This window comes from Mesoplodon densirostris, chromosome 16 (assembly GCF_025265405.1).
Source record: "Mesoplodon densirostris isolate mMesDen1 chromosome 16, mMesDen1 primary haplotype, whole genome shotgun sequence".
Taxonomy (NCBI): domain Eukaryota; kingdom Metazoa; phylum Chordata; class Mammalia; order Artiodactyla; family Ziphiidae; genus Mesoplodon; species Mesoplodon densirostris.
Genome location: NC_082676.1, coordinates 45,544,087 through 45,614,673, shown reverse-complemented (window position 1 = coordinate 45,614,673; position 70,587 = coordinate 45,544,087). Strand labels below are relative to the sequence as shown.

Below are 70,587 nucleotides of genomic sequence, written 5' to 3'. Positions count from 1 at the left end.
AATGTTTGAAGGAATTTGTCCATGCTTTCTTTCTTTCTTTTTTTTTTTTTTTTGCGGTATGCGGGCCTCTCACTGTTGTGGCCTCTCCCATTGCGGAGCACAGGCTCCGGACGCGCAGGCTCAGCAACCATGGCTCACGGGCCCAGCCGCTCCACAGCATGTGGGATCTTCCCGGACCGGGGCACGAACCCATGTCCCCTGCATCGGCAGGCGGACTCTCAACCACTGCGTCACCAGGGGAGCCCGTCTTTTTTTTTTTTTTTAATATTTATTTATTTATTTGGCTGCGCTGGGTCTTAGTTGCGGCACACAAGATCTCCATTGCTGCGTGCGGGATCTTTAGTTGCGGCAGGAGAACTCTTAGCTGCGCCATGTGGGATCTAGTTCCCTGACCAGGGATTGAACCACCCCCCCACTTCATTGGGAACGCGGAATCTTAGCCACTGGACCACCAGGGAAGCCTCTGTCCATGCTTTCTTCAAGTACTTTTATAGCTTTAAAAAGAACACCCAACAACAACAGGTAAATCTCCGATCTGCTTAAGAGTTTATTTTGGTGTACAGTGTGAGGTATGAATCCAAACCGTTGTTTGAGACAGAAGACTCCAAACCCAAACCAGGCACAGACTAAGGTGACTTAGTTCCCAGAAAGAGGCCAGGCCAGTTGCTAGGACCTGATACACAGAATGAAAATAGTGCCCAGAACTGGCCAAGTTTAGACTCCAGGACAGCAGGAACGAACAACAGGTCCCAGCAGAATGATAGCAAGAAGCAGAATCAGATGGCAAGCCCAAGGCCCCAGGCAGCAGAGGGACAAGGAGACCAGGAGAGGGCCTGGGAAGCTGCTTCCAGCACTCCAGACGAAGCCTGCACATGCCTGACCTCTGGTAAAGTCTGTGGCTCCAGGCCTGCCAAGCCTCATGGTCAACTTTACCTTGAACCCTACTAACCTGATACATGGAGAGAAGTGGGAAAGAGTCCTTGCCCTCAAGTTCTCATTCTTAAGGGAGAGCCACAGGGAATTCCCTGGCAGTCCAGTGGTTAGGGCTCCATGGTTCCACTGAAGGGGGCCCAGGTTTAATCCCTGGTCGGGGAACTAATGTCTCACAAGCTGCCTGGCGTGGCCAAAGGAAAAAAAAATACCACAAGGGAGAGTCACAGCTATCTGCCACCAATTCTAATGAAAGATTGAAAGCAGAATAAAGGTCAAGGAACACTGAGCAATACATTCTGACTGGGGGGCTTCATGTAGGAGGTGATGGCATTTGTGCTGAGCCTTAAAGAATTAGTGAGCTCCGAACAAATAGAGTCTTTTTTTTAATTGCAATAGCATATATTTTATAGATCATCTTGGGGAGAAGAGACATCTTTATGTTGTTGACTCTTCTTTCAAGAATAAGTCTGTCATTCCATGAGTTCAGTCTTCTTTTGCATCATTCAGCAGCGCTTTAAAGTTTCCTTCATATACATTTTTCATTTTTCTTTTTATAAATTTATTTATTTATTTTTATTTTTGGCTGCGTTGGTCTTCATTGCTGCGCGTGGACTTTCTCTTGTTGCAGTGAGCAGGGGCTACTTTTTGTTGCAGAGCATGGGCTCTAGGTGCGTGGGCTTCAGTAGTTGTGGCACGCAGGCTCAGTAGTTGTGGCTTGTGGGCTCTAGAGCGCAGCCACAGTAGTTGTGGCACACAGGCTTAGTTGCTCCGCAGAATGTGGGATCTTCCCGGACCAGGACTCGAACCCGTGTCCACTGCACTGGCAGGTGATTCTTAACCACTGTGCCACCAGGGAAGCCCCAGACCTGGGTTTTCCAGATATAAAACTATATCACCTGCAAATCATTTTCATTTTACTTACCTTTATCTATTTTCTAGAGATGACGGAAAATCAAGGAGGGCATTCCTCCTGATTTCAAACCCTATGTGGGAGAAAAAGGAGAGAAATTTGCATCTACTATAGTACCTCACAGCCTTTACATATGTTCTTTCCTTTGCCACTACCTCTCCCTTTACATAAGAGATCCCCATTGAGACAGGAAGGAAGAGGGCAGGGCACAACCATTAAAAGAATGACATAGCTGTTGAGGATACGACAAAAACTTGTTAAAACCAACTAGGTCCAAGATGGCAGAAGATTTGACTTCCAGTAGACTTTGAGCCTCATTATACACACATAATAATGCATTACCATGCTAAATGACACACCCACAGGTGCCAGGACAGTTCTGAGGCTAACCATATAAGGCCAAAAGGTGGGTGGTGACCCAATTCCTGGAAATCTCCGCCCCTTCCCCAAAATAGTTGGAATAATCCTCCCACTTATTAGCCTATGAAACTACCCAGCCCATAAAAACTAACCACCCCATATTTCAGGGCTGCTGTCCCTTCTGAGATGGACTACAATTCTGTCTGTGGAATGTGTATCTCTAAATAAACTTGCTTTCACTTTACTGTGGCTCACTCTTAAATTCTTTCCTGCGTGAAGCCAAGGACCCTCACTTGGCAGCCTGTCCCAGAGACTCACCTGAGACCTGGGAAGTGACCATCCTCTTGCACCCCATTTTTTTTCTTGCAGCACCATCACTCTTAAAGCCTGAGATCAAATGTTGCTTCCTCTGGGAAACTCTCCCTGACCACTTGGCCCAAGTCTGGTTGGCTTGTACTTCTCCATCATGGAGGTCACCCCAGTCCATTGTACTGCCTTGTGAGAGTATGTGATTAGCCTGGGCCTCCTGCAGGCTGGAACTCTGAGAGAAAAGGGAGTGTGCTCATTTGGGGAGTACTTGTTTTCAATCTGCCCGACATCCATCTCCCCCTCAGTTCCCTTTTGACGTTTTCTTCCTCTTATTAAATATGAAACCGAGCCCCCCTAAAACTGAGTTCTCCTGCTGAGTTTACGATTAATCTCTCTATCCAAAACTTTATTCCCTTTCTTGTCCCGCCCCTGTTCCCCTCAGGGTTGAGGAATATCAAAGAAAAGGGGGGATTAAAACCGAGCAGGACCCTGCAGGACCTTCCCAGGTACAAAAGTTCCTCTGTGTCCCCCATTTCTTGCTTGTAGAAAAAAAGGCTTTAGTCTCCAAGGGCTTCCCTGAGTTCCAAAGAGCAGGTTCAGGCAATTGATGATTAGGGCAAGAGCCACAGGACTCTAGTTCCTCCTAAAGGGAAACAGATAACAATCTGATGCATACCTTTGAGTTGTTCTGCAGAAACTAAGACCCCCACCCAGGTGGAGGATGGTGACTTGATGCTGCTTCGCAGCAGACCCCAGGCTGATTGGAACCAGAAGATTGAGATTCCTGAAACATCACCCTGTTACCTCACCACCAACCAATCAGAAGAAGGTCCACAAGCTGATCAAGCATCCTATGACCCTCTCCACTAACACTGTCTTTTAAAATTCTTGCCTGAAATCCATCGGGGAATTCAGGTCTTTTGAACATGAGCTGCCCCTTCTCCTTGCTCGGCACCCTGCAAATAAACCCTTAATTTGCTGCAAACACCAACTGTCAGAATTTGGCTTTCTCTGTCGTGGATACATGAGCCCTTGCTCAGTAACAAATACAATTAGCAGGGATTGAAATCAAAGATTTTCTCCCCTCTAGCAAAGGGGAACGTGTGAACTCCATTACTCATGTAGTCAACACTTGTTGGATGTGAGAGGATTGACATTGAATAAGAAAGCCTCAGTGTAATGAAGGAAGGAAATTATTCAGTGATCCCTTAATCCTGGGTGACCAAGAAAGTTAGTTTAGCATACAGCCAAAACTAGGTCAGATGGAGCCCTCCTCCTAGGAATTTGAATACTGAGACAAAGAGATCGAAATGATTAGACTGATTCCAGATGCAGTGCCTGCTCCATGTGACTATTTCCCCTTCCTGGCCTCTGGAACTGCCCATCTCCAAGCCTCCTATGACTCCATGAGCAGTCCATTTCCTTCCAAGAAATTCACTTTTGCTTAAGTTGGCCACAGGTGATGTCAGGGCAGGCTATGCTGCTGTAACAGACAATCTAAATTCTCAGTAGCTTATCACAGTAGAAGGTTATTTCTTGTTCATGTCACAGTCACAGTGGCTTGGCAGGAGGGCTTCGCTCCACACAGTCATTTGGGGTCCCACACCTCTTCCATCTTGGGACTCAACCCACCTTTAGGACCCTGGAGTCCTTCATCTGATCCTCTGCATCTGCTGGCAAAAAGAAAAAGACAGAGTGTGGAGGATTCCACTGGAGTTGCTTTAGGAAAAAGACCTGGGAGTGTCATATATCACTTCTGCCCCAAAATCCTTTGGCCAGAACTTAGCCATACAGCCCCACCCAAATGCAAGAGAAACTAAGAAATGTAGTCCAGCTGTGTGCCAGAATGAACAAAGAAACAGTGTTTGCCACCATTGCTTACTACCAACCAAATTATATCTTGACTGATATACTCGCCATTGTATTTTTAGTTTCTAGCCCCATACCTGACACAGAGTGTGCACGCAATAAGTATTTATTGGGATTTCCCTGATGATGCAGTGGTTAAGAATCTGCCTGCCAATGCAGGGGACACGGGTTCGAGCCCTGGTCCGGGAAGATCACACATGCCACGGAACAACTGAACCCGTGCACCACAACTACTGAGCCCGCACACCTAGAGCCCGTGCTCTGCGGCAAGAGGAGCCACCGCAATGAGAAGCCGCGCACCACAATGAAGAGTAGCCCCCGCTCGCCGCAACTAAAGAAAGCCCACGTGCAGCAACAAAGACCCAACGCAGACAAAAATAAATAAATAAATAAATTCTATAAAAAAGTATTTATTGAATGAAGAAACAAATGAATGACATTTTATACTGTTTAGTGTTCACAATAACCCTGATGAGGCTCAGAACAGTTAAGTAACTTGCTGAAGGTCACCCAGATAGTAAGTGGCCAAGCTAGGATTCAAAGCCAGTGTATCTTCCATCGTCCCACGCTGCCACCCCAAAGTTCCATCTGTGCGCAGAGCCCTAAGCTGTGTAGAAAAATGAAATCAATAAGAACCAGCCCCTGGCCTGGAGGAGTTCACATAAAAGAGAAAAGTTGAAAAGCAGCCCAAGTTTGCCAAGATTTAAAGACCAGCTAAGGACAACAGATGAGATGGCACATAATTTAGTGCCAAATGCACTGCACAGACAAATGTGGAGAGCAGAGAGATGCACTTTGGGCTGGAACCAATGGTCTGGGAAATCCTCAGGGACAAGGCAAAGCTGAAACATCAAGACAAGCTATATGCACCCAAATTCTCCCAGGGAAACTTTGGAATCAGGTTCTGGTCATCAGTGCATTGCAATGGATCTGACAACAGGCAATGTGGGCCTTAAGTCTCAGCCTAGCTGCCTAGAGGCCACACTGTTCTTCATGAGCTGAAATTCTCAAGACATTTTTACTTTGTATGAAAGAAAGCAATTCAAACTGGCTTTAAGAAAACAGTGATATATTCTGATTCACATATATCCTTTTATAATTCTTTTTTTTCTTTTAATTTATTTATTTTTTGGCTGCATTTTGGGCCTTCGTTGCTGCACATGGGCTTTCTCTAGTTGCGGCGAGCAGGGACTACTCTTTGTTGCAGTGTGTGGGCTTCTCTTATTGCGGAGCACGGGCTCTAGGCACGGGCTTCAGTAGTTGTGGCACACGGGCTCAGTAGTTGTGGCTCACGGGCTCTAGAGCACAGGCTCAGTGGTTGTGGTGCACGGGTTCAGTTGCTCCGTGGCATGTGGGATCTTCCCGGACCAGGACTCGAACCCATGTCCCCTGCATTGGCAGGCGGATTCTTAACCACTGCACCACCAGGGAAACCCCACATATATTCTTAAAAGTTTCTGTGTAGGTGGTCTTCAGGCATAGACTGATCCAGGATCTCCTACCATGTCCTTGGTCTCTACCTCTTTCGTTTTGCTTTGCTCTTGGACACGCTCTCCCCTAGTGGTGGGCCTTTGTTCCTCCATACTATCATCCTCTCAGGAATAATTCTAAAGGAAAGAAAGGTTTTCTTCTTGAATTGCTCTGGGAAGAGTCCTAGGGCTTATTCTAGGTTGGCTTGGCTTGGGCCATCACTTTTGAGCTGGATGGAGTCAGATTTGAAGTTCTGGATAGTACACATTCTCCAAACACCAACCATATCTGTACTCTGTCAACCCTCTATTTTCAGGCCTTGATGACTTCAGTTGAAGAAAGATGCAGAAGGAAGGGATTAGCAAAGGGATTTCCCCTTGCATAAAGGAAGACCTCAGCCTGGCACTTTCCTCTGGAGCAGTCACGAACCTGCCCAACATATCATGACACACCTGTAGAAGCCCTCTAGTAGACAAGTCTGACAATAGTTGGTGGACTACCTCCACCCTTCAGCCTGCTTGAAGAACCAAGATTTTCCACTCAGTACCCCTCAGCAGAATTTACTTACCTATGTGACTCACTGTGAAACATAGAGCCTGGCATGGGGATCACCAGGACAGAACTGCTGGCTGCATCTGGGCTGAGCATGATGGAGGGTGGTTAGGAATACTGTTGCATCCACATGGCCCAGAATCCAAGACACTGTCACTCTCTGGGCACCAGTCATGACAATAAAGAGAAACCCATTTGTGCTAACTTAAATAAAGTTACAGTACATACATTAGGAATGGTTTCAGCAGCAAGAAACAAAGACATAAAAATGAGGACTTATTTTTCTTGCTTAATAGTAACTAAGTGATGCTGTGTAAACTCAGCTGCTCAACGGGTCAGTGGCATCTCTGATTCTCTTAGCTTTGCCTTCATGGTGGCAAGATGGCTGCTGCAGCTCCAGGCATTGTGTTCACATTCTAAGTAGGAAGCAGAGGGAAAGAGATAGTGACAGCCACACCTGGCCTCTTTTCTTGGATAAAGTAAAAGCCTTCCCGTAAACCTTGAGCAGTCTTCTGCTCCCATCTTATTGACCAGAACTGAGAAATACAGCTTCCCTAAGCTGCAAGAGAGGCTGGGAAAGAAAATCTTTAGCTTTTCCAGGCTGTACAGTGGCAACAGCAAGAGAGAAGGAGGTAAGGAATGCCAGATAGTGTCAACCACAGGGAAGTTTATTGAAAATATGGCAGGACAATAATTTGGGGATATTAACCTATGTTTTTTTTAATTTCCTGATATTTTCTTTTTTCTTTCCTGCTGTCAAGCCAAAACCTGGGCTTGTCACCTCAAGAGAGGAATGTGAGTGGGTAAAAAGCCATGATTCTGGCTTTTGTGTCCCAATAGCTTAAGTCGTAATTGGAGAAACATAGAGGCTTGCCAACTTCGGATCAGAAATATTCCCCTGAGGTATGGGACAAAAGAGAGAGGCAGAGGAGAGGTAATGAAAGAAAGAGAGTTTGGGAAGTCTCTGAGGGTGAGGCCCTGAACTCAACTTCTTGTGGGGAAAGGAACAAGACCCCAGAAAGAAGTTTGAGAAGCCCAAGGGCAGATGGAAAGAATGCGGGCATGGGAACAGCAGAACGATCCCTGAGCCTTGAGGATGGTCCAGAAGAGGCCAAAGGAGCTGCAGAGACAGAAACGAGGGGGACTGTACAAGCTAAAAGTCAATGGCAGACGGCTGAGGGCTCATGTTTTGTCCTGCATGGACAGAGGACTTTAGGACAGACATCGCCCACCATAGCTGGGCATTTCAAAAGCCACCCAGGAATTAGACACATTCACACAGTGAGGTGGCAGTGTCATCCTGGCTTGCGATATAAATTAAGCTAAGTTGTGGAAAACGCAAAGAAAGATCTTCATGTACCCTTGAGTACCTGGACTGAGGCCACGGTCTGTGGTCGCCTCCCCCAGCATCCATTCTCCCCTTGCTCCTTAGGAATAAACCCTTGTTTTTAGCTGGGCACATTTCCCAGACTCCCTTGCAGGAAGGTTTGATCATGTGACTAAGCCATAGCCAATAAGATGTAAGCAAAACTGCTCCATGAGACTTGCATGAAGTTGCCTTAAAAAGGAAGGACCCACTCTTTGTCCCTTCTTCCTTGATGCTGCCTGGAATAAGGCAACTCCAGCAGCCATCTTGGTCCAAGAGGTGACCTTGAAAATAAAAGGTGGGAGAGAAAGTGGAGCCTGAATCTCTGTGACATGGCCATACCATCTTGGACTGCCCGCCTCCAGACTTATTTGACATGAATGGGAAATGAACTATATTAGTCTGCTCGGGCTGCCATAACAAAGTGCCATAGGCTGGGTGGCTTAAACAACAAAATGTATTTTCTTACAGTTCTGGAGGCTAGAAATCCAAAATTGTTGATAGGCTTCTCTCATTGGCTTATAAATGGCTGCCTTCTCCCTGTTTTTTGTTTTTTTTTTTTTTTTCCTTTTTGCGTTATGTGGCCCTCTCACTGTTGTGGCCTCTCCCGTTGCGGAGCACAGGCTCCGGATGCGCAGGCCCAGCGGCCATGGCTCACGGGCCCAGCCGCTCCGCGGCATATGGGATCCTCCCAGACCGGGGCACGAACCCGTATCCCCTGCATCGGCAGGCGGACTCTCAACCACTGCGCCACCAGGGAGGCCCTTCCCTGTTTTTACATGGTCTTCCCTCTGGGTGTCCCTGTGTCCTAATCTCCTCTTCTTATAAGGACACCAGTCATTGGATTAGTGCCCACTCTAATGACCTCATTTTACCTTAATTATCTCTTTAAAGACACCATCTCCAAATTCAGTTGTAATAGGGAAGAACAAATCTGACTCTGTATTAGATCTGTTTCTTTTACTTTAACCTTTGTGTTCTATTGCCTTTGCTTCCAATTAAGAATGTTGCCTAGGGGCTTCCCTGGTGGTGCAGTGGTTAAGAATCCGCCTGCCAATGCAGGGGACACGGGTTCGAGCCCTGGTCCGGGAAGATCCCACATACCACGGAGCAACAAAGCCCATGTGCCACAACTACTGAGCTTGCGCTCTAGAGCCCACAAGCCACAACTACTGAAGCCCGTGTGCCACAACTACTGAAGCCTGCACACCTAGAGCCTGTGCTCCGCAACAAAAAGAAGACACCGTAATGAGAAGCACTCACACCGCAACGAAGAGTAGCCGCTGCTTGCCACACTAGAGAAAGCCAGCGTACAGCAGCAGAAGACCCAACGCAGCCAATGAATAAATAAATAAATTAATTAATTAAATCTATTTTTTAAAAAAATGTTGCCTATATCCTGAAATATACAGGGTAACCCATTCTCAAGGCTCTGACCTTTAAGAGTATAACACTTTTCCATTTATATAGAGATAAAAAGTTGCTGAACAGAGAATAACATTTGACTCATTGGAGGTTTACAGGAACATTGTGACCTGACCTATGTGGACAGCTGCAAGAACAAAGGATTCCGACACCAAGAAGTTTGCAACAACTAACCCCTCCCCTTCCTTGCTTTTAAAAATGCTTTGCTGAAAGCCTTCAGGAAATTCGGGTTTTGGAGGCTGAGCCACCCATTCTCCTTGCATGGCCCTGCAATAAACCTTTCTCTGCGCCAAACTCTGACTTTTCAATCTATTTAGCATCACTGTGCCTCGGGCACAGTAACATTCTAAGGTACTGGGGTTAGGACTTGAACATATCAGTTGGGGGAGGGGGACAACACTACAGAACAGGTACTTGCTTGCAAGGGCCAGGCCCACGTTGCTGTGCAGCTCTGGATAATTAGCCCCCCAGACCTTTCTGAGCCTCAGTTTCTTCTATTGTGAAGCAAGGGGGTTAACATGCTGATGGCTGCTGTTGTGCATTTTGCTTCTCAAGCTCACTCTGGGGCTGCTTTTCAGCTAAATTTAGGGCCAATCTGTCCCTGCCGTGGGCTTGTGGAGCTGGAAAAGGGTGTGGGTGGACTTGTGAAGTGATGGCTGCCAGCCTGCAGCCTCCCTGCCCCTCAGCCTCACTTGTGGTCTCCCTCCCTCGCATGCAGTGAGGCTCGGGACTGGCTCAGGCCCTCCACTGACCATTGACTATCCTCCCAGGATGCACTTAGAGGAGTTATGGACAAGGTCTTTTCCTGAAGCTGGCATCTGCACCCAGCCTACTCAGGGCCTCGGAGAAGAAGTGAGAGTTACATTTGATAAGTCAGTGCTAAGTGCTTTTCATGGTTAGCTCATTTTACAGATGGCAAAACTGAGGCAAATTCCAACACTTACACCTGGGTCTTGAATTCCAACCCTCCTACCCTCTTGCGAACCTCTCTCTTCTATATTTTCAACCACTTTCTCTCAACTGGAATCCATCCCATTAATTTTTTTAGATATTCATTTATTTATTTATTTGGCTGCATTGGGTCTTAGTTGCGGCGCATGCAGGCTTACTTGCCCTACGGCATGTGGGATCTTATTTCCCTGACCAGGGATCAAACCCACGTCCCCTGAATTGGAAGGTGGATTCTTAACCACTGGACCACCAGGGAAGTCCCCCATTAACTTTTTTTTTTTTTTTTGCGGTACGCAGGCCTCTTACTGCTGTGGCCTCTCCCTTTGCGGAGCACAGGCTCCGGACGTGCAGGCTCAGCAGCCATGGCTCACGGGCCCAGCCGCTCCGTGGCACGTGGGATCCTCCCGGACCGGGGTATGAACCCGTGTCCCCTGCATCAGCAGGCGGACTCTCAACCACCGCGCCACCAGGGCAGTCCCCCCATTAACTTTTAAAAGAGTAAATAATTTACCAGTTTAAAAAAAAAACTAAGAACAAAAATAAAGTTATATTTGTCACTCCTGTTCCCCATCCTCCCTATGTCCCAACCTTTTGTGATAACCATTTTGTACTTTTTTCCCTCAGTGTTTTTTTTATGTAAATAAAATATATTTTCATATTTCCCATTTCCCCCATGTCTTACACAAAAGATGGCATTCTAAATATACTCTTCCTTTTCTTGCTTTTTTTTGGCTTAACATTGTCCTAGCGAGTTTTCCACTACAGCACATAGAAACTTTCTTTTTTTTATAGCAGTGAATCAGTCTTTTTTTTAAATTTATAGCAAGTATTCATTAAATGTTTATTACTTGAATGAATGACTAATAATTTCAATCTAACAATCTTTAAATTGCTTAAAACGATGACTATTTACCTTTTCAAATTTCATATAATCTTATTCTTTCTCTGCTCTAGTTTCTAAAAGCTTGATAATTCTATTTCTTATCAAAAATTCTTATGCAACAAATTAGTCCCCTATTGATGGCTTCTTGGGCTATTTCCAGTCTTGTAAGAAAAAAAGTCAACAGAAACAATAACCAACATACATACACACACACACAAACACACACACATTTTCAACCATGTCAAGTTCCTCTATAGCATAAATTCCTGGAGGTGAGACTGCTGAGTCAAAGGATAAAGGCATTTGTAATTTTAAAAAATTTTATTGAACTATAGTTGATTTACCATGTTGTGTTAATTTCTGCTGTACATCTAAGTGATTTGGTTATACATATATATATTCTCTTTCATATTCTTTTCCATTATGGTTTACCACAGGATATTGAATATAGTTCCCTGTGCTATAGAGTAGGACCTTGTTTTTATCCATCCTATATATAATAATCTGCTAATCCGACTCCCAATCCTTCTCTTCCCCACCCAAGGCATTTGTAATTTTGATAGATAATGACAAATTGCCATTCACAAGAATTGTACAAATTTGCACAACCCATCAGAAATATACACAAGGACCTATGTCTCTTTTGCCTCACAAGAGTCAAAAGAAAAATGACAGGACTTCCCTGATGGCGCAGTGGTTAAGAATCCGCCTGCCAATGCAGGAGACATTGGTTTGAGCCCTGGTCCGGGAAGATCCCACATGCCGTGGAGCAACAAAGCCCGTGCGCCACAACGACTGAGCCTGTGCTCTAGAGCCCATGAGCCACAACTACTGAGCCCACGCGCCACAACTACTGAAGACTGCGCGACTAGAGCGTGTGCTCCGCAACAAAAGAAGCCACCGCAATGAGAAGCCTGCACACCACAACGAAGAGTAGCCCCCACTCGCCACAACTAGAGAAAGCCCGCGCGCAGCAAGGAAGACCCAACGCAGCCAATACATACATACATACATATATACATAAATAAATAAAATTTATTTTTTTAAAAAATGACAAGCTAGGGAAAAATATTTGCAGCTCATATCACAAATGAAGGACTCTTTTGCCTTAAAGTCAACAAGAAAAAGACCAATGAACCAATAGGAAAAATGAGTAAAAACATGAAAAAGATAGTCTCTAAAGAAAAATTTCCCCTAGACCTTTGAAAAGATGCCAAGTTCACTCACAATAAGAGAAATATACAGTGAAACCATACTGAGAGGCTGTTTCTCACCTAGCAAAGAATGGCAAAGAAAATTCAAAAGTTTTCACATTAATATATACAAAATAGATAATTAATAAGAACCTACTGTATAGAACTGGGAACTCTACTCAATACTCTGTAATGACCTACATGAGAAAAGAATCTAAAAGAGTGGATATATGCATATGTATAACAGAAAGTAATGCAACATTGTAAATCAACTATACTCCAATAAAAATTAATTTAAAAAAAGAAAAGAAAATTCAAAAGTTTGCCACTTCATCGTTATTTATACATTTTCAAAGTTGCCCTCTCCGGCATTATTTCTCTTCTCTACGAGCAATCTTCTGGAAACAACTACCTCATGTCACTGCTGCCATTTGCATGCCTACTCAAAACACACTGCCAAGGCAGGGGTTCTCAACCGGGGGCAACTCTGCCTTCCAGGGGACATTAGGCAACATCTGGAAACAATTTTGGTTGCCACAGCTGGGGAGTGGGGTGCTACGAGCATCTAGTGGGTAAAGGCCTGGGCTGCTGCTAAACATCCTCCAAGGCACAGGACAGCCCACAACACAGAATTATCCAGCCCAAATGTCCACAGTGCCCAGGCTGAGAATCCCGGCATTCAGGCTGCCTCTGCCATAAACGTTAAATCCCGTGGGCTTTTTTTTTTTTTTTTTTTTTCCCCCGGTACGCGGGCCTCTCACTGCTGTGGCCTCTCCCGTTGCAGAGCACAGGCTCCGGACGCGCAGGCTCAGCGGCCATGGCTCACAGGCCCAGCTGCTCCGTGGCATGTGGGATCTTCCCGGACCGGGGCACAAACCCGTGTCCCATGCATCGGCAGGCGGACTCTCAACCACTGCGCCACCAGGGAAGCCCCCACTGGGCTTTTCTTAAGTCTTCATCTCTCTTGGCCCCTCGGCAGCGTTCAGCACTGCTCACCCTCCCTCCCTTTTAAAAAGCTGACTTCTCTGACCCAGGTTTCCTTTCTTCATCCCCTTTCCTGGCTCATCCCTGTCTATGTGGCAATTAAATTGGGGGGGTTCCTCAAGGCGGGGTCCTAGCCCCTCTCTTCCTCTCACTCCACACTAACCCTCCTTGTTGTCACTTACTCCCTTGAGTTTAATCACCATCTGCCCAAAGCGACCCTGGAGGCTCAGTTCTGCATGTCTAACTTGCTACTCCTCAATTTCACCCGGATGTTTCCTACGCCCGTGGGACCCATCAGGCTAAGCTTGCCCTCACGATGCTCCATACCAATTCTCTTTCATCATTCCTTATTTCAGTGACTGACAAAACTGTTGGTCTAGATACGTGAGCCAGAAGCCTAGAAGTCCCCCTCTTCCCACAACCTCACCAAGGCCTGAGATTTACCCTCTACATATCTTTCTAGTTCATCCGCTTCTTCCATTCCCACTTCCTCCAGTCTGCTCCAGCCCACTGTCACCTTTAGCCTGGACCACCGCACCATCTCCCGCATGGGTTCCTCACCCCGACCCTGCCCTCAGCAGCCAGAGGGGACTTTTCAAGTCACAAATCTGATCATGTCTTTTCCTCCCGATTAGCCACTGTTTACTCTTAGGATCGACTCAAAACCCTTAACCTGCTGGCATGGCCTGGTCCCTGCTGGCTTTATCTCACACAGATGACCTTCCAGGGGCCTTCCCACCTTAGATATTGTGAAATTCAGGCCCCTGGTCATTTATAGCCCTTAGACTATACAGTGACACTTGAGTGACACAGACCTGAAGGAACCTGTGGCAAGTGATGTTGCTACCTGGGGGAGGAGTGTTCCAAACAAATGAACAGGAAATGCAAAGACCCTTCAGGGATGAGAGGAGTTGAGTATCTTCCCCATATACTTATTGGCTGTTTCTATTTCTTTATTTTGGAACTGCCAGTTCACAGTCTCTGCTATTTGTCCTATTGGGTTCATGGTCCTTTTCTTTCTGATTTGAAAGAGCTAATTTTGTATTAGGGACACTAGCTCTTATCTATCGTTTGTACTACACACTTTAAAAATAGTTGGCCAGGGCTTCCCTGGTGGCACAGTGGTTGAGAGTCCACCTGCTGATGCAGGGGACACGGGTTTGTGCCCCGGTCCGGGAAGATCCCACATGCTGCGGAGTGGCTAGGCCCGTGAGCCATGGCCACTGAGCCTGCGTGTCTGGAGCCTGTGCTCTGCAATGGTAGAGGCCACAATGGTGAGAGGCCCGCATAGGGAAAAATAAAAATAAAAAATAGTTGGCCATTTGTGTTTATTTGGTTTGTAGTAGTTTTTGCTGTGTAGAAACTTTTAAATTTTTTATAGTCAGATTTATAATTTCTGAACTTGGTTTCTCACCGGGAGAACACTTTCTCATTGAGATTATTTTTTAAATTTATTCATATTTTCTTCTAATTCTTTTATAGTTTTATTTTTAACTTTGAAATCTCTGATCCATCTGTTGTTTCCTATGCTTTAACGAGTGAGGTATCCAGTGAGTGAGGATCCAGATATATATTTTTCAAAGACTATCAAGTAGCCCATCTTTTTCTCACTAACCTGAAATGCCCCGGTGCCAGGTATTAGGCACAAACCTACCCCTTCTATACTGGGCCTCTGACCCAGCAGAAAGGTGGTTTGCAAAGCCCCCCTTTGGGGATTTTAAATCATGCACGTGATTCACTTTTTTTCAGCAACATAAATCTTCCACATGGTTTAAAACTCAAATAAAACTACAGGGCTTAGGGACTTCCCTGGTGGCACAGTGGTTAAGAATCCACCTGCCAAAGCAGGGGACACAGGTTTGAGCCCTGGGCGGGGAAGATCCCACATGCCGCAGAGCAGCTAAGCCCGTGCGCCACAACTACTGAAGCCTGCGTGCCTAGAGCCTGTGGTCCGCAACAAGAGAAGCCACTGCAATGAGAAGCCCACGCACTACAATGAAGAGTAGCCCCCGCTTGCCACAACTGGAGAAAGCCTGCATGCAGCAACAAAGACCTAATGCAGCCAAAATTTTTTAAAATAAATTTTTAAAAAAACCCTACAGAGCTTATATCAAAAATTAGCAGTCCCCTACCCCACCTCTCTTGTACTCCAGGTCTCTTCCTAAAGGCAATGAATTTAACTCTTTCAGCTGTTCCTTCTGTTTGCCATTCTCTTTCTTTTCTTCTTCTTTTTTTTTTTCTGTTCTCTTTCTAAGTCAGGGTTTCTCAAACTTCAAGGAGCACGTGAATCACCTGGGATTTTGTTAAAATACAGGTTCTTATGCAGCAGGTCTGAGGTGGGTTCCAAGATTCTGCATTTCCTTATTATTATTTTTTTAGTATTTATTTATTTATCTGGCTGCACTGGGTCTTAGTTGCAGCATGCGAACTCTTAGTTGTGGCAAGTGGGATCTAGTTCCCTGACCAGGGATCGAACCCGGGCCCCCTGCATTGGGACTGTGGAGTCTTAGCCACTGGACCACCAGGGAAGTCCCTGGCATATGCTCTTAATTTGTCAGAAGGTTTGTTTGAGCCACTGTAATTGAAGGCCTCTTTGTTACAGCAGCTTAGCTGCACCCTAATTAATAGAGAGTAAAGGGCCATCTCTCACCCATCCTCTACTGGGCAGAGAACCACCCCCCACTGGTGGGAGTGTTTCCTCTCTGGACCTGTCTGGGCCCCCACGTGCACTACCCAGCATGGGGGGCCTGGCCTAGAGTGTGCACCCAGTGACTACTGAATTTGAATTTGAAATGGGAGCTATTTGTGTCTGTATTTGCTTCCCCCTTGGATTATGAGCAATTTAGGTTCTATCATTCAGGTCTCCAATGAAGGACTTTGAAAAGCACCAGCCATGCTCAGGTGTGCCAAAGGGGAAGGTGCTTTGTCCAAGCTTCAGAGGCCCCTGGGCGAGAGAGCCTGTCCATTTACTGTGTACCTGGCATTTCACATGCCCTGGTTCACATAATTCTCTCCACCATCCCCCGAGGTAGGTATTTGGAGTAAACCTCAGTAGATTTTGCCTGCCCACCATCCACAGGGGTGAGAGGGAATGAGAAATGAATCAAAACAAGAAAGGGTCCTGTGTGGACCAAGAATGACAGTGTGCCATGAACTGAAGGGAAAGATTAACCCCACCTTCTGCACACCTGAGTCCAAAATGGAAAATAAGGGGCATGGGGGAGTGTTCGCTGGGGCCTGGGTGGACAGGACACGTGAGGCCTGGCAGTCACTGTTCACATCACGGTTCCTGGTTCACGAAGGCCAGGGTGCTAGTCTCGGAACCCGGCAGACAGCCCCTGTGGATGGCCTGAATGTTTCCAGCCAGCAAAGGCGTGGGTCCAGGGTCCACCAGGAAAGGCCTAGGCTCTCAGGTAAGGAGGTGGGTGGGCCTCTCCAAGGTCAACACATCTCAGGCCTCTTCCTTTTTTAGAGGCTCACTGTGCTCTGAAAACATTAAGAAGTGCCAAAAACAGCATATGAACGCCACGGTGTATCTTAGATGTTTATACTTGCCTAATTAACATACATGCAAATACAGTGCAAGATAGTTGTTCCGTTCACAAGGTAATGACAGGATTCATAAAGGACAGTGACTCAGGGATACCCCATGGAGAGGTCAGGGGAGGATGTGGTCTGAGATGGGACAAGTTCTTAATGACCCATAAATGTTCTCGGTTCTCAATCCCATCAGAGAAATTGTCATGCCTGAATGTATAACTGCACGTAGAAATCATATCAGAAGCTTACACTTAAGTCTCTTCAGGAATGTGAGATTCCCCCCATGCCTGAGACAGGTCTGTGAGCCGAGCCTGAGCCCAGGAGGATGGCTGGGGCTGACCCTGAGTGCCAAGGGCTGCAGGCCTGACTCCAGCCCCCCAAAGCCGGTGGGACTGCCTCTGCTGACGTGTTTCTGGCCCATAAGTCTGGTGCAGGGGCCATCCCTCTTGGAGGGGGGTCAAATGGCCGAGGTGTAGTGCTCAGACTCTCTCGAGGTGCTTGGAGAAGTTTGGAGCCGCCTGGTGACTCTAATCTTCCCTCCCCAGGCGGGGGTCAGAAGGGGGTGGGGCCAAGAGAAGGAAAGGCAGAGTCTTCAGGCTCCTGCGAACTGGGTCTGATCCTCCACCCCCATCCCCAGCCCAAGAGCAGACCCAGCCACCCAAACAGTAGACAGACAGAGCTTCACAGCTACTGAGAATTAAAACCTATTGATTTTCCCCATTAGCTAGAGAACACCATCAGAGTGCATTAAAACCAGGCAAAGCACCAGCATCATGAATAATTAACATCCACAAATGACAAACCCAGGGGGCCCAGGGGAGGGGGAAGGGGCGCCTGGAGGCTTAGGGCACCTGACCCCTTATGACTCCCTCCCTGGGGTCTGGCCTGCCCTAACCTGGCCTGCCCTCCCCTCCCCTCCCCTCCCCTCCTCCATGAATCTCTACTAGTCCTCCTATCCCTTCTCATTTCCTGTCCTCTCCTCAAAGAAACATCAAGTCTCCAAGGCAAGCAGCCTAGGAAGACACAGCACTGAGATGAGAATCGGGAATGCCTGGCCCTGCCGTGTGTCACTGTGTGACCTCCAGGGAGTCAGCCCCTTTCTGGGTTCATTCCTCTGGCTAAGTCTATAGATCTATGGTTCCAGAGAGGGACGGTGACTGGCCCAAAGCACACCACAGGTCTGTAAGCAGAGCCCATACTTGAACCTGGGGCCTCTAGTCATGCCCCCCCAAGTCCCGCCTATGGGGCACCTTTATGTAAATCAGAAAAAAGTCCCCCGCTTTGGATTGACCATTGGAAAATAGCACCCCTCTGGGTGAACCAATTAGATGAAAGCATGCCCTCTGAACAGATCAATTCAAAAGCGACCCCCCCTCTAAGTGGACTGATTTTTAAAAAGGCACTCTTCAGGCTGACCAATAAGAAAAAGGAACTCTTTTGAGTGGACCAATTAGAAAAAGGTGCTCCCCAACCCCTGCATGCGGTCAGAGTTTTAAAGGTGCAAGACTGCAGAGCAGAGGTAGGGCTGCATGTCAGCCCCCACTCACCACCCACCGGGCTGCCCTGTGCAGTGTGTGCAGCCTAAACAACTGTGTGTGGCGGGCTGTGTCCCCACCCCCACCTTTTCTTGGCCAAGGAGGCCCAGATCTGTCCTTCCAGCCGGTGGAATTCAGTTCACTGAATTGATGTTTCCTTCCAAGCCGCTCCACCTCCCACGTACTTCCTCAGCCCCTCAGCCGACCCAGGTCCCCACTTCCATCCTCCTCCCACCCATTCTTCCTCCTCAGAGCCCCGGGAGCGGCAGCGCTGGAATGAATACCTCCTACATCTCTGACCGTGTTACCTGCCTCTTCTTCCTGTCCTGCAGGGCACCCTGCATCTTTCCATGCCTCTGAGCCTTTGCAGGTACACTGCTCTCTGCTGGTGATGCCCCACCTCTAGAGCCCCTGGGAAACACCTTCTCACTCTGAAACTCGGCTTCGAGACCTTCTCCTCTGCTCCTCACTGCTCCTTAAACGTGCCAGCTAGTCCTTGCCTCTGAGCCTTTGCACCTGCTGGTCCCTCTTCTTGGACCTGTTCTGCCTCCAGATATCCTCCAGCTATTCCAGCTGGGTCCTCCTCCTGCCGGTCACAGCTCCGGTGTCCCCTCCTTGTGAGGTCTTCCCTGAGCACCCTCCCAAACCACCTCCCATCAGCCTCCCTCACAGCTCCATGTTTTATTTTTTCATAACACTTTACACAAGATGAATTTATTTTTCCTTTGTTTACTGGTGCTTCCAAAGCCACTATGAGTGGCTGTGCATGTTGTAAGCTGCAGACAAGGTGAGTGGGGCTGGAACCCAGCCTGCCATGCACTACAAGCTGGTGCTGGGGAGAGGGGCGGGGGTGTGTGTGTGGGAGGGGCTGCACCTGCCCAGAGGGAGCGCCTTTCCTAATTCACACACTGCCACCGGGTATACAAGCTTCAGCCCCAACGGCCTCCAGCTGCGACAGGCAAGCCCAGCAACTCAGGAAGTGTCTGCCCTCTCCATTGCTGTGAGTCCAGTGTCTAGCACAGTGCCTGGCACATAGCTGGTGCTCAATAAACATTTTTCAGTTTTTTTGGGCTGCACTTCTTGGCTTGCAGGATCTTAGTTCCCCGACCAGGAATTGAACCCGGGCCTCGGCAGTGAAAGCGTGGAGTCCTAACCACTGGACTGCCAGGGAATTCCCAAACATTTTTCAAGCAAATAAATTCTACTCGGATTCCCCCACTCCCACCCTCTCCCCACACTCTTCAATAGAATACACCATGCATGTGGTCCATTTCTGGGTCCCACAGGGGCTGCGTGTGGTTCATTGTCGGGGGGGCCCCACAGGAAGCCAGTGACAGAACTGGACCCAGACTTGGTGATGGTAATTGTTTGTTAAGGGAATGCAAAAGGGATCCAGGAGTGGATGTGTAAGTGAAGGAGTCCTAGGGATGCTCCCTGCAACTCAGTGCCCTGCTCATGATAGGGACGATGCCCTGAGACCCCAGTCTCACCCGGCTCCCTGGAGAAGCGCGTGGTGGATTCAGGTGGCCCCGGGCACTCTGACCAAGATCCAGATGCCAAGCGCTGCACAGTCATCCTTGGGCAAGAGGTGGCATCTGAGGGTCCCGTGGGAGGCAGGCCAGGCTCAGGCGGGGGCAGAACTCAGGCGCTGCCTTCCCTCTGCTCCCTGCGGCCACCCGCCTACCGGCCTCTCAGCTCTGGCAGGGAAGGAGTTAACCTCCCGGCTTCTCAGCGTGAATGTGGAGCTATTAATACCCACAGCCAAGCCGGTCTGCCGAGCAGAGCAGCCGCTGGAGTCGGAAGAGCCGGGGGCAGAGGGAGCTCCAGTGGGAGCCAGCGCTGGAGCCAGGACTCCAGGGTCCAGAACTTTTCTCGGGGAGAGCGAGGGCACTGTGCCAGCCTCACCTGGTCCTTGCCCACCTTCCAGCTTCAGGTCCCGACTGTCCTTCCCAGAGGCCACCCGTGCCGTGCCACCCACCCCAGCTGGGGAGAGCAAACTTTCTTAGGGAAACCACCGCCACTGCAGTGCTGGCTGGACGGGGGGGAGCAGACGGCCGGACAGACAGATGAACAGATGGACAGGACATCGGCGAACCTGTCCTCCTGGTCCTGCCTCTGACAGGCTGCAGCAGAGTGGGCAGCTGAGGGGCCTCGGGCGCCACCAGGGGCAGCAAGGGGCCCTGCTGGACCTTTGTCCACCAGCCAGCTGCCTCTGAGTCCAGGCGGCTGGAAGCTGCTTCCCGGGGCCCAACCCCGTGGCTGGAAGGTCTGTGGGTCAGGACAGCAGATCCCACCAGACAGAGCCCCAGGCTCTCCCACCCACCGAGGCAACGGGTAACCTGAATGAAAAGGCACAGGTGGCAGGTGGGCAGGTGCAGGCGCGGGGTCCTGAAGCCAACAGGCTACTGACCCTGGAGCACGCTGGCTCGGGGACCCCTGCCCAGGCAAGGGACGATGCTGCCGAGGCCGCCGCCAGCCACCCCTGCCCCGTCCTGGAGCTGCCTCCGGCCTGGCCCCTGGGCTGTGGAACAGAGGATGTGCCAGCCTTCTGCTTCGTCTGTTTCCACAGGGAGGAGGAGGAGGAACTGCTGGAAGAAGTCCCACTGCAGAGGTCAGTGCCCGAGGTGGGCAGCGGGTGGGCAGGGTGAGGGCACAGGGCTCGGATGGGGCCCCTGGGGGCCTGGAAGTCCTGCTTCCGAGTTCCTCGTCTGTCCACTTCTTACCAGCCACCGCCACCTCCCTGTGTCAGACTCTCAGATCTCTCACCCGGGTATCCCCACAGCCTCCTCCCTGTCTCTCCCATCCTGCCCCCACAGTGACCCTCCTGTCCTTTCCCATTGTGGTCATGTCCTCCCTGCTCAGAGCCCTCCATGGCTCCCAGCTCCCACACGATGAAGTCAATACTCAGCTGGGCATTCAAGGCCTGCGAGATCAGGCCAGCCCCACCCACCGCATCTCGCTCTGCTCTCCTGTATTCACCCCCAGTGAAACCCTGCCCAGACTTCCCTTCCCCTGGCTCCCCTCCTTCCAGGCCCAGCTGCAATACCTCCTCCTCCAGGAAGCCCTCCAAGAAGCCCCTGCCCCATCCCAAGCTGAAAGCCACCTTTCCTCCCTACACTGCACTGATACCTAATAGTGTTAGGTTTTCGTTGAATTAATAAGTGGAAATGTCTGCGTGTGCATATGCATGCGTGTATGTGAGTTTGTGTATAAAAGAAAAGGAGGGGAGGGGAATGAGGGTTTGTGTGTGTATGTGATTGGGTATCTGGGTGTGAGTATGTGGGATTGTGAGTATGTGTTCATGTCTGTGGCAGTGGGTGTGAGTTCTACGTACTTATGTGGGGGAGGGAGTGTGCACTGGGACTCGGTCGGGGGGTTCATGCCCTAGAGATCATTGTCTCTTTTGCCAGCTCTCCCTACCCCCACCTTCAGGAAAACCCAGGCTCCAGCCAAGTGCATTTCACAAGCTGTGACCGCAAGCTCTGGGAATAGATGGAACATCTGTAGGGGAGACAGGGGTCACCTCTCTCCAGCCCAGCCTGCCCACACCTCCATCACTGCCTGAGTCAGCACTGCCCCGGGTGGCGAGAAGGGCAGGCTCAGGGCCAGCCCAGGTGTGCCCTCCAGGCCCCTAGTAGGAGGGCGGGGGTATGGGCTCCTGCAGCCTGAGACAGGTTCCTCCCTGAATCTCACTCACTGTTGGACCTGGGTAGGTCATTTCCCTCCTGCGGGTCTGTCTCCTCAACTGGGAAATGGTGGGCTGCTCCTTGCATGGTTATCAGTTCATCATTCAGCAGTGACTGAGAACTCAAAGTGCGCCAGGGCCCCAGCCCTCATGGGGTCCAGCCTGCTAGGAGAGACCCGAAAGCAAACCGATCAGTTTGGCAGAGCGATGGGCGCCTTGATGGGCGTGAGTGCACTGCGTGCAGGGAGTGAGGGGGAGGGACTGACCACCTCTGCCCGCAGGAACCCTAGGAGCCCCTGCGGGTCTGTCTTAAAGGACAGGTCCTCTGCCAGGTGGTGAGTGAAGTTAAGTAAAGGACATCCCAGGGCTTCCCTGGTGGCGCAGTGGTTGAGAGTCCACCTGCCGATGCAGGAGACACAGGTTCGTGCCCCAGTCTGGGAAGATCCCACATGCCGCGGAGCGGCTGGGCCTGTGAGCCATGGCCGCTGAGCCAGTGCGTCTGGAGCCTGTGCTCCGCAACAGGAGAGGCCACAACAGTGAGAGGCCCGCGTACTGCAAAAAAAAAAAAAAAAAAAAAAAAGGACATCCCAGGCAGGGGGTACAGCAAGAGCAAAGACTTGGTGATATGAAAAAGAAATTGTGTGGGCATGTTGGAGATGGGGCTGACAGGGTCTGCGGGGGCCGGATAACCAAGAGCCTTGACGGCTGAGCCAAGGACTTGATCTATAGGTGATGGAGCCAGCAGTGGGGATGGCTTGAAGCCAAACGGGGCCAAGTTAGGCGACTCAATGAGGTCACAGGTGTGGAAGTGTTTCTCGAAATCCAAAACAATGAATTCCTGAGAGCATCACTATTTTCATAGTAAGAGCTCAAAATGCTTGTTGAATGATTGGACGAATGGACGAATGAATGAATGAATATGATGTGGGGAGATGGGACATCAGAATCACTGAGCTGGTGGGCGCTGGCCCTTTAAGATCTGGAGAGGGGACACCGCCAGGCTGGGCAGAGACAGTGACCACAGGTGCCAGGTGGTAAAGCTAAAAATACTGAGTGATGGTGGACACCCAGGCTGCAGGAGCCAGGCAGTGCTAGCGGGGAGGGAGGGGGGAAGACTCTGGAGTGTTTCTTTCCTACTGGAGGAGGGGCAGTGGGTAGTGAGGTCTGCTAGGGTCACCTTGGGGGTATAGAGGAGCCTGTTCCCCTCCCCAACTACTCTCAGACTTTCTCCAGCCCCTGGAAGGTGCCAGGTTTCACTCCCAATAGCTGCCATGTTTAGTAGCCCCAGGGCGTGCTAATTCTGAGGCATCCTGCTTCTCTGGGACTCTGGGGAAGTCATTTCTTCTCTTTGGGCCTCTGTAAAATTATAACATTGCTGGGGCGTTTTTAGGGACGGAGAAGCAAGGAGGGATGCAGGCAACCAGTTCACTCATGTGTGGATTCAGCAAATGTGCCCCGAGGCCTCCTGGGGACTAGATGCTGAGGCCACAGAGATGAACACAAACCAGGCACTTCCCTGGAGGAGCCCAGCAAGGATACACTGGAACAATTGCAAGCAGTGCAATGTGCTGTCATTGAGGTGTGAACGCAGTGCCCTCCGTGGGCTGATGCAAGAAACGGCCACACTGAGTACTCATCTGCATTTGGTGAAAATTTGCCAACAAAAGCATCACCCATCAGCCACCTCCACTTGATGCTTGATGTGTGATTAAGGTGAGACTCGCGGCCTTAATGAACAAGCCCTGGAGTCGCATGCGCTTCACATGGCAGAGCCTCCTGTGCTGCTCACGCAAAGTCCAGAGGGGGCTGGGGTGTGGGGGACACTCTGCTCTACTCAGTCTTTCGGGGACCCAGGCTCCTCCCACCTTGTGATACTGTCATCACCCAGGGCCTCAGAATCCATCACCGGATCCTCTGCTTCCACTGGCAAATGAAGAAGAAAGAGGGTGGAGATCACATGGAAGGGTTTTCCGAGTCAAAGCTGCAACAGGCCTACTTCACTTATGCCCACACTACATGGCCAAAGCAGCTAATTGCAAGAGAAACTGGGAAACGTAGTCCTGTTGTGAAAATGATATGTTTGGTATACATGAAAGCGCCTGGCACATAAGAGGTACCCAGCATGTTCGTGCGGAATGCATTCATTCATTCTGCAGATTTCACTGAGCACCCTCAGTGGACTAGCACTAGAAACTGGACAGTGAAAACACCAGTCCTGCTCTCATTGGGCTTTTATCAAAGGGGGAGTCAAACAAAATACAAGTAAACAAACAAACAAATACGATCTTCCGTGTTCAAAACCCACTGTTAAGGAAATGACCAGAGGGATGGTTGGAGGAGACACCCACTTGACATAAGGGGGAGGGGAGGTAGGGAACAATTCATCTAAGACCTCAAGAATGAGAAAGAGCTGAGCAGAGTTGGAGGAGGAGCATTTCAGGCATGGAGAACAGAGAGTGCAAAGGTCCAGAGGCAGGTTAGAGTTTGGAGACTGTGAGAAAATGTCAGGTCACTGTGGCTAGAGGAGGGTGAGTGATGGGAAGAGTGACACGGGCGACGGGGAGAGTGACATGGGCAATGGGGACAGACAAGAATGGCTAGACCATGTAGGCCTTGTGGGCCATGGTGAGGAGGATGGATTTTATTCTGGATAAGATTGGGAAAGCTTTGGAGGCTTTTAAGTGGGGGAAGCCATATAATTTGATTGACATCTTAAGTGATCACTTGGGCTGCTCTGGAGAGAATCCATGGCAGCCAGGCCAGAGTAGACACAGGAAACCGGGGTGGAGGTCATGGTGATGATGGAGGGGGCCATGGCATTGGCCTGGACCATGGTGGCCCTTGGAGATGGGGGAAATAGGTGCCTTCTAGATATATTTGGGAGACAGAATTTGCTGATGGGTTAAAGGAAGAAGGGAAGCAAGGATGAATCTGAGGTTTCTGGGTTGGATAAGTGGGGGGAGGATGGGAAGGTTCAAGGGAGGGAAGAGACGTGGTGGGAAACTCAAGAATTCGGCCATGGTTGTTTTCAACCTAGAAGCACATGAGATGCCCAAGTGAAGATGTCAAGTGAGGACCTGATACTAAGAGTCCAGAGCTCAAAGCTGTAGTTTTTGGGCGGGCGAGAGGATATCAGAGACTTCAGTGTGAAGATGGCATTGAAAGCCATGAGGATGGGACTTCCCTGGTGGCACAGTGGTTGAGAATCCGCTTGCCAATGCAGGGGACACGGGTTCGAGCCATGGTCCGGGAAGATCCCACATGCCGCGGAGCAACTAAGCCCTTGCACCACAACTACTGAGTCTGCGCTCTAGAGCCCGCAAGCCACAACTACTGAAGCCCATGCGCCTAGAGCCCGTGCTCCGCAACAAGAGAAGCCACCGCAATGAGAAGCCCGCGCACCACAACGGAAGAGTAGCCCCCGCTCGCCACAACTAGAGAAAGCCCGCACGCAGCCAAAATTTAATTAATTAATTTAAAAAAAAAGAAAACCATGAGGTCACAAGGAGAGAGGGGAGAGGAGAGGCCCCAGCATGGAGCCCTGAGGAACTCCACAATTTTGGGGTCACGTGGAGGAGACGCTAACAAGGGAGGAAGAGAAGTAAAGTAGGAGGGAAACCAGGAGCATGGGTAGTCATGGAAACCAAGAGACCAGTGTCTCAAGGAGGAGAGAGAGGTGGACAACTGACTTCAGAGATGCCAAACGGCCAAGGAAAAGGAGAGATTCAGCAGCACAGAAGTTGAAAGTGACCCGGCTAAGAACATTTCATGGAGGGGTGGAGAGAGGAGTAGGTGTGAGCAGAAACCTCTGGTTAAAGACGGTGGATCGAATACACACATCTAATTTCTCTGTGTCCTGAAACCCCATGAAAAAGAAATGAGTGGGGTTTTTTTTTCTTTTCCTTTATGGTTTATTACAAGATATTGAATATATTGATAGTTCCCTGTGCTATACAGCAGGACCTTGTTGTTGCTGCTTTTTTGGTTTTGTTTTTTAGTGGTGTTTTTTGGCCACACCGTTCCCTGACCAGGGATCTAACCCGCACCCCCTGCAGTGGAAACACGGAATCTTAACCACTTGGGCCCGCAGGGAAGTCCCAGGACTTTGTTGTTTGTCTCTTTTATATATAGTAGTTTGTATTGGTTAATCCCAAACTCCTAATTTATCCCTCTCCCACTTTCCCCTTTGGTAACCATAGTTTGTTATCTATGTCTGTGTCTGTTTCTGTTTTGCAAATAAGTTCATTTGTATCGTATTTTAGATTCCACATATAGGTGATATCATCTGATATTTGTCTTTGTCTGGCTTACTTCACTTAGTGTGATAATCTCTAGGTCCATCCATGTTGCTGCAAATGGCATTATTTCATCCTTTTTATGGCTGAGTAATATTCCATTGTGTATGTGTGTGTGTGTGTGTGTGTGTGTGTGTGTGTATATATATATATATATATATATAAAATTGTATATATACATTGTATTATATATATATCACATCTTTTTTATTCTTTTTTTTATTGAGGTATAGTTGATTTACAATGCTGTGCCAGTCCCTGCTGTACAGCAAGGTGACTCAGTTTTACACATACATACATTCTTTTTTTAATATTCTTTTCCATTATGGTTTATCCCAGGAGATTGGATATAGTTCCCTTTGCTATACAGTAGGACCTTGTTGTTTATCCATTCTAAATATAATAGTTTTGTAGATAGGTTCATTTGTGCCATATTTTAGATTCCACATATAAGTGATATCATATGGTATTTGTCTTTCTCTTTCTGACTTACTTCACTTAGTATGATAATCTGTAGTTGCATTCATGTTGCTGCAAATGGCATTATTTTTCTTTTTTATGGCTGAGTAGTATTCTACTGTATCTATGTACGACATCTTTATCCATTCATCTGTTGATGGACATTTAGGTTGTTTCCATGTTTTGGCTATTGTGAATAGTGCTGCTATGAACATAGGGGTGTATATATACCACATCTTCTTTACTCATTCATCTGTCAGTGGACATTTAGGTAGCTTCCATGTCTTGGCTATTGTAAATAGTGCTACAGTAAACATTAGGGTGCATGTATCTTTTCGAATTAGAGTTTTCTCTGGATATATGCCCAGGAGTGAGATTGCAGTGTCATATGGTAACTCTTTTAGTTTTTTAAGGAACCTCCATACTGTTTTCCATAGTGGCTGCACCAGTTTACATTCCCACCAACAGTGTAGGAGGGTTCCCTTTTCTCCACATGTGAGTGGGTTTTTAAGGTGTATTTATTGCTCTTTTGTTGCTGCCATAACAAACTACCACAAACTTAGTTGTTTAAAACCAAATTTATCATCTTACTGACTATACGTCAAAAGTCCAACACAGGTCTCCCTGGGCTAAAATCAAGATGTTGACAGGGCTGCTCTTGGAAGCTCTTTCTGGAAGAACTTTCTAGAAGCTCTAGGGGAGAATCCATTCCCTTGTCTTTTCCAAGGTGCCATTTTCCAGTTGGCCCCCTCCCTCCAGCAAGGTAGCATCTCTCTGGCCCGCTTCTTTCATCACGTCTCTCTTGGACCACAGCTGGGAAAGGTTCTCTGCTTTTAACGCTACATGCGATTAGCTTGGGCTCACCTGAACAATCCAAGATCATCTCCCCATCTTAAGGTCCTTAACCTTAATCACACCTGCAAAGTCCCTTTCTGCCACGTAAGGTAACATACTCCTAGTTTCTGGAGATTAGGACACATTTTGTGGGATTAGGTGGTCCATTATTGTGCCTGCCACAGCATGAATCAGCAAGAACTAATACATTGAAAAAGGAATCTGGAAAGCAGAAGAACATAATACATGATGCAGCAGTCTGATGGCATTGCACCTCAAGTGAACCCGAAACTGGGGGTGAGAAAGCCAAGGGACACCACAGTTCCCCCACAAAAACCCGAAAGGCCCTGGTGTTAATGGACTAAGTACCCCCTGGAAGTGAGTGTAAAGCCGGGGCCAAAAACAGGAGGATTGGTCTAAGAAGGGCTTTAATTCTCAGATTTCTTTCTCTGCTCAGCACCACTGGGCAGCTGCCTCTCCCGACCCTGACAAAGACCGAAGGCTTATTCTCCAGAGAGGCTAAAACACAAGAGTCTCTGAACCAGAGGACAGGGCACCGTGAGGATGAGGGGAGAGTTCTATACCCTACTGGCGCGATTATTTGAATATTGCATCCTGAATGTGGGGACCCCTGCCCCCGCCCCCATCACCTGGGGCCTCCTTCCCCATCTCAGCTCCCAGAATAGTGAAGTCCAGCCTAAACTCTCCAGGCAGGACACTGCAGAGTTATTCCCTTCAATCTCTAAATATATTAACGATTGCTATTTTTTTCTTGCTCTTCTCTTGTTTCCTGTTTTAGTTTTCTTCTCTCCGTGCATAGTTTCTGTTTCCTCCAGATTTTTTTTTCTGTTCAGATTAGTTCTGTCTACTACTGAGCCCATGTGGGCTTAGTTGCCCCGCAGCAGGTGGGATCTTAGTTCCCCAACCAAGGATCGAACCCGTGTCCCCTGCATTGGAAGGCAGATTCTTAACCACTGGACCACCAGTGTCAGACTCTCCAAGAAAAGGATACCTAAAAAGGTTGGCATCAGGGATTTCCCAATGAAACAACCCAATGCGAATTCTCTATATTGACCCCCTGAGTCAGCCAAGCCTCCTACCCATAGCATAGAGCTACTCAGCAGCTTGCTTGCATAAGTTGTATTCTTATATTCTTTAATCAGGGCATAATTACTGTGAAATGCAAAGGTCTTAAGTGGCCAGCTTAATGAGTTTTGACAAATGTATACAGCTGTGTAACCCACACCTCAATCAAGATATTACCACATGGGCTTCCCTGGTGGTGCAGTGATTGAGAGTCCGCCTGCCGATGCAGGGGACATGGGTTCGTGCCCCAGTCCGGGAAGATCCCACATGCAGCGGAGCAGCTGGGCCCGTGAGCCATGACCACTGAGCCTGCGCGTCCGGAGCCTGTGCTCCGCAACGGGAGAGGTCACAACTGTGAGAGGCCCGTGTATCGCAAAAAAAAAAAAAAAAAAAAAAAAGATATTACCATGTGAGGTAACATTCAGGCTTTCATCATGCCCCAGTCAATACCTAACACACACAGAGGCAACTACTATTCTATCAGCTCTTTAACTCTCTTAAATATGAGCAGATAACCAGGGACCATCAACATTTGCAAAAAACCTCTAATATGAGAGGCAGAACAAAAACAAACAGAAAAACAGAATTTAGAGGAAATAGAATATGCAGGGAAAAGAAAACTTAAAAGTAAAACTATAATTACTATATTCAGAGATTTAGGAAAATATATTGCAACTATGAAACAAAAACTAGATGCTATTTTGACAGGGAAAAAACCTCTGAGGATGAACAAAACAAAACAAAAAAGTTCTTAAAAATTAAGAATATCATAGCAGTGGGAGTTTGGAGTTAGCAGATGCAAACTAATATACATAGCATGGATAAAAAACAGGTCCTACTATATAACACAGGGAACTATGTTCAATATCCTGTGATAAACCATAATGGAAAAGAATATGAAAAAGAATGTATGTGTGTGTGTGTGTGTGTGTGTGTGTGTGTGTATGCTGAATCACTTTGCTATACAGCAGAAATTAACACAACATTGTAAATCAACTATACTTCAATTAAAAAAAATATTATATCAGAAATGGAAAATTTATTTAATAGAGTTAGGGGTCAGCAAACTACAGCCTTCAAGCCAAATCCAGCCTGTCACCTGCTTTTTTTTTTTCATATTTAAATATTTATTTATTTATTTATTTTTATTTATTATTTATTTTTGGCTGTGTCGGGTCTTAGTTGCAGCCCGCAGGATGTTCTGTTGCAGCATGTGGGCTCTTCACTTCATTGCAGCCTGTGCGCTTCTCTCTAGTTGTGGTGCACAGACTCCAGAGCATGCAGGCTCAGTAGTTGTGGCCCGTGGGCTTAGTTGCCCCTCAGCATGTGGGATCTTAGTTCCCCGACCAAGGATCGAACCCGTGTCCCCTGCATTGGAAGGCAGATTCTTAATCACTGGACCACCAGGAACGTCTCCTGTCACCTGTTTTTTAAATAAAGTTTTATTTGAACACAGCTACACCATTTGTTTATGTACTGCCTATGGCTGCTTTCACATTGGTGGAGTCGAGTAGTTGTTACAGAGACCCTAAGGCCCATAAAGCCTCAAATAAGTCGATGAAATATTTCAAATATTTCTCAGAATGGAAGGACCTGAGTTTCCAGATCAAAAGGGCTCACTGAGGACTTCCCTGGTGGTGCAGTGGTTAAGACTCCACCTGCCAATGCAGGGGACACGGGTTTGAGCCCTGGTCTGGGAAGATCCCACATGCGGCAGAGCAAAAAACCCATGTGTCACAACTACTGAGACTATGCTCTAGAGCCTGTGAGCCACAATTACTGAAGCTCATGCACCTAGAGCCCATGCTCTGCAACAAGAAAAGCCACCTCAATGAGAAGCCCGTGCACCACAACAAAGAGTAGCCTCCTCTCGCTGCAACTAGAGAAAGCCTGCACACAGCAACAAAGACCCAACGCAGCCAAAAATAAATAAATAAATAAATAAATTTATAAAAAAAAAAGAGGACCCACTGAGTGTCCAAAAAATGGATAAAGTTCGACCCACACCACAGCCAGTCACTAATAAATTTCAGAACGTAGAGACAAGAAGAACATTCTACCATATTCTACTAAGGATCAAGAACCGTAATGGCATCAGATTTCTCAACAGCAATCCTGGAAACCAGAAGACAAGGAAGCTATTTTCAAAAGTATAAAGGAATTATTTTCGGTCTAGAATTTGATACTTAGCCAAACCATTAATAAAGTACAAAAAATATGTTTTTAGATTTGCTAAGGCTCAAAAATTTACCTCCCACGCACCCTTTCTTAAGAAAGCTACTGGAGGATGTGTTCCTAAAACAAGGAAGTAAACCAAGAAAGAGTAAACCTGGGATGCAGGAAACAAGGGAGCCAACATAAGAGAGAGTTGAAGGGCATCTCCCAGATGTTGGTGAAGGGAGATCCCAGGCAGCTTCTCTGAGGGGCAGGCCTGGAGGGCAGGCAGTTCACATTGGAAAAGTCAGATGGTTCTAGAAAAGGTTTCTTCAAGGAGATGAAACTGATAGGATGCCCAATATACTTAAACTTTTGAAAGATTTACACAACAAAGAGAGAGTGTGGGTTGAATTAGACATAAACACATAGAAAAACAGGCCCTACCCCCCCAAAAGAGTTATTAAATCCAAGAAAAACAACTTTTGTGCAGTAAAGGGAAATTAAAAATTTTAAACTTCTGCTCTAACACACTGTTAAGAGAATGAGAAGATAAGCCATAGAATGGGAGAAAAACATGTGCAAAAGACATCTGATCTGATATAGAAATGTTTAACTGATAAAAGACTGTTATCCAAAGTGTACAAAGAACTGGTGAAACTCAACAATAAGAAAATGAGCAACCCAATTAAAGAATGGGCAAAAGATCTGAACAGCCACTTCACCAAAGATGATATGCAGATGGCAAATAAGCATATAAAAGATGCTCAACATCATATGTCATCAGGAAATAGCAAAATAAAACAACAGTGCGATACCAGTACACACTTATTAGAATGACCCACATCTAAAACACTGACAACACCAAATGCTGGTGAGGATGTGGAGCAACAGGAACTCTCATTCATCGCTGTGGGAATGCAAAATCATACAGCCACTTTGGAAGATGGTCTGGCAGTTTCTTACAAAGCTAAACATACTCCTAACATATGATCCAACAATAGCATTACTTGATTCACCCAAATGAGTTAAAAACTTATGTCTGGGGCTTCCTTGGTGGCGCAGTGGTTGAGAGTCCGCCTGCCAATGCAGGGGACACGGGTTCGTGCCCCGGTCCGGGAAGATCCCACATGCCGCGGAGCGGCTGGGCCCATGAGCCATGGGCGCTGAGCCTGCATGTCTGGAGCCTGTGCTCCACAACAGGAGAGGCCACAGCAGTGAGAGGCCGCGTACTGCAAAAACAAAACAAACAAACAAACAAAACTTATGTCTGCACAAAACCCTGCACATGAATGTTTATAGCAGCTTTTTTCATAATTGCCGAAAACTTGGAAGCATCTAAAATGTCCTTCAATAGGCAAATGGATAAACAAACTGTGATATACCCATACAATGGAATATTATTCTGTGATAAAATGAGCTATCAAGCCACAAAAAGACAGAGCAATCTTAAATGTATATGGCTAGGTGAAAGAAGCCAATCTGAAAAGGCTATATGCTGTATGCCTCCAACTACAGGACATTCTGAAAAAGCCAATACTAGAGACAGTAAAAAGATGAGTGGTTGCCAGGGGCTGGTGGGGAGAGAAGGAGGGACGAGTAGGGGGAGCACAAGGGATCTTTAGGGCAGTGAAACTATTCTGTATGATCCTGTAATGGGGGGTCCATGACCCTAGGCATCTGTCAAAACCCATAGAATGTACAACACAGAGTGAGCCCTCGTGTAAACTATGGATTTTAGTTAATATTAGTGTATCAGTATTGGTTCATCAATTGTAACAAGCTTACCACACTCATGCAAGATACTGATAATAGGGGAAAATGGGGAGGGGGTATACATGGGAACTCTCTGTACTTTCTGCTCTGCTGTTCTATAAACCTAAAACTGAAAAAGAAAGTCTATCATAAAAAAGGAAGAAAAGGGAAAGAAATCATAGTATTCCACAGAAAGTTGTAAATAATGTTTCCACAATATGTAAACACCACCAATCTTTTGTTGCTGTTTTTTTCTTTTGGCCACGCGGCATGCAGGATCTTAGTTCCCCGACCAGGGATTGAACCCTTGCCCCCTGCAGTGGAAGCATGGAGCCCTAACCACTGGACCGCCAGGGAAGTCCCCAACACTACCAATCTTATCAATATTATGATGCAACTGTACCGGGAGGGTGGAAGACAGGAAGTGGAGGCAGTGGACATCAGGGAGCTACATCCTTATCTTCCAACATGGGAAGTTGAGAGGAAAAGTCTAAAACTGGAAAAGCGTAACCTAAAACATGCTATGTAGGAAACACAGGGGTGAAAATTACTAATAATCAACTAAAAGAGTGGAAACGGTTGTCCTTAAGAAGTGGGAAATGGGAGCAGGAAATGCCCATGTTTCTTGATAGAAATAGATGGAGGACTTCCCTGGTGGCACAGTGGTTAAGAATCCGCCTGCCAGTCTTTGGCTTGCTAGCGGACGGCGGACATCATGGATCAGGTAATGCAGTTCGTTGAGCCAAGTCAGCAGTTTGTGAAGGACTCGATTCGGCTGGTTAAAAGATGCACCAAGGGCTTCCCTGGTGGCGCAGTGGTTGAGAGTCCGCCTGCCGATGCAGGGGACACGGGTTTGTGCCCCGGTCCGGGAGGATCCCACATGCCGCGGAGCGGCTGGGCCCATGAGCCATGGCCGCTGAGCCTGCGCGTCCGGAGCCTGTGCTCCGCAACGGGAGAGGCCACAGCAGTGAGAGGCCCGCGTACTGCAAAAAAGAAAAAGAAAAAAAAAAAAAAAAAAGATGCACCAAACCTGATAGAAAAGAATTCCAGGAGATTGCCATGGCAACAGCAATAGGATTTGCTATAATGGGATTCATTGGCTTTTTTGTGAAATTGATCCATATTCCTATTAATAACATCATTGTTGGTGGCTGAGTACCTTTTTAGAAAAGTGTTTTTCATCTTGGGGATTGGTGAACAAATGAGGATTTGAGACGCTCATGGAGTGAAAATTTCCCTATATGTTTTGTGTTTTTCTTTCATTTTTTTTCTTCCAAGATGTTTTCTATTTGTAAATTAAAATAATTTCAAAAAAAAAAAAAAAGAATCCTCCTGCTAATGCAGGGACATGGGTTCGATCCCTGGGCCAGGAAGATCCCACATGCCACAGAGCAACCAAGCCCATGCGCCACAACTACTGAGCCCGCGTGCCTAGAGCCCGTGCTCCGCAACAAGAGAAGCCACCACAATGAGAAGCCCGCGCATTGCAACGCAGAGTAGTCCCTGCTCGCTGCAACTAGAGAAAGCCCGCACACAGCAACGAAGACCCAACACAGCCAAACATAAATAAATAAAATAAATAAATTTATTAACAACAACAACAAAAGAAATGGATGGAGATGTGTGGTGGAGGAGACACCAGAGCCCGTGAGCTCGGGGGACAATCCTGGAGAAAGGAGGAGGGGGAAGGGAGGGGGGGATGTCCTGAAGAATCCAGGGCCCAAGGGAGGGGTTGGCCTCAGAAGGAGAAGGGCCACCCCCCACTGAAGCCTTTGGAAGAAGTGAGGAGTGAGGAGCTAGGTGGGTTTGTGCTCTGATGGTGGGAGCCAAAAAAACTGCATCTGGTCCATCTGTTTTCTCAATGAAGTGAGCCATGGTTTGAGGAGAGAGAAGGTGGGAAGACCTTGCCATTCAGAGTGGGGTGCATAGACCAGCAGCAACAGCACCCCCTGGGGGCTGGTTAGATGTGCAGAATCTCAGGCCTCACCATGATCCCTAGGAGATGCACAAGCAAATTAAAGTTTGAGAATCACTGCTCAGAGAGAGTGGGGAAAAGCAACTGACAGGCATACTGGGGTTGTAGGGTGGCAGCAGTGAGTGCCCCTTTGAGACCATGAAGGGAAACTCCCAGCCAGGTGTGGGACCCTCAGACCAGTGCTAGCTTGTGCAGTGCAGTCAGAGAGCAGGTGATAGCTGGCATTTTTCCAGGCAGGTACTTCAACGGGAAAGTTGGGCCCAGCAGTGGGGAGTGGTTTCCGGGGAGCGGCCATGGTGATGGTGTGCGGAGCCCAAACAGGGCACAGTGGACAGTTGTGGCAGAAGGAGACTGATGGGCAGTGAGAAAGTGATGGGGACAGTGAGCTGGTGGCCTCGATGAGATCAAAGAGCTGTTGTTTCTGGGTACCAGATGAAGAGGATGGAAGGGGGAAACAGAGGGAGATGATCAAAACAGATCTCAGAGCTGGTGGGGTTGGGGCAATTACAAGGCTTGGGTGTGAGCCTCAGAGGCTGAAGGGAGCAGAGAAGGTTAAGGTGACAGAAAAGGCCAGAGAACCGAGAGGCGTGCTGCAGACTGCCTGATACCTCCTCTGTCCTCCTTCTAATGATGGTGGTGTGGTCTGCGCATCAGGACTTTTGAAAGTTCCCCAGGGAGATTATAATGTGCAGCAGAGTTTGAGCACCACGGGTGTGGTCAAGGAGACCCAGGCTCTGACAGAAAGAAAGAGACACAGAGGAGCAACCAGAAAGTTCCTTGGGGCTTGCATTGCAAGTGGAACCTGACCAGGGAAAGGGGCAGTTGGGTAGGGGCCGCATGTCCTGGGTTGTAGATGAGGAGATGGAGATGTCGTGGTCTTCCCCTGGAGAACCAGATAGTAAATATGTGTGTGCGCGCGCGTGCGTGCCTGTGTGTGAGCCAGAGACCGAGAGAGCGGACCGAGCAAGGGCAGCGCCCCGGTAGCCCGTCTTCTGTCCTGCACTGTTGCAGACCGGCCGCTAGAGGGAGCGCCGCGCCCGCACATTGCGGGGACGGCCCAGCAGGTTTCAGTGGTGAGGCTTCGGCCTCTTTTTCGGAGAGTTTCTGTGTTCAAAGTTCAGATTCTGCAGCCACGTACCCCTGGGTTTCACTCCAGGTCCCACTATTTTCAGGCTGTGTGATCTTGGCCAGTTACGCGACCACTCTGTGACCCAGTTTCGTCCGCGGTACAGTGGGCACATTGTTAGTTCTAAGCTGAGATGGTTCGGAGGATGAATGAGGTCACGCGGGTGAAGCGCTGCGCCACACTGGGGAATGGTTAACACGACCTGACAGTGGAGGAGGGTTTGCCCCCGCCTCTGTATCTCTCTCTTCTCCTGCAGCCCCTCAGCCCTGCCCAGCCCAGGTCCAGGGTGAGAAATGGAGTGGGAGGGAGCGGAGGCTGGGTTGGGGGTGGCCTCTAGGCCAGGGACACGCCTGGGCTCCTCCTTTTCCTGCTCAGTCTTGCTGATTCTTTTGTTTTGCAGCAAACCTCACCCTGTGGCTCGTTCCTGGCCATGGTCTCATCCTTCTTACCCCAGACCTTCCCCTGCTCCTCCAGGTGCCCAGGGAACCAGCAGCTGCCCTTGCCTGGCAGCCACATCATCCCTGGAGCCCATGGGATGCCTGGTGCCCAGGGGCTCAGTGTGGGTGCTCCATCCCAGCCATTCTCCTAACTGCCCCCGCTCCTTCCTGGCTCCTGCCCAAACCAACCAAGAGCTGACCTATGAGGCCACACCCCAGGGGATGTCTGCATTTACAGGTTTGCCGAGACCCCCGGTGTGGAGGTTGCAGTGGGTAAAAGGCCCACAGAAGCAGCCCCTCTCTCCTATCCTTGGTCCCACAGAGGGGTATAGCCTGCCTGCCTTTTTTTAAAATGATTTGCCAGTATTTTTAAAATCAGGGCATTACACCTTAGGATGCAGATTTCCAACTTCTCCTGAAAAATTGGAAGCTCTGCAAACCTGAGTTCACATTCCCACATGACAGCAGTGGGCCACAGGGGAGGGGAGGCCACCACTCAGATGGGCCGGGGCTCTCCGGCTCACCACTATCCCCACCCAGGCCGTGCACCCCATTCACAGTCCCTCCCTGGCTCCCGTGAGCATCTCAGTCTGCGACCCAAGAAGCGGGAACTGTGCCTAAGAGGGTTCATGTAACGTGTCATTGTTGTAGCCGCTGGCCCAAGGCAGGCAGAAATGCAGAGGTAGAGGGGTGGGGCCCCGGAAATGAGAGCAGACCCTCAGGGGCAAGGAATCTTGGGGGGCAGAGAGCTGCTTAGAGTCCTCAGCTGTTTGTGGAGTTTCATGGTCCAGGGGCCAAGGGCACTCTACACTCACAAACACAAACACACACACTCACAGCCCGTCCTATTGGCCAATCGGCCAGCAGATCCTGCCACTTCTCACCACCTCTGTTCCTATTGCCTGGTTTGTTGCTATCTTCTCTCGCCTGGCTGGGTACAGGAGCCCCCTCACTTCCATTCCCCCACAGTCTGTCTTCCCCACAGCAGCCAGAGGGAACCTGTTAAAACCTACAACCCGCCTCCTGCCTCCTCTGCTCAAAACCCTCCAAGGACTCCCACCCCACTCAGAGTCAAAGGCAAAGGCTTACAGTGGCCCTGAACAAACTCTCCCCATCACCTCTCGTCTCCTCCCTTGCTCCATCAGCCTCCTCATTGTTCCTCAGCATCCCAAGCACACACTCTGGCCTCAGGGCCTTTGCACTGGCTGTTTCCTTCACCCGGCCCACTGTGCCTGCCCACCTGCCTCCACATCTGCATGGCTCCCTCCCTCCTTCACCTCCTTCAAGTTTCTGCTCAAATGTAACCATCTCTGTGAGGACCTCCCTGTATGCCCTGTCCCCTCCCTGCTTTACTTCTTCCCTCCCGCTAATCCCTTGAAGCATAATCGTTTACTCGTGTACCCTGTTTTTTGTCTTCTCCCCTCACTACAATGGACAAGGGCAGGGATTTTTCTCGGTTTTGTTCATTGCAAATGGTACTTGGCACGAAGGAGTCATGCGATAATATTGGGTTGGCCAAAAAATTCGTTCGGGTTTTCATATCATCTTAGGGAAGAACCCGAACAAACTTTTTGGCCAACCCAATATTTGGTAAGTGAATGAATGAATGAATAAATATGTGAAATGAGGGCAGTAACGGTACCAAGTAAGCAGAGCGTCTGTGAGGACTCAGTCAGTGTGCATCATTCAGGGCCCCAAATTTGTGTTGTGCTCTGTGGTTGGCATCTTGCAATTTTTTTTTTTTTTCATTTTTTGGCCTTGCTGCGTGGCTTTTGGGATCTTAGTTCCTCAACCAGGGATCAAACCCTCGCCCTCAGCAGTGAAAGCACAGCGTCCTAACCACTGGACTGCCAGGGACTTCCCAGCATCTTGCAGTTCTTAATCATTTCACCTTTGAAGTGTAATGGAGTCTGATTAACAATAGCGCGTGCACTGTGAGCAACCCCACCTCCCTTCCCACATCCCCTGGATGTGTCTTGGCCACCCACTCCTTGCCCCCAGCCAGTCAAGGCTGCTATCCTTCGTCTGGCAGCGGCCTGGGTGCAGGAGGGTTCCATGTCAGGTGTGCATCAAGGTGGCCCTAGGCACCCGTGAGGGCCTGCACTGGCCCCAGGAGTATCCCTGTGCCCAAGGCAGCATGACATTAAATAGCAAATACAAAACACAGTGGCAGGCGGAGAGAGAGGCTTGGGTAGGAAGGAAGAGCTTCTCTTCTGCTTTCTGAACAAGAAGCCCCACATTCTGTAGCTGGCCCTGGTGTCAAGGACACACACCTCACACGTGGTACCTGCTCCAGCCACGGGTGCTGTTATTGTTGTTACTCAAGACCCCATGATTGGAGGGAAACAGAGCCCAGCAGGGGAAAGCCCCCAGGCTCCTGGGCCAGCAGCTGGCCTCCCAGGGGACCGGCTTGGAAGAGAACATTCCCCTGCCACCCACCACCTGGTCCGCTCCAGGACGCACCAGGGCACACCCCTCCCTCCTGGCCGCAGTTGCCACATCTGTGAGCTGGGAGGAGAGCCCTGCAGGTTTCCCTCTGGCAACGACAGCGAGTGCTTTGCCAACTTAAACCTGGGGGAATGTGAGGGTGGTGGTCACAGTTCCCAGCCCGTCACAGGGGTTGTCGTGGCTGCTTTGCAGGGTCCCTGGGTCAGGGCTCATTTTCTGCCTCCATCCCCCAAAAGTTCAAAGGGTGATATAGCTTTAAGCCCTGAGGGGTGGGTGACAGGGGATCAGGCCTCCATGGTAACTTCGACCCAAGCATCTAGAGCATACGTGGCCCTGGTGAGGGCACTGCACCCTGATGGTAACTTCAGGCCAGACCCCGGGGGTGGCTGCCGACCCCGATGGTCACTGCAGGTCTCGATAGTGGCCTCAGTGGCCTCAGAACCCCGCGGTGGCTGCAGACCTGGTGACAGTGGGGAGGTGCCGGGCACTTTATCCCCCCTCCCTCTGTCCTGCCTAAGCCTCCATCTCTCCTCCCGAGCCACCAGGATTTGAGCCATTCTCCAGGATCCACTTAATTAGCTGAGCTCACTAACTCCCACAGGCTTCTCCTCCCCACCTAATTAACTGACATAATTAGGGCTTGCAGGCCCGGTTCCACCTGGCCCCCTCCCGCTGCACGGTGCCCACGTCCTCCAGGCCCCTGGCTCAGCCAGGCCTCCACCGGGCTGGGAACGGATAGGGGTGGTGCTCGGCCCCTCCAGCGCCCAGGCCTCCACCCTGTGTCCCTCCCTCCAGTCCGGGGGCCCAGCGCAGAGCCCCTCCTGGGCAGAAGCTCATGGGCAAAGGAGTGGAAACCGAGAGAGGGCTGTGGGTAGGGAGAGGGATGGAACTGAGATAGCGGGAGCAGGTGAGAGGATGCGAGGTTGCTGGGGCTGGATGGGCTGGGCACCGGAGTAGTTCAGGGGGCCTGGTCTCTGGAGCCTGCCTGGGTTCAGGCCCAGCCAGTGCGTCCACCTCAGCAGCTTCTCACCTCCGTGTCTTAGGTACAAAATGAGAGCACACCCACACCGTAAAGTTGTTGTGAAATTTAAACGAGTTCATCTGTGTCAAATGCTTAAAATCTGGCACCAATCTGTGTTCGTCAAATAAGTGGGTGATGTGGACAAAGGCTCCCTGCGGAGGAGGGGCTGGAGGAGGGGAGGGGAGGGTGCTGCCCGTAGGTGTTAGGGAGACAACCCCCCCCCCAACCCGAGGCCAGCAGTAGAGTGGGCCTGGGAACTGCAACCAGAGGCTGCCAGCTGGGAGGGACCCTTGACCTGGGAGAGGTTAAAGGGACAAGTAGCAAGAAGGGCACAGGACAGGGCGTCCTGTTCCTACTCCAGGGGGTGGGAGAGGCTGGCCTTGTTCGTGCAGGACCCCCATGCTCTGTGCCCTAGTTTCCCCATCTGGGGGAAGGTCTAGCCTTGTGGAAGCACCTGGCACATCCTAGTTGCCTCATAAATGTCTAGAGCCTCATACCTGAGAAGCGAGGTGACCTGAAAAGGTGTTCAACGGCCCTCACCTCCCCTGGGACCAAAGTAAAGAAAGTGGGCTGCACCAGCAGCAGGCAGGATGCAGGTTAGACACGAGGTGGGGCTTCCAGGTTGAGGAGTACAAGATCCCAAATGTGGGAAGGAGAAAAGTTGTGTCTGAGCTGCTGAGCGGGCTCCAGGGGAGAGATGGCCGATCAGCAAGGAGCAGGAAGGAGTGAGATGGAGCCTGGAACTACTTAGCTCACAATTTGACGTTTATTGGTGTAATTAGTATAGGGTCTCCCCCACTAGACTGGAAGCTCCTGAAGGCAAAGATTGTCTGTTTAGCCCACCCTTTTATCCTGGTGCCCTTACACAGCAGGTGCCAGTGAATAAATGTGAATGCGTGAATGCACGCCTGTGTGCCTTGGCCAGGAACACAGAGGTTCCTGATGCTTAGAGGGAAAGGGGCCCCACGTGGCAGCCCAGGCATCCACCCTGCCTGCTCAGCTATGATGCCCCCAGCTCTTCACGTGGCCCCAAGAACAACCACCCTAAGGCGGCAGGAGCTGGGCTCCAAGGATTCCAAACTCCTGCCCCTGGACACACTGAGCTCCCTCTGAGAATCTCTTCAGACAACCTGGGATGCGGAGGAAATAGTGATTATGGGGGACAGAGGGGAGAACTTTTCATTTACGCCTGCATTCTTAAACACTTTAGAAACCCCCATTTACACATAGTGCAAAGAGCTTGGGGTTGTAAGTGACAGAGACCCAATTCAAACTGACTTAAGCACAAAAGGGATTTTGGGTTACATGACTGAAAAGTCCAGGGTCTTCAGGTATGGCTAGATCCAGGGGCTCAAATGATGACACTGGGATTCTGACGCTCTCCATCTCTTGGCTCTGCTCTCTGCTAGGTCAGCTTCTTCCTCTGGGAGGCTCTCCCTGGTAGGAGCAATTCCAGGCTTACATCCCACCCTCTTCCGGGGCAATGGAAAGAGAGTTCTATTGTATCAGCCTGGCATGGGGCACAGACACCTCTCAGAAACAATCAGTGTGGCCAGGGGACTCGTATATGCTGATTGGCAGGAGCTGGGTCACAAGCCCACCCCTAGAGCTGAACAGATGAGCCCCACCTTCAGAAGCCCTAATGAGTAGGGAAGGGTACATCAAGGAATGTGGGTCCCCAAAGGAAAATTGGGGTTCTGTTGCTAAAAATGGGGGACAGATGATGCTGTGTAACAGAATTCCACTCTACTTGGAATAGATGGGCATCAAGCCAGCCCCAGGGCCCTGTTCGAAGGGCTGGTTATTTGTGGCAGACACTGTCCGTTCCCCGCCCGGATCTCCCTGGGCCCCTTCCCAACTTCTATTTGCCAGTATCCTGGCCCCTCTTCCTGAGGGCCTTCCCTGTTCCAGCCTGCTCTGCCCACATCCACAGGGACCTGCACCCCTGCCCAGCAGCTCTCACCAGTGACCGACAGGAGCTGGGATATCATACATGTTCAGTGTATGGCCATGCATGTTCTACAGTCTCTGAGAGTGCTCCAGTGTGTTCACCTCCAGTTGCCTGCAGTGGTGATTTGTCACTGCCTTCCTGTCTCTTTTCTCTACCCCCCTACCTGGGATCACCTGCCAAAAATACCCACGGGATCTCGAATCCCTCTCTCAGGGTCTGTTTCTGGGAAACCCAAACTAGGACATCATTAAAGCCAGCACTCCAGGGATGTGTACAAGACAGCACTTTCTTCCTTCTAAATGTCTGTTACATTCCTGGGGCTGGCTTTGGTGACCCATCCTGAGGAAGGAGCAGAGACTGACGGGGCTCTGAGTAGCCTCTGTTCTGAAGATGCTCCCAGGTCCCCTGCGGTAAGCATGGTGGGGGAGGGGCAAAGACCTATCAGATCCTCACGCCACTATGTCCCAGAGAAACAGCCACATCCAGCCCTAAGGAACAAAGGCATTCAGATCCGCCATGAGCAGTAGGTACAGGTGGCAGGGGGCCAGGGAGCCAAAAGTTCCATGAATAAGAGGGCGGCAAGATGCTGCAGCTGTCGTGACCCTGGTCAGACTGGCAGTAAAGGAACCACTAAACTGAAGACATATGGAGGGCAGGGGTCAGGTCTACCTTATTCACTGTTATATCATCAGCACCTAATTAGAGAGTTTAGCAACCAGGAAATACTTGTTGAAGACAGGAAGGCAGAGCTTGCTATATGCCAGCCAATGATGGGGGTGTGGGGGGAGGGAATGATTATTGATTATTTTTTAATAATCAATATTTTTTTTTTTTTTTTTTTTTGCGGTACTCGGGCCTCTCACTGTTGTGGCCTCTCCCTTTGCGGAGCACAGGCTCCAGACAGGTAGGCTCAGTGGCCATGGCTCACAGGCCCAGCCACTCCGCGGCATGTGGGACCTTCCCGGACCGGGGCACGAACCCGTGTCCCCTGCATCGCCAGGGAGACTCTCAACCACTGCGTAGTAGTAACTCATTCCCATGTTCCTCAGAGAGCGAGAGATGAGATCATTTCAGATAGTTCTTAGACCTGGCTTTAGAAAACAGAGTCACACAGTGAAAAAATTATTTTTTCCTCTCTTTTTTTCAAGATCCCATTTAAAAATGCTCCCACTGAGTAATATTTAATTATTTTGAAAAAAAAGTTAAAAAAAAATAGAGAAAAGTGTAACCCTTTGCATATCCACAACTAGAATCAATGTTAACCTTTTATCATATTTGTGTCAGATGTTTTCAATAAAAAAATAATAAATCATGACAGATAAAGGTGAATTCCCATGATCTGTCCCCGCCCCAGTCCCATTTCCTGGATTCCATCCCTAAGGGCAACCACAGTTAGCCTTCTCAAATCAGTTGGCACACTTTCAGCTGCAAGGGACAGAATTCCCTTCAAAGCAGCTCCAAGTACAGCTCAGCAGCTCTGAGGTATCATAAAGAAGAGGGTTCTTTCCTCTCTGCACTACCATCACTCTGTACTTCCCATCATCAGTGGCATCCTGCTGGTCGTGGTCACAGAGTTGTATTTCGACCCGGGAGGTGGAGAGCCCATCAGGACTCTTGCTAGAACACTGTGTTTCTCACTTCAGAATATATTCTCTGAAAAGGTGTTGAGAGATTCAAAGATCCATTGCCTCCAGCTGCCATACAGCTGGGGCTGCCCCACTGTCTTCTTTCTGGTCCATTGTGGGTTCAGGTGGATTCTTGGTTTTCCTTATCATCTATAACTTGACCTGTGTCTCCCAGCGGCCCTGAACGCTCCCACTCCTGGCTGTGGGCAGCTTCTGTACCTTTGCCCAAAGTGGCACTGTCTTCAGCATCCTAAGCCTGATCAGCTCTCTGAGCTACTCAGTCACCAATGCCACCAGGGCCCCTGATCATGCTGCATGAGCCAGTCACCAGCAGCAATGTCCTGGGCATGATCATGGCCCTCCGGGGGAAGAAATTATTCCTGTACAAGACCATCATAATGCAGACCAACAAGCCAGGAACGTCTTCTCCCGGTCATGACTGGGGCCAGATGCAATAAGGACCATCATAGAACATAGAGTACACTGGGGAAAATCCCCGAAGGCCATCATTGTTCCATTGATGGAGATGATCAACACGGCCAAGACAATGTCTCAACAGAGCCCTTTCAGTACAGCTGGTAGAGGTACCCAAACTCATATAGTTCGAAACATTATGTAGATTCTAGAGGACAGGGACTCTATTTCAATTCCTTCCCTGCTTCCCCCAACAGTAACAGAAATTTCTGACACATCAATGAATATAAAATGCAGCCAAGGGAAAAGTGCAAAATCATCAAAAGTCCTGTAGTTCCAGGTCTCACATGCTTCCCTGTGCAGGGAGCAGCGACTGACTGTCCAAGACCGTGAGGACATGTCAGCATTGGAGAGGGGTGTGGGCAGAGGAAATCTCAATGGAGGTATCTGTTTTCCAGTGTTCCTCCTGTGTCGCTATGGAGGGGACAGTTAAGTTTTACGTTTGTGTCCTGCTATCCAAATGACACCCATCAAAACCCTCTCTTGCAAAGGCAGCATTTGCTGTGGGTGCAAAATCTGAGCTGGCCAGAGTGGATTATCTCTGGGTGTCAAGGAAAAAGCGCTGCAGTATTACACACAGCTGCTTTAGTTCCTCTCTTCGGGTACATTGTATTGGTTCAGTCCTCCAAGAAGTGGGCCAAGACGGGGTCAGATATGCAAGAGATTTATTGGGGAAAATGCTTGGGCAGGAACATAGGGAAGGAGCCAGAGGAGGCTGGGAGAACTGTCAGACTGAAATAGATCCAATATTTGGAAAGGGGAAAGAAAGGAAGGAAGGTGGGATAGGAAGAGCCTTAGATCGCAGTGCAATGTTAAGAAAGTTCCGACAAATCCGATGGAGAGTCCTTGATCTCAAGTTGCCCATCAGAGAAGCCCTGTATCTCCCAGGAACTGGGCGCTTTGGAGTCTCTGCTGCGCTCAGTCTTTGGCTGGGATGGGCTGGAGGGAAGCAAAGGAGGCTTCTCTGTGAACCCTGCAGACTCCACAGCTGCTGCCCTCAGAGTCACCATCCCTGTAGTCAGAGATCTGGGTGGTGCAGTCTCAGGGCTGCCACATCCCACCCCTTGTGCCACATGGCTCTTCTGTGGATGCCATGAGCCTCTCTTTCTAAGGGGAAACTTTGAAGAGGGAGATTAGTGGAACCAACTACAGCTCCCCTCCCCTCTGCTGCACTTGATCTCGGGGACACAACTGGTACTCATCCCGTTCCCCTTCCACCATCCATTCTCAATTATCCACACCCTCAACTGTTACACTGGCAGGTCTTGATGGGTCACCGGGTGGTGTGACCCAACCCTTCAGTCCTGAGGGGTCTAAACCCTTAGTTATCATAACAAATGGATCACTTCAATGGATCACTGGGTTCCACATGTACTTCTCCCTGCTCCCACTTTGTAAAAGCAGCCCTGCCTTGTTCTAGTAACTGATCAGGGTACTTCTAGTAACTTCTAATAACTAATGAGGGTCAGTTACTTCTGCCAGGACAGTGACTCCTCTTCTTGCCTGCTGGTCCCAGAACACACGGAGTCCAGAGTACCCTGGCAAGCAGCCATAGCTTAAATTTTATTGGGACCCTTGCTGTGTCTCCTGGTAAGAGTGTGCCCCCTTTGGGGACCAAGACTTCCCTCCCTGGAGAGCTGGAGGGGGGTGTTGATTACCCACAATGCATTTTGGCAAAGCTTTACTAATCACAGGGGTGGGAATCAAATCCCCAGTTGAAGAATCAGGGAAGGCTTCTTCGGAAAGTGGCCTTGAACAGCACTACCCTTGATAACCATAGCTGGGAGCATTTCAAGGCCTGATTCTACCTCTGCTCCTCTCTAGGCCTCAGTTTCCCCACCTTTAAAAAGAGGAACTGCTCTCTAAATGCTAATGTTCTGGGACTTATTTGTTAGACGAAGGAAGATATTCCCTTCCCTCTTTCTCTAGTCTCCCTCTACTACCTGCCCAATAACTCCAACCCCTCCATTCATTTGTTTGGGACAATAAGGCCTTACTTGGGGCTCCCCTGGTGGCGCAGTGGTTGAGAGTCAGCCTGCCGATGCAGGGGACACAGGTTCGTGCCCCGGTCCGGGAAGATCCCACATGCCGCGGAGCGGCTGGGCTCGTGAGCCATGGCCACTGGGTCTGCGCGTCTGGAGCCTGTGCTCCGCAACGGGAGAGGCCACAACGGTGAGAGGTCCGCATACCACACACACACACACACAAAAAGGCCTTACTTGGAGAGGATCACAACACCGAATGAAATTTGAAACTCGGGAACATTGCCAGGACAGGGAGAAGAGAGGAAAGGTAGACAGACATAGAGGAGGTATCTTGGAGGAAAGCTGTTTGGAGTACAAAGAAGAGGGGAAAGATGTTCGAGGCAGAGAAAACAAAATGTATAAAGGCACAGAGGTACAAGAGAGCAGATGTTCTAGGAATACCGGCTGAGGTCAAGGCTGAATGGAGAAGAGGGGGCCTCAGCAGAGGAAAGGTAGGAGGCCCCAAAGGCTAAGGGCTTGGAATGCCCGGATAAGGTTAGAATTTTACCCTGGTGGTAACAGGGAGTTATTGACAATTTTATGTAGGGGAGCAATCCAATCTACTTTGTACTTTACGGAGCTGATGATCACATAGACTTGGATTCTTTTTTTTTTTTTTAAGTTTTGATAGAGGCTGGAGGGAGACAAGTTAGGAAATAAGGCAATATTCTCCTCAGGAGAGGTTGCAAACCGATGGCCCATGGGCCAGATTTGGCCCAAAAGAATGTTTCATTTGGCCCATTCGGTATTTCTGAATTTGGGGAATTAGTTTCAAACATTTAAAAGTTGGACAATTGTATGTTAGAATATGGATTTCCTGCTTGAAAAATCATCTGTCCACCCAGGGCCCATGATGCTCGTTTGCTTCATCTCCACCATTCCCTATCACGTTACACCTGACCCCAGTTACTAATTTATATTACCTGTAAGTACTTGAGTTTGCAATCCCTGGCTCTAAAACTTCTAGAAACAGTCGGGGGGCGGCGGGGGGCACGCAGTGGTTGGGAAGAGTGTGCTGGGTGGACAAATAGGGAAGGTGCAGGGGGTGTTAGGGGCTTTCTCTTCAGGGAAACAGTGTGGGTGAGGCTGAGAAAGAGGAAAATAGGGCCTGGGAGGATGAGCTGCCCCCATCTCATCTCCATCCTCATCCACCCCACTTCCTTCCAGGTCACAATTTCCAGCTACCAAACAGACAATAGTCCTTCATACCTGGGTAGTGCCTTTGTACATGATGCTGCCTGGAATCCCCTTTCTTCCCTTCTATCTGGTGAGCACTGTGAATCCCAGCTGCATCCCATGACTAGCCACTACCTGTTTACAACAGGGGTGAAAAACGCAACCTGGGCTGGACACGACCTTCAAGGCCCCAGTTTACGACCTCTTTCCTAAGTAGACTTTCTTGAGTTAGTTCTCTGACGTCCTGCTCGGATGGATGGATGGATGGATGGATGGATGGATGAATTTACATCGGATTGCAGGGCTTAGATGTTTCCCTCCTTGAAAAAGACACAGGCTCCGCCCCACAAGAACAGACTGGGACAGTCTGGGGCAGTCTGGTCCCGCAGGAGCCAGGAGGCTGGACCAGGTGACACTCTCAGACTCCCCCGACTCCTCTCTAACCTCGTTCTCGCCCCCTTGTGGGCTCTGACCTAGAAAAGACGGGGATGGGAGGAGAAAAAAGCAGAGCTCGGGCGCTAGGACCCAGCGCGGCCGGAAGGCGGGGTGGGGGCGCCGCGCGCTACTCTCGCCGCGAGGGGAGAATCTGCGCCCAGTGGCGCGCGGCTGGAGGGCGAGAGCGCGCCGGGGTTAGTGCGCGTGCGCGAGGGCGCGCGCCAAGCGGGGCGGACAAAGGGGCGGGCGGCGGCGCGCGAGCCAGAAGGCGGAGCCGCGGGCCAGGCGGGCAGGTGCGCGCAGGCCGGAGGGCGGAGCCGCGATGCCGCGATGGAGCGCAGCCCGGGCGGGCGCCGGGGCCGGGGCCCGAGCACCAGGCGGAGCGCGAGCAGGAGCCGCAGCCAGAGCCCGGACCAGGCCGGGGTCCGGGACCGCCGGGCCGGGCTGCTCGTAGCGGCGACGACGGAGCCCCCCAGCGGCTGAGGGGCTTCCTCCCAGCTCCTGCGGTGGCCGGGACTCAGCAAGCCCCCGCAGCCGGGGAGCGTGGTGATCCCCCCACCACATCCAGGACCCAGAGACCCTTAGGAAAGTGGGTGGCCCCTCCAGATCCAACACAGAGCTATTCCCCAGCCGGGGAAGGCGGAGACTACCTCCGTATTCAGAAGACAGCGACCTCCCTGCGGTTCCGCGAAGACACCCCCTCTTCAGTCTGGGCCCCCACAAGACCTAGAACGCAGTGACCCCCCTGTCCGGGACTGTGGGGACCCCTTCTCAAGATCCTGGCCATTACAACTCCACACCTCAAGACACGAAGACCCAGCTCAGAACGCCCCTAGTTCAGGGGTCTTAGACCTCCCCCGCTCCCCGATTCCGGCTCACAGAAACCCCAAATCTAGGGACCCGAGGACAGCAAGAGCTATCCCTCACCAGCAAGAGGCCTCTGGGACCCCCCCCCCTCGAAGCTCCAGGACTGGGGCGACTGAGCCCCTCGCGGCGCCCTTCTCATCCCAGCCCATGCTTGTGGCGCCCTGAGCCCCCCGGGCCGGGCTGACGACGAAAACCGAGACGGCGCCCAGGCCCCCTGCCGCGGCGTCCCCGCGGCCCCAGCCCAGGTAAGCCGGGCCCAGGTGAGGGGCAGCAGGTGAGTGGCCGCCGAGGTCCCTAGCCCTGCAGGTGGGGAAGGAAGTATTGGGTGCGCACCGCCCCCTCCCCAGCGTCGCCATGGAGCCGAGGCTGAAGGACGTCTCTTTGTGTCTCGTTTGGAGGAGCCGCCCCCTCCTCCTCTCCCTTCCCCCACCCCACACCCTGGCCCTGGGGTTTGGGCACAGCTTCCCGGCCCTGCGGGGGAGTGGTGGCAGAGACCCTTGCGCCACAGAGAAGGGGGAAGAGGGTGGGGAGTCCACCCCCCAAAATTGTGAGCCTGGAGCTGTTGGATCCTTGGTCCTTGGTCCCCTCCCCCAAAGGCCAGGCTGAGTTCTCAAGTGAAGTCCCCCCCTGGGAAGAAAAGATTTGGGGTGTCCACAGGTGAGGGGGCCTGCAGTGTGTGGCCCTAGGGTGATGGCTGGGGCTTTGGGTGTGTGTCTTTGTCTGCGAGAGACAGGGAAGGGGTGTGTTTGAGAGAATGGGTGGGATTCCCTTCCTTTCTCTGCGATTCCACTGCCCCCCACCCAGGCTGGGAAGGAGTGTCTTCACCCAGGCCATGCTTCGTGCTCCCTTCAGGACAGGGAGGGGACAAGCCCTTTCCAAAGTGAGGCTCTGGTTTCTGGGGAGGGAAGGAAGTCTGGAAGAAGAAGCCATTTCAGGTCAGGGCACCTTTCTGTCCCCATGTACCCCAGGGGCAGCAAACCCAAGGCCCTCGCTTCTCCTCCTGACCTCCAAAACACCCATGGCCAAACCTCAGGTGGGGTCAGTGTATCCTGGACAACCAAGGAACCATTCTAGGTTCTCACTGTAGCTTTATAGGCGGTGTACAAAGCAGTACCTCAGCCTGGCCTTCAGTGAGGTCCTGAACCCCAGGCCTTGCAGCTCATGGGAAGATGAGAGGTCCAGGGGATGTTTTATTCTGGAATTCTGGATCAGAGATCGTAAGAAGGGACTGGACCATGCCGAGGGAACACACTCTAGGCTGCTGGCGTTTCCACCAGCCTCCTCTCTCTGAGCCCTCTGCAGGCGAGCAGTGATGCTGAAGAAGGTAGGACTCTGAGTACAGGTAGCCCCACCAGGAGTTCCTTTGTTCACTTATTCATTCAACAAACCTTTAGCTAGTGTCTGTGATGTACCAGGCCCTGGAGTCAAGGTCCTTTTTCCCACTTCATCCCCTTTCCTGATCTTTCCTGATCTTTCCTGATCTCTCCTGTTCATCAGATATCTGGGCTGATCTCAATTTGCCCAGTCTGTGCTTGGTTGGATCAGTTGAGGTGGGTCTGGTCAGGCCCAGCTGACCGGTCCTGACCCCACTCCTGAAGCACCTGGTCCTCATCAGGATCTGCATCTCCAGCCTGGTCCCACTCTCCACCCTGGGGCCCACATAGTGCTGCAGATTTGGGGGCGCTGAGCCTGCAGCAGCTTACTCTTCTCCCCGCTTCCCAGTACCAAGTGCCCCCACCCTCACCTGCTGCTGGCATGGACCTAAGGGGTAGGATGTGATCAGCCGGAGAAGAGGTTGGGGAGCTCCAGGCCAGAGCCCTGGCAGCCCCACCTTCAATTCAAGGACAGTTGAGACAGTCCCCCTCAGCCCAGGCTGTGGGGGGAGCCAACTGCCCTGAAGACTGGGTGACCTTGGGCAAGCATGTGGCATCTCCCAGAGATAACGGCAGTGGGCCACTCACTCTGCAGCCGGTGGGGTGGATGTGGGTCGCCCTTGGGCCGCAGAAGCATCCAGGTGTGTCCTCTCCATCTCTAAAGGAGTTCATTTCCCCCGGGGGGTTCCCAAGAGCCCAGGGCCTTGTCAGACGACCCACCAGCAAGGGAGTGGAGTGAGAGGCTAAAGAGTGGAGATTTGAGTCACTGTGACTAGGGAAAGCCATCAAGAGGCCAGAGGGGGACAAGGGAGTAAGATCTTCCCTCCTCACTAACCTGCAGAGGCTCCCCTTTGAGTCTGGAATAAAGCGCCATCAAAACCCTTTGCAGTGTGGCCCGAAACCACCTCCTGAGTGCCAGTTCCCGCTCCTCACTCTCCAGCCTCTACTTCTGGCTCATGTCTGTGTCCCCCAAGTCCTTCCCTCTACCATGTGCTGTTCCCCCGACCTGAAAAGCCCCACTATAGGATGGCTTAAGGGCAGCTCTCCACCTCCCCTTTTGATCTGACCTGGGCTGGCACAGAGTGGAGAGTAGAGTTGGACTGATTGATGGTTGGTGGCTGGGAGACGGTGGCCCGTGTCTATATGTGCTGTGAGAGTGTGTCTCCACATCCAGACTCCGATCTCCAGGAGGCGGGACCAGGTCTGCCCCCTCCCTGCTGCATCGGCTTTGTCTAACCCAGAGCCCAGCATATTGTGTAGCACATGTTGTAAAACACAACTGCTAGACACATTTTGTTGATCCAAACAGTGTTTTTCTCATGTTTGTATTTGTTGCCAATGGTAAACAAACATAGTTTCACACACAAATATTGATTTTTGGATCCTCTTGAAAAATCAGATGCTGTGATAAGCCCAGGTGAGAACCAAAGAATGACAACCTTCTTTAGATTGGCTATCACCCTGCAGCTTGACCCAGGCCCCACCTGGCCTGTTCACTCATTTCCATGACCTGTTGGCCCCTCTTGTAGGCATCTGGTCTTGCAGGCCTAGGGTAGAGGCCAGAAAATGTTTGCTCAGAGGGTGACCTTTGTCTGTGTGTGTTTGCACACATGGGTCTTTCCTGCCTCCCCCATGGCCAAATTAGAACCGGTACAGAGCAGTGTCCCTCCGAGGCTTTTAGGGCTAAGTGGTGAAGTGAGCCTGGATTCCTCCAGCCAGAAGCATCTCTAGCCTGGTCCCACTTTCCACTCTGGGCCCCATCTTGTGCCCCCTCCTCTAGATTAGGAGGATTCAGCCAGCAAAAACCTGTTTTAATTGTCCTACTTGCCTGGGAGCAAAAGTCCAAGGTTCTAGACCCAGGTCTTACTGAGGACTCTTGGGGGAGGTCTGCCCTCTGGGCCTCAGTTTACCCATGTGTCAGGGAGGAATTGGACTAGAGGTTCTCTCAGCCATAATCTTCCTCCTTGTTCTAACTTTCTAGGACTGAGTCCAAACTGCTGTAGTTTGGTCGGGCAGGAGACATGCGGGCCTATATGCAGAAGTCATGCAAAAATATTGACATACCCTAAACATTAAGGAAACCAGTGGGTGATCCAAAGTAGCTGAGCCAGGGGTCAGGAGTCAGCACTGGGCCCCAGCCACTGGGCATGGCCCTGGAAGGGACTGTGCCATCTTCCTGGATGAAGGTCTACAGCAGCCCTAGGCCAAAGGAGACAGCAGAGCACTATAGTTGAGAGCACAGGCTCTGGACTTCTGCGTCTGAATTCCATTTAGCTGCTGTGTGATCCCGGCCAAGTCACTTAACCTCTCTGAGCTTCATTTTATTTATGTGGAAAACAAGGATAATACCTACCTCAGGATCCACAGGGGGATTAAGTGAGCTAAAGCATGAAAAGGGCCTAGGACAGGGTCCGTCATGTGAAAAGTGCTCAGAAACTACTGGCTCCTATTGGAAAGGGCACATTGGCAAGTGGGTAAGTAACCCTTGGTGGTAATGTCTCCTTGGTCTTCCTATAGCTGTTCTGGGGGAGCCAGAGGGCTTTTGGTGCTGTCCCCAGGAAAGCGAAGCAGGTGTTTGAGGGGCAGTTCTGCGTGGTGCTTAAGGACCTACCTGCCCCTGCCACAGGTGGGGTAGGGTGAGAGTCAAGCCTGAGGGGTGGGACATATATATGGCAGCTGTAGTCGAGGTCCTCTTCATGCCCAGAGCTGCTTTCTAGGTGAGGTGCCTGCCAGGCTTCTGTCCCCAGGCTTCCTCCTCCAGGCAGATGGGCCTCTGGCCAGAGACAGGACCAGCATCTCCAACAGACCTAGTCTTCTCCAGACTACCCCCTCCCTCCCCTATTCCCTTGGTCCCCCTTCCAGGTCTCAGGAAGCTGTGGCGTTAGGCCTGGTGGGGCCCGTTAGAGCCCCCTCTCCTCTCCTGTCCACCCTCTCCCCATCCTCCCCTCCACCCGCCATATAGTTTGGCCACAGTCTGGAGAGGGGACAGCTCCAGACTCCCCGCTGAGCCCCCATTCAGGGAACCATGTAATATCAGGGTTGGAGGGAAGCATTCTTCAGTGTCAGGTGCCCCACACCGGCCACTGGACAACCTTTTTCATTTAGCACCGAGAGCAGCACCTCCTTAACCCAGAGTGGGGATTTGAGCCCAGCTCTGTGAACCCCCGAAGGTTTGGGTGAAACTGGCATCAGACTGCCTCGACCACTCACTAGCTGTGTGACCTTGGATGAGGCAGTGTCCTCCATGCCTCAGTTTCTTCTGATGTAGAATGGGAATAATATCAATACTAGCTCCTTCCTAGAGTTGTGGGGAGGATTAAATGATAAAGCACTTTTAGCTCTGCCTGCTACTTAAGTGTTTGCTTAATACTTCTGCCACCCGCAGCGGGATATGCAAATGAGTGGGTCCAGCCACTGTGACTCCCCACTGCACCTGCTCTCCTTCCCTGTGGCTTTAGCCAGTCCTGAGAGAGGCAGAGAATGTTTCACCTGCCTCTGGGTGTTGGGATGGCCCTGAGGGGCAGGGGTGGGGACTGGACAGGACAGAGCTGCCTCGTCCTCCTGGTCAGGCCCTGTTGAAGCTGCACAAATCCCTGCCCCAGGGTAGCTTCTGGTCTGTTGGGCCCCCCAACATAGCAGGAAGGCTTCCTACTCTCGAACTGGAGCCCACAGCCCTGCGGGGAGATCATCCCATCCCGAGAGCTTAGGTACCTGCCAGCCCTGACCCCAAGTGTGTCTGGGAGGGAGTGGGGCCAACAGTTAACATGGGTTAATGGCCAAAAGCACAGCCTCTAAACTTGTTGTGTGACCTTGGGCCACGTGCCTAGCCTCTCTGTGCCTCAACTACAAAAAAGGGGATGATACTAGTACTTGCCTTGTAGGGTCATAGTGAGGATTAAGTGATGAAGGTTTGTAGAGTGCTATGAATGGCACCGAGTACCCTCTATGGTTTGCTGTTACTATCAGTCCCCTGAAGCCCTGAGCAGAAATGGTAGTCCCACTTGTACAGTTTAAAAAAAAATGGAGGCTCTGGGTGAAGGTCTTTACTCAAGCTTCCATATCTAGGATTCGGAGAAGATTCTGCCCGCTCTTCCATCATTCACACATAGTCCACAGGCCACGGCCAGCCAGAAGGACCCGGCAGAACCTAACCTGGGCCCTGGCCGCGTTCCTGGACATACTGCCCACACACCTCTTCTCACCTGGGGCCACGACAGCCGAGAGCTGTGGCACAGAGGAATCTTCGAAGGAAGTCTGTAAGGCTCCCCTATTCCTTCCTCACTCAACCCCTCCAAGGACAGTGGTGGGATGCTGCTGGGGGCTGGACTGGGGGTCTCCAAGTGCAGCAGAGCCGGGTTCCTGCTGTCTCTTGGCCTCTCAGGGCCTGGCACGTGGCTGGCTTCAGGAAGGGTTTGCTCAGGTGCAGAGTCTGGCGTGCATCTCCAAGTGAAAGGCAGGTCCTCGCCATGGCCTCCAAGGCCCTGCCCACTGCCCCCCATCCCTTACTTCTACACTCCGCTCTGGCCCCTTGCCACTTACCCGCCACTCCACAGCCACGCCGGCCTCCTCACTGTTCCATGAGCTCACCAAGCACGGCCCTTGCCATCCCCACCTTGCCTCTGCCAGCAGGGCTCTTCTCCTACAAGATCCAGTCTCCACATGCTTGTAGCCTTCTCAGGGGCCTTTCCTGACCCCCCTCACCCCACCATCTACAATCCTATTCCCCATCCCCGGCGTTTCCTCACCTCTCCCTGCTTTGTTTTTCCCTTTAGGACTTCTCACTGTCTGACTGACATCTCTTACTTACCTTTATCATTGTCTCCAAATTAGAATATAAGGTCCTTGAGGACAGGGCTGTTTGTCTGGTTCATGAATGTATTCCAGATCCAAACACATAGTAGGTGCTCGGCAAATATTTACTAAATGTTCTGGAGCCAGGCAGATCTCTGTAAGCCACGCCTTAGCTGTGTGCCACTGGACATGTTACTTAATCGTCCCTTCTCTGAGTCTCAGGTTCCTGAGCTGTGAGGGATATAATGGGAATAGCAATAGCAGCTTCTCCTAAGATGGTTATGAGGTTTGAATGAGTCAATCTGTATAAAATACTTACACTTTAGGTGGCTCATAAATGTCAGCTATTATTAATAATACTTTAACCTATTTAAAGTATTATTAACCATATTTGACTGATGAGGATATGGAGGCACAGAGAAAGTAAGTGACTTACCCAAAGTTTCATGGCTAGACATGGTGGTGACCTGGTTCCACCCAGGGTTGGCTGAATCTGGGCTCCAGGCTCCTAAGCTAGGCTACATCCCCACTTCCATCCTTCAGTAGGGGCTCATGGAACTTGGGAGAGGTGAGGGCCTTAGCTAAGGAAGGGCTCATCTCTTCAGGGAGCCTCTGCTCACCCAGCCATCTCCCCACTGGCCGGCCCCTGTCCACTGGTGGACACCCAGCCAAGGCCCCTGAGTGCTGGGCTGCCCACGTCACCCAGCAACAAGGCTCATGCCTCCTCTCACACGCACAGGGCCTGCCACAGGTAGGCTGGGAACGAGGAGGCCCAGGGCTCCTACCTCCCCACAGGGCCTGGCTGGAGGGTCTGTCCCAACTCTGGGCACCAGCTGCAGGCGGGCGGCAGCACCAGCTATTAATAACCACCAAGGATGTGCCCTGGGGAAGGGGCAGACTGCACCAGCTGGGAGGGGAGGCTGAGGCAGAGGCTGGAGCCAGAAGCGGAGCCCGGCAGCACAGGGAACCCCAGGCTGCCCCTGGCGGGGAGGGCAGTGGGAAGAATGTTGTTTCCAGCTTCTGCTGCTTGATCTTGGGAAAGTCTCAGCTCCCCCTCTCAGTCTCCCACCTGGGAAATGTCGGGCCTGGCCCACGTGATCTCCAAGCTCCTTCCTGGCTCAAGCAGGTTCTGGGGGTAAGATTTAGCAAAGCCAAAACGGCCCCAATGTCCAGCATAGAAAACCAAGACTCGGTGAGAGTACAGCCTCACTCAAGACGGTGCAGAGTTGTCAGGGTCCAGGACGGAACCAAGGTCTCAGGCCCCTCTGCCCAGCAGATTCTTCCTGAGTATCTGCTCTATGCCAAGCACTGTAGGAAGTGCCCCTTTAATTCTTACAGGAACCCATCATGTTAAACAGGCATTCTCACCCCATTTTACTGATGGGCAGACTGAGGCTTAGGCAGGTGTATGACCACACAGCTTAGGCCACACAGTGAGAGGGGATGTAGCCAGAATTTGCACCATGAGGGAAGACGAAAAGATTTGAGAATATTCTCCTCTTCCTTTTGACCCTGAATAGAATGTTTGGCAGAGTCTGTATTTGTGTCAAAGGACCAAGGGGAGGGAGAGGACTTACCTGGACTTTCTTATGGGCTCCCTGGGGCCCTTACCCCCGGTGTTGTGTGTAGAAGTGTGTATGTGGTGGCTGGGGACATTTTTCAGGGGAAAGCGTACTGAGACTTTGATGACCCATGAAGGGATATGAAATAGCCCATTTCACAGATTGGAAAACTATGGGCGGGGGAGCTGGACAGGGCTCCCTGGGGACCAGCAGCAGAGGCCAGAGCTTACCCAAGCAACTCACAGGCCTCTTTCTGGGGTGAGAGGGCCCAGCTCTGGACCCCCCACTCCCTGGCAGCAAATAGGAGCGCCCACATGTGAACTGATTTCTGCCCTGGGGTAAGAAACATGAGGGTCAGGGATACCCTTCCGAGAAGGTGTTAAGTGGCAGAGAACCAGACTGGGCACTGGCTTTGGGGATGTAGGGGGAGGGCTCCCATCAGGGGTAGGTGTCAAGGGGGCTCCCAGCCGCCCCCACCTTCCTGAGCACAGGCCAGCTCCATGTGGAAGTTCAGGGCAATCAAACTGGACCACTCCTCCCCAGGCCCCTCTCAGGGGACCACCCTGGGGTGCTGAGCCTGGGCAAGTGGGCACGACCTCTCCTCACACTCTCCCTTGGCATTGTCTGGACCCCCAGCCATGCCTGATTCCTTACACCCCCCAGACCCAACAGGATTGTACCTAGTGAAAAGTTTAATTCCCGCCCTGCCCCTGTTCGCTCAGTTCCCACTTCTCTCCCCAGACATTCATTTGTTCATTCATTATTCATTCATTCACCAAATATTTATTAAGTGCCTACTATGTGCCAGGCACTGTGCTAGCTGCTGGGGGTACAGCAGTGAACAAGACCAGCCCAACAAAGTCCCTGCCTTCCCAATGCTTAAGTTCTAGTGGGAAAAAGAGACATTCACAGTAGACATTACATTAGACAGTGATACACTCTACTGGGGAAAAAAAATAAAGCAGGAAAAGGGGAGTGCAGTAGGATAGCCCTAGTTGAGAAGGTGCTGTTTGAGCAGAACTTGGAGGAAATGAGCCATGTGGATGTCTGGGGGCAGAGGGAACAGCTACCAGGCGGGGATCTGGCATGTTCAGGGAACAGCAGGGAGACCAGTGTGTCTGGAGCAGAGGGAGGGGGGAGGCGGGTCAGAGGGGTAAATTGAAGGCTGTTGTAAGGACTTTGGAATGAGATGGGAGCCAGTGGAGCGTGTTGACCTGGGGAGTAATGTGATCTGATTGGGACTTGATGGGCTCCCTGGCTGCTGTGTCAAGAAGAGATTGGGGTTGGGGGGGCGGGGGGGAGCAGTTAGGAGGTTGCTGCTGACAGCTCAGGCCAGTGGGAGTGAGTGCTGAGGGTGGTCAGGTGCCTTCATTAGTGTCTGGTTGATTCCAGAGTTACTTTATGCACATGCAAGCAAATGAGGAACTTATTGCTATTTTCCCCCACTTCAAAGTAAGGTACTAAACAAAGTGACATGGAGGCCCAGAGAGGGTGAGGGAGCAGGCAGCAGCTGCTGTGTTCCACCAAGAAGCAGCCCTCCCCTGCACGGCTGGGGGAGGGCCAGTGCAACAGCCCTCTGGGGGACATCGAGCTCTCTGCAGAAATTCCAAATGCACTCATCCTTTAACCTGACAACCCATTTCTAGAATTGATACACATCTGCACACTGCAACATGACTGATGTACAAGGCTACTCATTGTTTGTGGCAGCAAAAGGTTGAGCACACCCCACATCTATCAGTTGGTTAAATAAACGGCAGTACATATATCCATACATACCTTTCCAGCCCTGGGGGCCTGGGTTTGGTTTGTCAGCCGTTCCTCCATCCTTCTGCCCAGCCTCCTCGGGCCTCCCCTAACCTTGCACTTTGTGCAGGGCTGGCCCGGGTGCTGTCCACACCTGTGGTGCTGAAGATAGGGGGCTGGAGGGAGGCCTGGGCTGCAAACCAGAGACCAAGTGTAGGAAAAGGGAGATAGAGCAGGAGTCGTTCAAGGTTCAGTTCCTGGCTCTGCCTCTTACCAGCTGAGCGACCTTGGGCAAATTGCTTAACCCCTGAGAGCCTCAGCATCCTTATGTGTAAAATGGGGTTGCTGTGAAGATTGAATGGCAGCAGCAATGTAAACAATTGGCAACTGAGAAAATAAATGATAATTTTAACTGTATCATTTTAGAGACAGTAAACCATAGTGGTTAAGCTTTTGGACACTGCAGTGATAATGCCTGGATTTGAATCCTGGCTCTCCCACTTACTGGATGGATGGTCTTGATCAAGTGACATGACCGCTCTGTGCCTCAGTTTCCTTGTCTGCAAACTGTAGTGAATAGCAGTCCCCATGTCACAGGATGTTGTGAGGATGTGACGAGTTAATTTACCTGAGGGACTTGGCACAGGACAGGGGTTCCTTAAGTGTTAGCTGTTGCTGTAAATTTCTTCTCCATTATCTTCATCATTCTCATCACAGCACTCCAGCCTCTCTGTTCACAGTGGCCAGTTGTCACTCTCAGCCACTCCCATCTCTGCTGTGCTTGGGGCTGGGGCTGTTAGAGCGAGACCACACCTTGCCCTGCAGATGCCCTGGCTTCTAGCCCAGCCCTGCCACTAACTTTATATGTGATTTTGAGCAAATCACTGTTCTCTTCTGGCCATCAGTCTCTGCACCTGTAAAATGGGGCTAATGATATCTCACGCAGGCCCTTGGGAAAATAGCTATGTGCCTGCAGGGTCACATTCAGGAAAGCCAAGATATAAAAAGTTAGTTTCCCAAACACGTAAAGAATTATTCACCGGGCGTTTGTCACACACTGGCTAAGTGCTAGGAATAGCGAGATGATTAAGGCATGGGGCTTGCTTTCAAGGATCTCTTGGCTTTCTTGCTAGATTGTTAATCCCCTCCAAGGCCCATTAAGGTGTCACCTCCTCCAGGAAGGTACCCTGATCCCCACTGCCAGCACCCTTCTTGGAAATGTTGGAGCACTGATCATGGCCTTCCTGGCCTCATGATTATCTGAGTCCTTCTTTATTTGCCTCCTTGATTTGTAGGCTCATACCCACCCTCTATCTCATACCCTCTATCTAACCTACTCACCCTGTGCCAGCACCCAGCACAGTGCCTGGGCTCAAATAGATATGCTTGTCTGGAGGCCTTAGGCTGTAAGTTACACAAATTCAACTCAAACTGGCTTAAGCCAAAAAGGAAATGTATTGATTCATGAAACAAACATTCAGGCATATAATTGGCTTTCGGCATGTCTGGAGCCAGGTGCTTGGGATCATAAGTCTTTCCATCTTTCTGCTCTTCCTGTCTCTTTGTTGCTTCATTCTCGGTCAGGTGCTCCCGATTGTGGCTCAGCCAGCCCCCAGCAGCTCCAGGCCCGTGTCCTCCAGCTTTGCAGCCCAGGGGTCAGAAGGTGTCTCTTTCCTGATAAGTTCAGCAGAAGTCCTAAGGCAAGATCTCAGTGGGTCACCTTTGGTCACGTGTTCATCTCTGAACCAGTCAACGGTGACCTGGCGGATGGGATGGATCCCCTGGTTGGCCTGCCCTGGGTCAGACCTGCGCTTAAAGCCAGAGTGGGGACAGCCCTACTGAACCACTGGACTGAGAGAGGGACCGTTCCCTGGGGAAAGGGAAAGTGATGCTGGGCAGGAGAAAACACCACAGGCCGATACAGGGAACCACTGAAAATGCAGAACAAGGCAAGGATCAGGTCAAATCTGGTCTTGAGACAATTTATTTGACCCCACAGGTGGGGAGGGCTAGAGGGGAGAAACGGGGAGGCGGGCATGCGGAGAATGCAGGGTGTGGGGAGCTGGCTCAGCCACGCAGGCTGAGGGAATGAAGCTCCAGCCCCTCCCTTGACAGAAGCAAAGTGAAGCAGGTGAGAGAAGCCAGAGGGGCTCCGTGTCCCCACTCGGTACCTGAAATTCCACCTCGTGGCTGCTTTTTCACAGGGATTTTTAATAATAGAGTAGACCCAGAGAGGGGACCCACCCAGGCACGATCACTATTTAATGGCATCCTTCCAGGCCAGGGCTTTGTTGAGGATACCCTTGGGGTTTGCCTGTGCTAAGGGCATAGCATGGTTCCAGCGACCTGAGAGAGGGGACCCGGGCATGGGGACAGAGAATCTTGGACTCCCAGAGTGAGAGTAAGAAAGGCCTGGCTGACTCGGTCCAGCCTCACCCCGCATTGATTTCCCCCAACAGATGGGCTTCCAGTATCTGCTTCTCTGCTCCCAGCGGCAGAGAACGCACTTCCTCCCTGTGTGAGACTGTGAGACTGTGAGAACTGTCTCATTTTTGAGTTGCTGTCTGCCTTGGTCTGCCTGTAGGAGCCTCGCAGGACACAGCATATAAGAGCATGGGATCTAAAGCCTGATAGCCTGAGTTCAAATCCCACTCTGCTAGTTATTAGCTCTTGGGCAAGTTACTCAGCCCATCTGTGCCTCAGTATCCCCTTCTGTAAAGTGGGGATAATAATAGTAGCACCCGCCTCTGAGACATCTTGCGATTAAATGATTTAATCCACTGTTAGCGTACCATCTGGCATATGGTAAACAGTAAACATTTGCCAGTATTATTATTCTCCCACAAGACAGGATAAGAGCAGTCTCCCTTCCCTTCGCAGGCTGATCACCCTCCACCTACTCCTATAACTGGATTCTTGGTTGCCAGTGTTAACACCATCCAGGTTACCTTGTCTGGCCACATTCCAGGCAGTCGAAAACACTGAGGTTCAAATCTTAGCTCTTTTGTTTACTTGCTACATAACTCTTGAATTAGGGCAGTATTAGCTGCTGTAACAAATAAGCCCCATATATCTCAGCAGCCTAACAAAACAGGTTTACTTCTGGCTCACAAAATACAGAGCAGGTAGTCCTCGTCAGCAGGAGGCCTCGCATACCCAGGGGACCCAGGCTCCTCCTATCTTGTAGCTCCACCACCATCTTCTAGAGTCTTGGAGTCCTCTGCATCAAGCCACAGAAGAAGAGAAAGAAACTTTAGCCACTCTTAAAAGCTCCAGCCTAGAAGTGACACCTCACTTCTGTTCCCATGCCACTGGGGAAAACCGGTCACAGGTGGCCACACCAGGTGACCACACCTGGAAGCAGGGGAGAGGAGAAAATGTAGCTCCCTGCTGACAGCCACCCTCCAAAACAGCTCTGTATTATAGAAGAGGGAACACAAAGCTTTGATGGGCAGTTGGCTATCTTTGCCATAACCATAGTAAGTCAGAGGTTTCTTGGGCCTCTGCTCTTTATCCATAAAGTAGAGAGCATCACTTGATCATGGCAATGGTTGCACAGCTCTGTACATTTACTGAAATCATTGAATTACACACTTGCTATGGGGGAGTTTTGTGATATGCAAGTTATACCTCAATTAAGCTGATTTTTAAAATGGGAGGCATCTTGCCCCCTTCTCAGGGTACTTATGAGGACTCAGTGAGTGAAATTTTGCCAGACTGGCACTACATGTGTGTGTGTGTGTTTGCGTGTGTGCATGTGGTGGGGAAGGGAGTCCCAAAGTAGGCCTGAGTTGGGTTATGCTTTGGGTGTTGTTTTCATGACAGTGGCACCCAGCTTGAGCCACCTGCCAACAGGAAGTGGTAGATGGTTCGGTCTTGCTTCTTGCTTGGGAAACTCTCCCCCCACCACCGTGGCCCTCCCAGCTTGTGGCAGAAGACCCAGCCCATGGGGCCAGAGCCTTTGTGGTCAGGGCCACAACCAATGCCATGAAGACTGGGTGACGCCCTCCTGCCTTCAGCACCCCAGATGGGGAATCGAGGGCCTCCCTTGGGGCCAGTGAGGACACACACTTGAGTGCAGGTCACGGGGGGTCCCCTGGGGCAGCACAGCCAGCTCGAGTGTGCACGGATGCAGCACCAGCTACGCCGGGTGAATGGAGGTTGGCCGGGACCTCTGCCTCCTGGTGCTAGGAAGTTCACGGCTGTCAGGTCATCAGCTGCTTCTCCAGGTGGAGGCAGTGACAGAGACGAAGGTAAAATACTTTTAGGTCAAGTTCCCCCTGATGCCAGACGTCTATGCCTTCAACCACCAGTGAGGCTGATGTGTCTCACTTCACTCTCTGGGCTCAAGTCCCCACCTGAACAAAGGAGCCAGTACACCTGCCTCAGGGACTGTTGTGAGGATTGAGTTAATTACACGTGGCACACCTGGACCGCTGCCTGGCACCCAATCGGCTCTCCGCAGGAGTTCCGTGACGGCACGCACATCCCTGGCTGAGGCTCTATCCTCTTCTGGGTCTCCGTTTCCCCGCTCAGATACTGAGGGATATGGATGCGATGTTCACACGTTCTGACTTGGGGGGAAAAATAGTGATTAAAAGCACCAACTTTGGAGCCAATGCCAGCAGAAACTAGATGACCTTGGGCAAGTTATTCAGTCTCTGTGCCTCTTTCTCTTCACCCCTAAAATGGGGATGATAATAATACCTACCTCATGGAATTGTGAAAGTGAGATGAGTTCATTCTCCAAACAGGGCCTGACATGTAGTGAGTATATTTAAGTGTGAGCCGCTGCTATTACTGTTATTATTTTCTTCATCTTATGGATGTGGAAGCTGAGGCCCAGAGAGGTGATGTGACTTATTCAAGGTCACCCAGCTAAAAAGTGGCGCATGTTAGGATCAAGGCCAAGCCTGCTGAGCCCCAATGCCCGTGCCATTTCCATCATTCCCCCCTGTGCCTCTTAAGTCACGTGTGTAGTAAGTGGGACAGAGGCAGTGTGTACCTGGGGGGATGACGCAGCAGCAGGGACAGGGTGCGGGTTAATTCCTTGTCTCCTGCTGACACCTTGCAGAGAACAGGCCTGAGGGGAGAGGGAGGTTGAAGGAGTGAGGGGGGGCAATATGCAGGATCCCCAACCTGGACCCTAGGAACCAAGAGAAGGGACAAGGAAGAGTTGAATTTGATGTAATACCAGCCCCCAGGGTGCTCTTGGCCTGTTGATGGGGACAGACAGGGACACAGCTGAGACCACCATATTCAACAGAGGCCCTGAGAGAGAGACATACAGACCCTGTCTGAACCCTGGGGCCCCTCAGAGGCAGAAATTGGCACCTGGGGCAGCAGGGAAGGCTTCCTGGAGGAGTGGAACCTGAGGATAATGAGATAAGGAGGTGGGGCAGGGGGCAGCGAAGGCAGGCAGCAGGAATGGTGGAGGGCACTGGAGAGGCGTGTTCAAGCTGTAGAGAGGCAGAGCTGGGCAGTGGTCAGAGCATGGGCTGAGCCTGGGGTGAGGGAGCAGGTGTGCCCCCCACCCAGCCCGGTGCCTGCCCAGGGCAACTCTGAGGCCAAAGCAGCAGAGATAAGCCAAGCACCCGACAGTCCCTGGGGGAGGGAGGTGGGGAGGGAAGAAGGGCTTCTAGCAACTTGCGGCTGCCAGTCAAGCTCCCAGGAGATGAAGAAAACAGCCCAAACTGATCTGACAGGGCCAAAGCCCAAAGTGGGAGCATTGCCACACGTGTGCACACATGTGCCCGCACACACGCGGCCCGCCTGCCTCAGCAGCCCTTGGGGAGTCCACACATCAGGAGAAGTAGGTCAGCATAGCAGCCCAGCGCCGGGAACTCTTCCTGGTGGGCAGGGGGAAGAGTTCCAGATGAAGAGGGTGTGCGCTCATCAGCACCCCTCGGGGTGGGGTGGGGTAGGGTAGCCGCACACTCTCCACAGGAACGGCCTTACCTCTCCCGGCTACTTCAGAGCAGGTCGTTCTCACTCGGCGGCCTTTCCCCCCAGCTAGCGGGTGGACATTTGATAAGAAGAGAGAGCTGACCCCTTCCAGCCCTGCAACCAGAGGAAGACTTGTGGGGAGATGTCACCCGCTTTAGCCCTGCAGCAGGAGGGCCCCAGTGCTGTCCAGCCCGGAGCAGGGACTGCATAGACTTGACGACGGTGCCAGGCAGGGTTGGGTTCAACACACTGAGGGGGGCGGAGGAAGCAGGGCTGGGTGTCAGTGGGCCTGGCGCCATCCCTCCGTCTTCAGGTCTGTGAAATGCGCTGGAGACGCTGAGGGCATCGTGTGGGACTTTGGCGGGCTCATGAATGGAGGGGAGGGGCCCGCTCGGGGGAGCAGGAGCCTGAGGAAGCGGAAGGGGGCGGGAGCCAGAGCAGAGGGGGCGGGGACGGCTCCCTGCTCCGCCAGCCAGACCGGAGGACGTGCAGATGGAGTTCCGTTTGGGGCTGGGTGGGAGGCAGGAGGTTCCCTCCTTGTGCTCCTCCTCTCCGCGTGAAGTGGGAGGCTGGGTCGTGCCGAGGGGGAAGGGGAGGTAGAGGAGGAGAAGAGGGTTTGGGCCTGGGAGGGGAGCGGCCGGGCCAGGGTGAAGATGCCAGGCTCGCGGGGAGGACTCACCCCTGTCCCCAGCCTCCAGCCGTGCTCAGCAGGCGAGCATGGAGGTCATCCGAGTGAGAACGCTTCCACACCTGACAGTTTGGGAGTGCTTACTGTGCACCAGGCACCAAGCACTTCGCGTCCTTTGACCCTTAGGGAAGAGATACTATTATCCTTTCCTAAGACGGGAAAACGAGGCACAAAGAAGTGAAGTCACTTGCACGAGGGCATCCAACTAGCGAGTCATAGAGCCAGGCTTCAAACTCGGCAGTCTGGCTCCAAGTCTGTGCCTTCCCTCAGAGCCGCGGGGTTGTTCTGCAGGGGTGGCGGCTGAGGGGTGGGCTGCGGCTGCTGAGAGCAATGGGTGGTCCACCTGGGAGAAGGCAGTGAGGGCAGAGGAGCTGCAGCAGGAGGCAGCTCCCGAGGGTCCAACCTAGAGCGGATTCAGCGCTGGCCTCCCCTGCTGGCGCGCACACAGACACGGACACGCGGACACCTGCTCCCGGGGGCTCAGGTCCCTGGTCTAAGCCTCCCCCGTTAGACAGACGAGGAATGCAGACCCCAGATGGGCGTTCACTGTCACCCAGCACTGAACTCTCCCCACTGCAGCTCTCTGCCCCCTTCCCCGGCACCACCTGGAGGCAAACTCGGTACCCCCGAGGGGGTAGGTGTATCCAGGAAGGCCTCCCCACCCAGCTCTTGTGAACATTGAAGGGGTCGGTCGGTGAATTTGGAGGGTAGGGGCGAGGGAGGGCGGATCTTTGTAGGACAGGCATTCTGTCCTTGTGTCTGGGGAGCCCCTCCCCCTGCCTTATTTTCTCTATGGTACATGTCACCTTTTATCATAATATATAATTCACGGGTTCACTGTGTTTTGTCCATTTCCCCCCCGGGACGTAAGTCCTGTGAGGGTGGGAGTCTGGTCTATGTGTTCAGTGCTCCGTCCCCAGGGCTCCAAACAGCACCTGGCGAGCAGCAGGTGCTGATCAGTACTTGTGAACTGGAGCACTCATGTGAACTCAGTATGTGGTGTGTCTTTGTGTGACATAAAAACGTGTGCCTTGCCTGACACAGTGTCTGGATGATTGCACGAGACAGGCCAGCGGTACCCAAGTGGGGGCTGGGAGGCAGTGGCTGTGTCTCTGGGGAGTGCTGGCTCAGGCCTGGCCCTGAAGCTTTGGGGGAAAGGTGATGCAGCAAAGATGCCTGTTGCCCCCTCGTGGTCATCTTCGGCCTGACTTCGGACCCAGCCCTGGGGATCCTGGGCCCTGGGGAGGGAGGAGTAGGCCCTGGCTTGATGTCACACTCCATGCCACACACCAGGGAGAAGATGAGCGTGGGCTGCCCAGAGCCCGAGCCGCCCCACTCCCTGCCCTGCTGTGGGCCAGGGACCGCCCCTGGGCTGGGTGCAGGCGTGCCCCTCCTCACTGAAGACATGCAAGCGCTGACCCTCCGCACCCTGGCCGCAAGCGATGTCACCAAGCACTACGAACTCGTCCGGGAGCTGGGCAAGGGCACCTATGGGAAGGTTGACCTGGTAGCCTACAAGGGCACAGGTGAGTGTCTGCAGGGTGGCCAGCTCTAAGACAGGAGTGGGGACTTGGCTGGGGCTCTCTGCAGGGGCCAGGAGGCCAGCAGGAGGCAGAGTCAGTGGTCCACGTGGAGAGAATGTGGCCTGAAGCTGCCCAGGGAGGAGGGGACCAGGCAGATGGGACAAGGGAGCAATCTCTGGGCAGAGTGCCCAGACTGGAGGGTGGGCTGCTTTGGGGCCATCCTGAGTGCCTTTGGGACAGCCAAGGGGATGTGCCCGGGGACATCTGGAGTCAGGGGAGAGGTCAGGGCTGGCGGTGGTGTCTGGGGAATCACCAGCATATCGGTGATAGCAGCCCCCAGGGAGGTGGACCGAGCTGAGGGGATCCTCGGGAACAGGGCACCATGCTTAAAACGGGTGGGAGAGGGCCCTGTGAGGTCAGTGTGGCCGTCTCCGTTTCTCAGGTCACTGAGGACTCTGAGACCCAGAGAGATTCAGTCACTCAGCCAAGGTCGTGCAGCTACAGAGGGTGTGAGCTAGAATGAGACCTCAGTAATCAGCTCCAGGGCCTTCTTGCTTAAGCCCTGAACTTGATGCCTTCCCCGCAGTGTAGGCTCACAGCAGTGCCCACACAGTCAGTCAGGGGCAGGGGGCTGCATGAGTGCCCACAGCTGCACACAGAGGAGACAGGGACAACAGGAGGAGTACTGGACATGGGGTCACCTGAGCTTTGCTACTTGCTTGCTGTGTGACCTTGGGCAAGTGACTTAACCTCTCTGTGCCTAGGTTTCCTCCTTTGTAAAATAGGGTAGCATTAATGCCCAGCTGGTAGGGTCCTAATGAAGAGTGAGCTGTGCACATGAAGTGCAGAAGGCAGGCCTGTGATGTGTAAGTGCTCTGTGGACACACACGTGTGTCACACAGCTATGCACCCAGGTGGCTACAGATGCCTGCTCAAGCTCAGAGTCAGGGACGTGTGCCTTGCAGGTCCTCATCTCTCTGTGTCTAGTGCCTTCTTATATATTCATCCATTTAAGAAACATCTGTTGGGCCTCCCTGGTGGCGCAGTGGTTGAGAGTCCGCCTGCCGATGCAGGGGACACGGGTTCGTGCCCCAGTCTGGGAGGATCCCATATGTCGCGGAGCGGCTGGGCCCGTGAGCCATGGCCGCTGAGCCTGCACGTCCGGAGCCTGTGCTCCGCAACGGGAGAGGCCACAACAGTGAGAGGCCCGCGTACGGCAAAAGAAAAAAAAAGAAACATCTGTTGAGTACCTACTGTGCACCAGACTGATCTGTCGGCACTGGAGATACAGCAGTGAACAAGACAAAGGTTCCTGTACTCAGAGAGCAGCCTTCTAGGTGGGCGAGACAGATAAATAGGTACACAGTATGTCAGGAAGAAAATGAGAGGGTGGAGGAAGCAACAGGCCCTCCTCATCGAGGGCTTCAGGCTGGGCATGGAGGACCCAGGCTGACCCCTGACTTGCTGCATGGCCTTTGACAAGTTCCTTCCCCTCTCTGGGCCTCAGTCTCCTACCTGTGAGATGAGGAGAGTCACACCTGCTGGGGCCATCATCGTGCACTGTGGCTGGGGCAGGCTGTGCAGACAGTCACGGGTGTGTGAGGTGCAGGGGTACAGGGAGAGGGGTCTTCACCACTGTCACTGTCACCTGGCCAGGCACAAAGATGGCACTGAAGTTTGTGAACAAGAGCAAAACTAAGCTGAAGAACTTCCTGCGGGAGGTGAGCATCACCAACAGCCTCTCCTCCAGCCCCTTCATTATCAAGGTCTTCGACGTAGTGTTTGAGACCGAGGACTGCTACGTCTTTGCTCAGGAGTACGCGCCTGCTGGGGACCTGTTTGACATCATTCCTCCTCAGGTACATGGGTGGTGGCCGAGGAAGGGGAGACTGTCTTCTGGGTCCCCGGAGTATGAGAGTCGAGGAGGAGTCAGGTGCCTCCTGACTTAATCATTTATTAGGCGCCTACTGTATGTCAGTCACTGTTTGGAGGGCTGGGGATACACAGCAAACAAGACGAGGTCCTGCTCTGGTCCTAGAGGGGGAAACAGACACTCCACAATCAGCCAGATGATGCACTGAGATGAGGAGCAGCCAGGGTGATGGGATGAAGCCCAGCAGCCCCCTCCTCCGCAGTTGCATAGCAACAGGTGGGGACCCAAGAGGGGAGGTGGCAGGGCCACCAGAGGAGGTGCCCCGGAGTGGGGAGAGTGCCCGGGGGGGGATTCCAGGCACCTGGTTTTGCAGTCGGCCAGGGTGAAACTGCTCTGCCGCTCACTGGGTAAGTGACAAGGCCTTGGTGTAAGGGAACCGGGCATGTAACGTGTGCGGCGGAGTTGGGTCGTGCCGGATAGGTCGCTTAGCAAAGCACCTGGCCCAGTGTAGGCGCTGTGGACAGTTGTTGCGGGAAATGCGGGGAAGGTGAGGAAGGTGGGAAACCACGGGGCCAGGGAGGGAGCCGGCGATGCCCAGGTGGGATGAGGGAGGGTGGCTGGCACCGGATCTGCCCAGGAAAGGGACCCGGAGGGAGTTTAGGCGAGCGGTGGTGGGGACGGCAAGGAGAGGACCGGGTTGGGGCCGGCCGGCGCCCCTGATCGGCTCTCCCGTCTGGCCGGCCGCAGGTGGGGCTCCCCGAGGACACGGTGAAGCGCTGCGTGCAGCAGCTGGGCCTGGCGCTGGACTTCATGCACGGCCGGCAGCTGGTGCATCGCGACATCAAGCCCGAGAACGTGCTGCTGTTCGACCGCGAGTGCCGCCGCGTGAAGCTGGCCGACTTCGGCATGACGCGCCGCGTGGGCTGCCGCGTGAAGCGGGTCAGCGGCACCATCCCGTACACGGCGCCCGAGGTGTGCCAGGCGGGCCGCGCCGACGGCTTCGCGGTGGACACGGGCGTGGACGTGTGGGCCTTTGGCGTGCTCATCTTCTGCGTGCTCACCGGCAACTTCCCGTGGGAGGCGGCCTCGGGCGCCGACGCCTTCTTCGAGGAGTTCGTGCGCTGGCAGCGGGGCCGCCTGCCGGGGCTGCCGTCGCAGTGGCGCCGCTTCACGGAGCCGGCGCTGCGAATGTTCCAGCGGCTACTGGCCCTGGAACCCGAGCGCCGCGGGCCGGCCAAGGAGGTCTTCCGCTTCCTCAAGCACGAGCTCACGTCCGAGCTGCGGCGCCGGCCCTCGCACCGCGCACGCAAACCCGCCGGGGACCGCCCGCCGGCCGCGGGGCCGCTGCGCCTCGAGGCGCCCGGGCCGCTCAAGCGGACGGTGCTGACCGAGACCGGCAGCGGCTCCCGGCCCGAGGCCCCCGCCGTCGGGCCCGGGCCCGCGCCCTCGCCCTCGCCCGCGCCCGTCCCCGTGCCGGTCCCCGTTCCCGAGCCCGGCCTGGCTCCCCCGGGGCCCCCCGGCAGGACCGACGGCCGCCCGGACAAGAGCAAAGGGCAGGTGGTGCTGGCCACGGCCATCGAGATCTGCGTCTGAGCCGCCCCCGCCGCCCTCGGGCCCGGGGCGCCGTGCAGCAGCCAGGCCGGGGCGCGGGAAGCCGCCCTGGGCCGAACCGGCCAGCCCCCCGCGGCGGCAGGAGGGAGTAGTGGTAGACGCCCGGCCCGCGGCGGGCTGGTGAGATCGCCGCCAAAAGGAGCCAAGCCCCCCAGGCCCGAGGATTCAGAGGCCCCCTGACACCAGGAGCAAGGGAGCTTGCCGGCAGACTCCCCAAACCTCCCTGAACCCTGGAACCCTGACTAGTTGCTCCCGGCCCTTTGCACCCCCTGGCAGATCATCCTGCAGGCCCACCCCCGGTCCTGCCCTCCCGGCCTCCCCGCCCCCCACCCCCACCCTGGGCACGAAAAGGGGCTGAAGTGCTGGGGCAGAGAAGGGCCTTAGGGCCCCTGGGCACTGGCTGGGAGGAGGGTGATGAGCTGAGGGCGGGGGCGTTGCTCAGCGGCCACCTGCCCCTTTCCTGGGAGGCTGGAGGGGAGGGACCAGGCCCCCTGCAAAATGTAGCAAATGTCTGGAGGCTGCAGAAGTGTGTATGTGCAGACACAGGGCCCAACTCCCCACCACCCAGTCCCCAGAGGAGGACACTGAGCCCAAAGGGAGGGCAGCCAGCCGAGACCACACAGCCAGAGGTGGAGCTCTGGCGGCTCTCCCCTCCCCCACAGGGATTTCAGGACAACTGAAGGGCTCCGGGGCCCCTACATCCCTAGGCCAAGGGAGTGAGTGCAGAGCCCAGGGCCGGGCCCGCCTGCCCACCGCACCTCCCCCAGGCCCGGGAAACCTCTCAGATCCTTCTCAGTCCTCGCTGCCCTAGCCCGAACTCAGGGGCCTGGGCTTTTGGCAGGCGGCCAGGTGATCTGTGCCAGGAATTTCTGCTGGGTTTCTGCTGGGGTCTAACATGTCAGCCTGGGGCTGACCCCATCCCCACGTCTCCCAAGTTTCTGGTACTGGGGTGTGGGTGTGAGAATGGGAGGCCCTGGAAGTGGGAGGGGGTGAGTGCGTGAATAGGTATGTGTGCAGTGTGAGTGCATGTGGAGTGCACATGTGTGCGTGTAGCCTCGTGTGTTCAGTGGCTGCATCCAGACGCCTCAGTAACTCCGCCCCAGGATTCTCAGTGGGCAGCTGCCAGAGGGCATCCAGGCCTGCGGTTCAGCACACCCCTCAGGGAACCCAGCAAGGAGGCACCTGCAGGTTGGTTCAGGACCCTAGGCAGCAAAACAGACCAGAGGGACCCAGCCTCACCCAGCACGGCTCCACAACCCCCGCCCCCTCCGTGGAGGCCTGGGACCCCGCAATAACCTCAACATGGGTGAGGCTGCTCCCTCTGCCTGGCAGTGCCCCATCCACTGTCCCGGGCCACACCTTCCAGG

General features: G+C 52.0%; 1 protein-coding gene and 1 long non-coding RNA gene across 3 annotated transcripts; one reads left to right on the top strand and one right to left on the bottom strand.

The window, feature by feature from the left end:
- The first annotated feature begins 48,200 nt into the window (after window positions 1-48,200).
- Window positions 48,201-69,202, top strand: SBK1 (SH3 domain binding kinase 1). The gene is made up of 4 exons (XM_060078264.1): window positions 48,201-48,352; window positions 65,507-65,739; window positions 67,393-67,595; window positions 68,357-69,202. The coding sequence occupies exons 2-4, from the start codon at window positions 65,514-65,516 to the stop codon at window positions 69,200-69,202; spliced, it is 1,275 nt and encodes a 424-aa protein (XP_059934247.1). The 5' UTR covers window positions 48,201-48,352; window positions 65,507-65,513.
- Window positions 59,063-63,882, bottom strand: LOC132476343 (uncharacterized). 2 transcript variants are annotated; one of them, XR_009530129.1, is made up of 3 exons: window positions 63,538-63,882; window positions 62,008-62,153; window positions 59,063-60,799 (listed from the first exon to the last, which is right to left on the bottom strand). It is a non-coding gene; the product is annotated as an uncharacterized LOC132476343 (long non-coding RNA). The 2 variants fall into 2 exon arrangements; XR_009530130.1 differs by lacking the exon at window positions 63,538-63,882 and adding an exon at window positions 62,585-62,664.
- Window positions 69,203-70,587: the final 1,385 nt, after the last annotated feature.

Coding starts and splice junctions, on each gene's coding strand:
- SBK1 (XM_060078264.1), top strand. CDS start 65,514: ATGAGCGTGGGCTGCCCAGAGCCCGAGCCGCCCCACTCCCTGCCCTGC. Junction 65,740..67,392: donor GGTAGCCTACAAGGGCACAG/GTGAGTGTCTGC, acceptor TCACCTGGCCAG/GCACAAAGATGGCACTGAAG. Junction 67,596..68,356: donor TTGACATCATTCCTCCTCAG/GTACATGGGTGG, acceptor GGCCGGCCGCAG/GTGGGGCTCCCCGAGGACAC.